This window comes from Coturnix japonica, chromosome 10, assembly GCF_054131305.1.
Source record: "Coturnix japonica strain WE chromosome 10, WE-NBRP24, whole genome shotgun sequence".
In the NCBI taxonomy this organism is placed as follows: Eukaryota; Metazoa; Chordata; class Aves; order Galliformes; family Phasianidae; genus Coturnix; species Coturnix japonica.
Window position 1 is genome coordinate 14,991,229 of NC_140672.1, and position 60,948 is coordinate 15,052,176.

General features: G+C 42.8%; 3 protein-coding genes across 13 annotated transcripts; 1 reads left to right on the forward strand and 2 right to left on the reverse strand.

Moving 5' to 3' along the window:
* Positions 1 to 1,590: 1,590 nt before the first annotated feature.
* On the forward strand, positions 1,591 to 10,621 carry LOC146759436 (uncharacterized). 8 transcript variants are annotated; one of them, XM_085510672.1, is made up of 8 exons: positions 4,115 to 5,266; positions 5,922 to 6,186; positions 7,116 to 7,278; positions 7,907 to 8,012; positions 8,199 to 8,295; positions 8,801 to 8,873; positions 9,549 to 9,766; positions 10,337 to 10,621. In XM_085510672.1, exon 1 carries the CDS (start codon positions 4,203 to 4,205, stop codon positions 5,154 to 5,156), a length of 954 nt encoding a protein of 317 aa, XP_085366798.1. In that variant the 5' UTR covers positions 4,115 to 4,202; the 3' UTR covers positions 5,157 to 5,266; positions 5,922 to 6,186; positions 7,116 to 7,278; positions 7,907 to 8,012; positions 8,199 to 8,295; positions 8,801 to 8,873; positions 9,549 to 9,766; positions 10,337 to 10,621. The 8 variants fall into 8 exon arrangements, 7 of the variants coding, with proteins under 7 accessions (XP_085366798.1, XP_085366796.1, XP_085366792.1 ...); XM_085510670.1 differs by having other exon boundaries at positions 7,116 to 7,236; XR_014932424.1 differs by lacking the exons at positions 4,115 to 5,266; positions 5,922 to 6,186 and adding an exon at positions 1,591 to 1,635 and having other exon boundaries at positions 7,116 to 7,236.
* Positions 10,622 to 15,655: 5,034 nt separating this feature from the next.
* Positions 15,656 to 30,386, reverse strand: LOC146759437 (uncharacterized). 4 transcript variants are annotated; one of them, XM_085510653.1, is made up of 13 exons: positions 30,329 to 30,386; positions 28,620 to 28,815; positions 24,922 to 26,122; positions 24,343 to 24,481; positions 23,492 to 23,614; positions 23,032 to 23,092; positions 22,667 to 22,792; positions 22,264 to 22,403; positions 20,650 to 21,070; positions 18,781 to 18,900; positions 16,902 to 17,028; positions 16,219 to 16,361; positions 15,656 to 15,816 (listed from the first exon to the last, which is right to left on the reverse strand). In XM_085510653.1, exons 1-5 carry the CDS (start codon positions 30,380 to 30,382, stop codon positions 23,558 to 23,560), a joined length of 1,647 nt encoding a protein of 548 aa, XP_085366779.1. In that variant the 5' UTR covers positions 30,383 to 30,386; the 3' UTR covers positions 15,656 to 15,816; positions 16,219 to 16,361; positions 16,902 to 17,028; positions 18,781 to 18,900; positions 20,650 to 21,070; positions 22,264 to 22,403; positions 22,667 to 22,792; positions 23,032 to 23,092; positions 23,492 to 23,557. The 4 variants fall into 4 exon arrangements, with proteins under 4 accessions (XP_085366779.1, XP_085366776.1, XP_085366778.1 ...); XM_085510650.1 differs by having other exon boundaries at positions 24,922 to 26,125; XM_085510652.1 differs by lacking the exon at positions 22,667 to 22,792 and having other exon boundaries at positions 24,922 to 26,125.
* A 1,917-nt stretch (positions 30,387 to 32,303) lies between these two features.
* Positions 32,304 to 46,847, reverse strand: LOC146759438 (obscurin-like). The gene is made up of 13 exons (XM_085510390.1): positions 46,728 to 46,847; positions 46,241 to 46,506; positions 43,235 to 43,501; positions 42,799 to 42,911; positions 41,929 to 42,082; positions 39,216 to 39,482; positions 38,323 to 38,592; positions 37,360 to 37,626; positions 35,633 to 35,899; positions 34,850 to 34,987; positions 33,814 to 34,080; positions 32,921 to 33,187; positions 32,304 to 32,311 (listed from the first exon to the last, which is right to left on the reverse strand). Exons 2-13 carry the CDS (start codon positions 46,398 to 46,400, stop codon positions 32,304 to 32,306), a joined length of 2,445 nt encoding a protein of 814 aa, XP_085366516.1. The 5' UTR covers positions 46,401 to 46,506; positions 46,728 to 46,847.
* Positions 46,848 to 60,948: the final 14,101 nt, after the last annotated feature.

The window sequence follows — 60,948 nt, forward strand, 5'->3', positions numbered from 1 at the left end:
TCCAGTTTTCCCATACCAAGCTGGAGCCAGATCTTCTGCCAGTAAGCACTTCTGAGCACCCTCTTCTGGAGGTGAACAGCTCTGGAGGAAGGTGCTTTCAAATGTCCACAAAGTGATGTTGATTGTCACACAGTAGCACCCATCACTTGCCTCCTCCATAAATCAGTTACAGTCTTGTTGGTGAACCTGAAGACAAAAGGTCAGTGCGCTGGGACAAACAGCCACACACCAGTATCACAGAATCACAGAATGACCCGGGTTGGAAGGGACCTCATGGATCATGAAGAACCAACCCCCCTGCCTGGCAGGGCCACCAAACATACACCTTTACTAGATCAGGTTGCCCAGGGCCCTGTCCAACCTGGCCCTGAACACCTCCAAGGACGGGGCACCCACAACCTCCCTGGGCAGCCTGTTCCAGGGCCTAACCACTCTCCTAGTAAACAACCTTTCCCCCTAATATCCAACCTAAATCTTCCCTCTTTCAACTTAAATCAGTTTCCCCTTGTCCTGCTATTACCAGCCCCCTCCTCATCCTATGTGGAACACCAGTGCCAGCAGTGCGGCCGCCATTTTAGAACCCTCACCACGTCACCTTGGTCACCGCTGCCGTGCGCAACGCAGTCGCCTCTGACAGTTGTGGCAGTTAACAGCCATGTCAGCTGCAAAGAGGACGAGGGTGGAAGTTTCCCCTGTTTCATGCGGGAGGATGGAGCTGGGGGCCCTAGGACTGAGAAGGAGGAGGGGGCCCGCCATGACCACCAGGCAGAGGAGGGGTAAGAGAGCCCAGTTCCATCGCGCCTGCACCAGCCTGCTGACGAGCAACCATGTGGAGCCCATGGAGGTGGATCCTCCTCCAGAGGAGCCCATGGAGGTGGATCCACCTCCAGAGGAGCCCATGGAGGTGGATCCGCCCGCGGCATAGCTGGCCTGGCACCACACCACCGTGCCAGGCCCCGCGTTGGCACCATTGCAGCTCCACCGTGGCTGGTCCAGGCGCTGAGCTCCTTACCCGCTGCTCGGCCCCTGCCCCCGGCATTAGCTGGGTGGCATTTTTTGTAACATCTGCTCCTCCTTCGGGCTTCTTCTGCAGCCACGTCCTGTGGGCCCCCAGTCCCATCTTTACCCACTTTTCTTGTTGTTTTTCTAGTTAAGTTTAGTTTTAGAGTTAGGTGTAGGTTGTTGTTCATGTTTTCGAGTTAGGAATAGGTTTTTGTTCATGTTTTACTGTTAGGAGTAGGCTTAGGAGTAGGTTTAGTGTTAGGAGTTGTTGTTTTCCTGTTCGGAGTAGGTTCCTGTTCTTGCTGTAGTGTTAGGAGTAGATTGTTGTTCCCATAGTAGAGTTAGGCATAAGTTACTGTTGGTACTGTAGGGTTGGGTGTGGGTTCCTACCAGCAGCTGGCAGCAAACAGCGCTCACTCGGTAAGCACATGTCTGCTTTCTCCCCCGGAGCTGTGAATGCGACTGCCATGAGAGCAGAGGTCTGATGCCATCTGTGAGGGATGGGATTTGCATCCGGTGGCTTTTCCATTGCAGAATGTTCAGCAGCAGAGTGTGAGTGGCCGTGAAATGAAGCTGGGTCTCAGGAGAGCAGTCTGGAGCTGCGTCATGAACTTCCTGCATGGCCAGCGCAAGGTAGGTGTGCCTTACTGTAAGCGTGCGCTGAAGCAGTGTTGGTTAAGCACAGCTCATTCCTCTGTCTGCAACAGATGGGCTTTCTGCGCGCTTTATTGCTGTGGCCGGCGTTGAACAGCACAGCAGCAGCGAGGCCTCGAACATGTCCACAACCAGGTACGTGAATGTGAGTAAATTTAGCTGTGTGAATGATGTTATTGTTCTTATTAGTAAGGCAGTATTCACATGTGTGTGATGGAGCTCAGGGATAGGTTTATTCTTGCCTGGTAAATTTTCCCTTCTTTGACACCCACCCGTCCTCTCTTGCTTCTCTTCCCCTCACCTGTAAGTGCAGCAATACTGAAGGCTGAGGGCTCTTCTCTGAGGCGGGCGCTAAAGGGCAACTGAAATGCAAGTTTGATGTCCCTCTTTGTTCTTGGGTCGGTAGCCCAAGGTGACCAAGCTTCAGCGCACTTCTCTAAGTCAGCCTGGAAATGTTTCTAGCAGGAAGTAACTCCATCACAGTGCCTGAGAGTAATGATGCCTCTTTTTCCCCCCTCACAGCAGGCAGCCTCCGTGAGAGCAGTAGAGCAGCAGGCTGTCTGTGCTATGGCTGCTGAACTGCATTTCTGGCCACCTGAGATCCCTGAGCCCATGCTAATGAAGAACATGCTGCGCCACGGACTCTTCTACGGAGCCGTTTTGCAGCTTCTCTGTGCTGGCCATCATGCTGCCAGTTTCCAAGTCCCCAAAGGCAGTAAGTGGTGCTCTCATGGGATAGGAGAAAGGCACGGGCAACCAGCTGGGAGGGAACCATCTGTAGCTGTTGCCAGCAGCCTGGAGGTGCCAGCTCGTCTTATCCTGCGGCTGCTGCTGCGCCCTATGAGCTGCCAGGCAGAGGGTCCACCTGCCCGGGCAGGGACCACCTTGCAGGAAAGGGCTTTAGGCTCTGGTTTGTGTGGGATTTGGGGAACGAGACAGGGGTGGAGATTCTTGTGTGCCCGACTGTCAGGAAGGCGGTTCCCAGTTCTGGCAGCCCAGTGTGCCCAGGAGGGTGACTTGAGCTCCCAAAGTGAGCCGCCAACCAGTTGTTAGCTGAGAAGGTTTCCTGAGCGTTTCTGAATTGATTCTTGTAGGACTCGGAGAGTTTGTGGTCTGAGACTTGGGAAAGAATGAAGAAAGCCGAGGCAAGGCAAGTGCTGCTCAGCTGAGGAAGAAAGCTGAGAAGGAAAGCAGAAAGCAAGGATGATGGCCTGAGCAAGAAGCTACAAAGGACAGCAGAACCACCTGCAGCTCTTCCTCGGAGGTGGCACCAAAGGCAGCTTACTGAACAGTCCAGTTTACCGGCAGAGCCGTGCTTTCCCTGTCATGGACGGTGGAGATGATGGAAGTGAACTGGACAGGAAGGGCTTGTGCTGCGTTAGAAGCAAAGAGGGCTTCACATAGGCAGGACTTGGTGTATGGCAAGAGCTGGAGATGCTGTGTTCCTTCAGGGTGTGTCTCTTGAGGTCCAGGCCTGGTGTAGGGTTAGGCTGAAATAGGGCTGGCTGGGACTGGAGAGGGAGGAGGTGACGTAGCCTTGGGGTCTGGCTTCTCCTTGGGTCTGACTGGAGGCTGAGTGACTGATTGCTAAGCGGAAATCCTGGGCACTGGGGTTTCATTTTGGGGTGTGGGTGGGGTAATAAATAGAAGCCGAGTCCTTTTGTACGCAATAAACTTGAAGCGAACTTTCTAAACCTGGTGCTGCCTCTTTCAGTAGCTGGTCAGAACGTCCCTCGCTCGGGCTGGCAATCGCAGGGTGATGAAGCGGTCGGCTTCACGTCTCTCCCTTGACACGGTGAACGTTTTCCTACGTTTCCTTGTCTGTCTTCCCAACCTGTGGCCTTTCAGCCAACCCGTAAGTGCTGGTGACAGGCTGTGAGCATCTCCTTACTCTCTGAGGTCCGACAGAAAGAAACCAGAGGAGGGGAAGCAGCCCGCAAGCAAGAAGAGTGTCCCATGCTCAGCCCCTTGAGTTGGCCTCTCTTCCCTGAGGGCTCCTTCAGCTTCTGATGCACCGTGTGTTGCTGTTTGCCCTGGGAAGCCCAGCTGCACGCTGGCAGCCGTGGCCTGTGCATCAGCCTCCCCTTGAGGCCCAAGGAGTTGTTTGTTTTTATGTATTCAGTATTGGTGTGGCATTTTGTTGTTTTGTTCTGCTTTGAGATCAGGGGTAATTTAACACCGCTGGAAGTAATTGGGGTTCAGGAGTAGCACATGTAGAATGTTGATCATGCAGCAAGTTGTGATTCCTACTGTGTTAAAGAACTGGCACACACATATACGCCTGCAGCCGGAGCTTGATTGACTCTCGTCAATACGGCCTTCCAAAGCCTGGCCCTGGGGAGTTGTCCAAAAATTTTCCAACCTTTTGTATTACCTAAGTTTATTTTAAACAGACAAGGAGGAGTAATCTCTTAAAGGCTTTTTATAAGGCATTGGACTAGGTTTTGATTATCACATCTCAGGAAGCTTCTGCATTCCACCTAGTGCTAATGTGATAAATCAAGAGCAGATTACACAAGAGATTCAGGCCTTGCTGCCAGTCTTTTATGAATCCGAACTTTGTTTCATGTTGCCAGATATTCTGGTTTCCTTTTCAGGAGATTCCTTTGCTGTATAATAAGAAGGCCAACTGCATCCTGGCCTGCATCAGAAACAGTGTTGCCAGCAGGAGCAGAGAGGTGATTGTCCCCCTGTTGTCAGCACTGATGAGGCCGCAGCTCGAGTGCTGTGTTCAGTTTTGGGCCCCTCACTGCAAGGAAGACATGGAGGCCCTGGAACGTGTTCAGAGGAGGGCAACAAAGCTGGTGAGGGGTCTGGAGCACAGGCCGTATGAGGAGCGGCTGAGGGAGCTGGGAATGTTCAGCCTGGAGAAGAGGAGGCTCAGGGGAGACCTCATTGCTCTCTCTAACTTCCTGAAGGGAGGCTGTAGTGAGCTGGGGCTCGGCCTCTTCTCTCGTGTCATTAATGATAGGACCAGAGGGAATGGCTTCAAGCTGCGACAGGGGAGATTCAGGCTGGACACTACGAGGTATTACTGGTCAGAACGGGTGGCCAGGCACTGGAATGGACACAGGGAGGTGGTGAAGGGAAGGGGACGAGGGCGAGGAAGGAAGGAAGGGAATGGGAATGTAAAGGAGGGAAAGCGAGAGGAAAGACACGGAACGAGACGTGAATTTTGGGTCCTTTTCCGGCAGCCGCCCCCCCCCACCAGGCCCCAGCCCGGCCTGAGCCACGTGACAGTGCCAGTGACAGGAAGTGCTTCCTGCAGGCGGCGGAGAGCACTTCCGGGCCATGGCGGCATGGCGGCCATGAGCGGGGCCGGGAGGAGCGGGCTCTGTGCTGCGAACGGGGTCGGGCCTCGGTGCGGGGGCACGGAGGGGCTGTCGGGGGAGGAGCTCGCGGCGCTGCCGGCACCCAGAGGCGGCTCCCGGGCGGCTCCACGGTCTCGCTGTGCTGCGGAGTCACCCGGCCGGCCCCAAAAGCCTGGAGGCAGAGCCTGAGCCGGCCCCGGCCTGGATCGTGTGGTGCGGCTCCGGCCGTGCTGGGCTGTGCGGCAGGAAGATGACTTGCGGAATCAAACTCTATAATGCAGAGATGGGTTATAAAGCAGGTATGTTTATTCCAGCGTTGGGGGATAGCTCCTCCAAACCTGCACAGCGTAAGGAGAAAAGTGTGTTATAGATATAGGTTAAGCTAATACATAATCAATAGTCTCCTCCTCAGTTTGATTACATATTCATTACATTCCCTCTGACCCCATTCCCTGCGACCCTTGCCGTTGTTTTGGGGTGAAATTCTTCTTCTGTTTTCTTCTTGGTGTTATCTGCTGTTATCGATCTCCCATGTCAGCATCATCTTGGCGGGGGTATCTAATCCTTCTTCTTGTCAGAGGTCTCCGGACAATTTCTTCTTATCTTTAGTGCCCTCTTCTCTGGTTTTATTTTGACTAAGTGTCTGTAATTCCCCCTATCCCTGCACTTTTAAATGTAAACTATCTGCAGTTACCCTTTGTCTTGGTTTCTGTGAAGTTTCCCTTTCCCTTTCTATAGCAAAGTGTTACCTTGCCTCCATTTAAGTCTTTGGGTCCCCAGGAGGCTCTCCCTGGGGGTGTCCCGATTCAAAGGCAGGATTCAATCCCGCCGCAGCCCGTCCATGGCAGGCAAACACTTTTCTCATCTGCTCTTGGGACTCAGCAGTGCCAGGGGTTTCACAGTGCGGGTGTTGCAGTGGCTGGCAGCCTCCATGTGTTTTTCTATTGCATACAGGATCCCATGGTGGAGCCGCGTTAGAAGCAGACGTTGGTGTCTTGTGGCAGGAGCAAGGGCAGTGGAAGCGCTGCCCAGGGCAGGGCGGTGGTGACTGCCATGAGAGCGGAGGTCTGATGCCATCTGCGAGGGATGGGATTTGCATCCGGTGGCTTTTCCATTGCAGAATGTCCAGCAGCAGAGTGTGAGTGGCCGTGAAATGAAGCTGGGCCTCAGGAGAGCAGTCTGGAGCTGCGTCACGAGCTTCGTGCGTGGCCAGCGCAAGGTAGGTGTGCCTTACTGTAAGCGTGCGCTGAAGCAGTGTTGGTTAAGCACGGCTCACTCCTCTGTCTGCAACAGATGGGCTTTCTGCGCGCTTTATTGCTGTGGCCGTAGAATTCTCTCTTTCTTAACATCTGATCTATGAAGGCTTTTGTGTGGGAAGGGTTTGAGGAATGAGGGAGTAGAAATTGCTTTAGTCACGAGTCATCTGGAAAGGTTTCACAGAAACGGCGACATTTGCAGAAGGAACGTATTGGCATTGGCAGTTGTGCCAAATACTCACTGGGATAGAGAGGAGGGAGTACCTGCAGAAGATCGTTCTCTTCTGGTTTTGAGGAAGCCGGGGAGGGCTCAGATTGCAGCTTAAGAAATGTTCTTTTGTCACACTCTGTGTCCTGTGTTGCGTTCCCCAGAGTTTCATCTCTGCTTTCGATTCCAGTTCTCCTGACAGGTTAGGCTTGAATTCAGCATAATATCTGCTTCTCCCTGAGTTGAGGTTCTTTGGGTCTCCTGCCTGTTTTTTTCCCTTTTCTTAATGGAGAGTGGAGTTTCTACCACAGTCAAAGTTTCGTGATTAACAGAAACAAATATGGAACATATTAGATGAATACAGCTCTGCATTTTTTTCTTCCTCTGAACAGCAAGGGACTCCTGTGCTCTCATTAATATCAACAGTGAGTAGATGCTGCCTCCTGTTGGAGCCTAAAATGCTTTCCATAGTTGAGTGGTTGGAAACATAGGGTTTTAACTTAAAATTGTTTGTGCAGGGTGAAGGTTGGGAACACAATTAGAATACAGTTACACACTGCTCTATCCCCAGAACTTTCCAGCATTTTTCTTAACACAGCTTACGGTTCATTTCAAAACAAACTAACAAAGATGAACTTGGGTTAGCGTAGCCCGTTTTAAATGATCCTTCTGTGTCTTTTCCAGGCTGGTAGCAGAATGGAGACTTTCCTGAGGCGCTGAGGAACAGACACAAGCTTCTTTTGAAGGCTTCAATGAAATTCTGCCCCAGCAGTATCTGCGGTCCTTTGATGCTAAGGAGCTGGAGGTAAAAGATTCTTTGACTATTGCCAGATCCAGGCTGCTACACGTAATACTTGAATTTCAGTCAGAGTCTGAAGAGCAGAGTTCATTAAGGTTGGTGGTTTTGCTTTCAGGATGTGTGAGAGAAGCCTTATGTATCAGTTAGTATTTGGTTACTGTGTTGTTCTTCACTTTCTTCTTTGCAACCAACTTAGACACATTTCTAACGTTAAGATTCTGCCAGCATAAATTTTTTGGCTGACAGTGTTTTTGTAATCCTTGACAATGTGATTTGCATGTGTCTAAAGAGTGAGTGACTGGAAAGCAAGGGAGATAAGAACCAAATATCAGCGGATGGTCAAATTACAGAGTGGAGCAGGTTATAGCTGCTTTTGGTCTCTCCAAATTATACTCTGCAGCAGAACATCGTATTTCTAGCACAGAATGGTACGGTTCGGCAATGAGAAAGTATGGTTTATATGTCTAAATGCATTCGTTTTCATGACTGGTGTATCTTCTTTGTTGCCACGGATGTTATTATTTGCTGTGGAAGTTTAAGAGTTTAATATTAAAACCAAGCGTTCTGTGATTGTGGGTGCTTTGAAGTACAGTAGTATTTCAGTACAATAGTCTTGCTGTAGAAGCAAAGTAGTAGCTTGTAGTTTCCATGTTTATGAAATTTTTCTTCCCTAAAGGTGCTCCTGTGTGGAATTCAAGAAATTGATCTGAATGACTGGCAGAGGCAATACCATCTTCCGGCATGATAGCAGAACCTGCAGACAGATATTGTGGTTCTGGCAGGTTTGTAGACTTCTTTTTTCCACACAAGAACACAGCAACAGCTTAATGAGCAATAGTCAGAATTACTCAACAGATAAGTAGCATGTAAATGTAAATGATAACTGCTAATCCAGCTGCCCCATGGGGGATGGGGAAGTGAACATTTCAATATTAAACTTGACATCAATGTTAATTATTATTTTTCAGTTTGGGAAATAAATAGATAATGAGAAGAGAATGAGATTTCTACAGTTTGTTACTGGAACGTGCAGATTACCAGTAGGAGGATTTGCTGACCTCATGGGTAACGAGCCCTCTTTAATGCATTTTATGCTCATGTTATTTCCTTTTTTCTTAATAAGGACCAAGCTGTGTGTTTAAGGGTATTTTTTAATGAATTTATATGGAATCTGAGTCTTGCATATTGGTAGAGCTGTGATAGAAAAAGGGATGGATGGAATGTGAACACGCCTTGCATCAGTGACTTGATCCATGGTTTGGACGTGGTCCTGGCAGGGCAGCCTGCTCTGGGTATCCTTGGTTGATCAGAGTGGCAGGACTACGTAAACTCCAGAGATTCCTTCCAGTACCAAACCAACGATGTGATTCAGTGGTTGAGTTTCTTTGAAAACCGCTTCTTATTTATGCATTTCACTACGTGGATTTCTTCAGAGGGATGTAGTGAGAGACAAATGTCTTTGTGCTCTGCAAGTAGTTATAGTCTTGTTTTCACGCGCTGTTGTCATGTATTACCTACTGGTATACACGGGCAGTTAGACCTAAGAATTCATTGTTTGATTTTTGTACAGGGAGCAACAGACCCCAAAAATTTTGCATTGAGAAAGTTGGAAAGGAAAACTGGTTACCTGGAAGTCACACCAGGTAAGTACGAAGGATCAAACTCTGCTGTGGTTCTGTTCTTATGGATGGAAATCTACTTTGAGATTTTAGGAAGTGGGTGTGATATGGAAGTGTCTGAGACTGTGTGAAAGCAAAGCACTGGGCTATGGCAGTAAGCTCTGCTGAGTAATAGTTGAACTTCTGAAAAGCAGTTTTGTTGTGGAGCTGATTCCATTGTAAACACCATGGATCTGCACACCACTAAAAACATAAAGCTACTTTTAGTACTTAAGGTTGTCCTTTTTTTAAAGAGTTTGGGATTGATCTTTCATTATCACCACGCTCGATCTTGGCAATGAAAATAAATAGCCACGCTCATGCTCCCTCTTGGCTGGAGAAAATGTAGCTTCTGCTCAGTTTCTCAGTTACGCTGGTGCTTTGTGAAGATGCTCAGATTATAGGTTTCAGATACAGAAGAGAGATTAGGTGAGACTTGTTACTAAATACATTGCCAGTTATGAAAAGTTATCGCTGCTCAGGTGCTTGTTGTGCTTTAACTCTCACTTTCATAGACAAGTGCATGTCAAGATACAGGTGTTTTAGAGGGTACAAATGCAGTTTTCCTTCTGAACAGGACAGTTCATATGCCTGTGTTCCTAATGGATATTTGGTGGTTTAAACTGTTGTTCAATACTTAAGGTTTCTCTTTGTTTTCAGTTTCAATCGCTTGGACCTTCCAGCCTATAAGAATTATGAGCAGCTGAAGGAAAAGCTGTTATTTGCAACTGAAGAAACAGAAGGTTTTGGGCAGGAATAGCTGGGATTTGCACCTTGAAGAATGTGAACTCAGCGTGATGTTCTTCTTCGCTTCTTCTGCTTGTTGCACACTTCATAGTAAAGTAGACTTGACTTGGATTATTTAACAATAGTTGCGTGTAAGTAAATAGATGTTATCCTGAGGTTTTATCCATGTAAACTCTGGATTTCTACCGAGCACTTTCAGAAACCTTCTCGCTGGCGGTGAAAGCTATCCTTGCTTCACAGTTTTACTAGGAGGAAGATCTGCCTATTCCAACGCACTGGATGGGTATTTTACCGTATACAGCTCAGAAGGAGAAGAAAAAAGCCTTATGAATATTCTGTTTATGTTAATTCTGACAGTGAAATCTAGTTATCTAACATATTTACAGGAGAGGTGAAATTAAACAGGATAATGCAAGATTAAGCTAAGACAACTAGTTTGTGTTCTGCATAATGATTTATGATTCACGTAGGGAACCTAGACATGCCGTGGATGTATAAATATCACCCAAAAGGCTTTCAGCCCTGTATTTTTAAAACACAAAGCAGTTCTAATTGAAATAGCCTTAGCCCTAGTTCTATAGGGTACAGCTGTTGAATATTTTTATGGTTGAAATGTTTAGTTCAGGAAAAAGGCAGATGCTTGTATATATTTTTGCAGTCTCGGATTCCACTTACTCCATGTTTTCTTTCTTTAATTTAAGTGGCGTGTTTGTGTCTTTCCTGCTGTATTGGATGGGGAAAGTGGGCTGGATATCCCAAGCACCAGAACTTACTTTAATGTACCGCAAACAAAGAGTCAGCTGGGAAAAGCAGTCTGTGAAATGCTGCATTTGGCCAAACAGGAAAGTAAACCTGCCAGTGTGTTCAATTGGCGACGTTCTTGAAGTCTGAAATAATGTTTACTTACACGTTTTGCTTTGTAAGCCAACAAGTCTGTTAGTTTTTCTACAGCATGTTCTATAGAAATAAAACGTTGTTCCTATGAACCATTGGTGCACTTTGCTGTTCTTTATGGGGATGTGGAGGAAACATCCCGTGGATGCTATGGATAACCCCACAGCATCTGCTACCCCAAGTAATATTGGACTTCCAGCTGAGATGAATGACTTTACTGCTCCCAGCACTGCTTGAGCAACCTGGTCTGTGTGAATTCATACTGCATAACAAATACATACTCGTATGTAGCTGCCAACTAATCCCAATTCTCAAACATGAAAGTAACTTCTGTTTCGTTGTTTGCCTTATGAAAATGACATGAAAAATTGAATGAGCTGCTGAGCTGCTGATGGACGAATTAACAAAGCCTTATTGCTCCAGGTAGCTCAGGTGTTCCTATATGAAGCTGCACAGTAAATGCGTCATGTCTTCATCTGATCAAGCAGCGGGAGCTGATATTTTAATGTGTTTCTATTCCAGAAAAAGAAAAAAAAAAAAAAGCCTGTTAAAATTGTCTTGTTTGCATCATTCTGACATGCTGTGCTCTGTCTGTGAATTCAGCTCTTGGTTCTGTTGGTATCTCCAGCCCCTGATTCTTGTGGTGTCTTCATTTTCTTCCAGCATCACTGTTTGTGTATTGCTCTATTGAACAAGGACATGAACAGGGATCAGCAGCACTGGATGGTAAAATACTGTATGAAGTTAATTGTGGAAATTTCCTTGTATTGTAATTTCCAATACTCAGGAAACTGTAACAATATCTCTGTAAGTCAAATACTTTTATAAAATGACTCAAAGAGATGCTCGTCCTGTCGTTATTGGTTTGGTGTTACGAAGCACAAGTGTAGAAATGAAGGATTGAACTGCTGCTGGGGGTTGCAGGTAGGCTGGGTTTCTGTCGTGTGCTATTTCTGCCTGCTGGGGATGTGAGCGGGTGTTGGGCCCGAGCCCCGCTCGTGTTGGTCACAGCACAGGGGCTGCGGGAAACACTGGGAGAGCAGAGCAGGGAGAGCCGGGCTGTGTGCAGGCCGGGGCATGACATGGAACCTCGGCAGCTGCGCAGCTGCTGAGCTTTTCCCCCAAGTCTTCAGAGTCTCAGGTGATAAGGCTGTGCAGCAAAGCCAGCTGGGCACTGCTGATACTGTGGGCTTAGGGGATGAAGCCCTGCAGCACCTGCATGGCACTCCCTGTAGTCTGCCATCTTTATGTGCACAGCTGCTGTAGGTGTTGTTGGTGCAGTGGAGCGGCAGTGCGGTGCTGCAGGGCAGCTACACACCCCAGGGGCTCTCCATAGGCTACAGTGATGTGGCCCAAGTCCCACACTCACTTTCTTTCCCATTCCCAAGAATGACATACCAGTAGCAAAATATGTTTTCCCCTTTTCCCAGTGTCCAAAGACAAAGATGAGGTGTCTTAGCAAGTGCACCAGCAATGTGTGGAGCAGAACCGCCGTGGGAGCCACTGTCACACCTGAGTTGATCCGTTTTAGGCTTCCCATGGAAATGTAGCATTTTGACTCTTCGTTAGTAAATCTTTGAGGTTGCATTTGACCTGCTGTTGCAATGTCTGCTGCTTGCTCTTCATGCAGCTAGTCCATGTATTTGTTTATGTAGTCAGTGCTAGGGTTTGATCTAGACAGCTCCGTCATCTTTCCAAGAGCTGCACCATGGTCGGCTGTGGAGAGAGGGTGAGTGGGAGGGGACACCTGTGTCCCACAGTGGCTCCTCCAGTCAGTGAAGGTCCTGAAATTGGTCTCTTCAGCTAATAGGGAGCTTTCCTCAGCTACCGTGTGTCTGGAGAGAGGAAGAGCACTCCCAGGACCTTCAGCTGTGAGACTCTTCAGACGGACCTTGTGGAGACATCTGCAGGTGTAGTCTGGGATGGAATGGCTCCTGTTTGGCTCTTGTTACCCACGTGCAGCATGTGGTTATTGAGCTTATAAGGGAGCAACATAGGAAAGAATCCTGTTCTCATTTACTACCTAATGCTAAGTCATTCCTCCTCACGGGGAAGTGACTAAGCATTGGTCCTGGGTGCTAGGAGAGGAATGTCAGATCTGAAACCAGTGTGAATGATGGACAGCCTTGTTAAACACAGGGCTGCTCTGCAGTGCAGAGGTGCTTGTGAGTTCAGAAGATACCTGCTGAAGGAGGACTGCTTTGCTGTTGGATATCATCAAGCTGCAATCTGCCCGGGCAAGAGCAAAACAGGCAGAGGTGTGTGCTCCAGACTGTGCCAGCCTTTGATTCTGTTCCTGAGGTGAGCTGCGCTTTGCTCGCTGCAAATTCCAACTATATTTGTAGGAATTATTTCTATGAATAACACAATGGTGGTGTTTGAGTCGCAGACAGATGCAGCAGAGCCTTTGCTCTGATCTTCTCAGGAACTCAAGCAGCTTTTTGCCATCCCCACCTGGAGCCATTGAAGCGTGCAGCCAAGAGCTGGACTCAGTGGTCCTCGCAGGGACCCTCCAGCTCAGGAATTCTATCATTTTACAATCACTGAGCTTGGCAGACTTGCAAAGAGTGTGGATGTGACAGCAAGCAATTAGCATGGCCAGCATCAGGAACCCATGGTTATGAGCTTAGGGCTGGTTTAGGTTTGCCAAGCGGGGGGACTAATGCTGGGATCCTTCTCTCCGGCCTGGAGGCTCTCACACAGCAGCATGGTTCTGTGTTTTTGCAGGTGGGTTGGACCCAGGCTGTGCAGGAATCAACTGGGCTCTGCTTCAGCTGCAGTCTGAGGGTCTTTGGCTGCAGCCAGCTGCTGTTCACACAGGGTACAGAAAGCTCCAGAGCCACACAAGGGCCTTCGGGCTCCAAGTGAAACCCCACAAGCTGAGGGGAAGGAAGTGAACATCACCAGAGGTGGGGACTGCACAGCACTGATGTGTGGTGACAGACTGGGGTGGGCGGTGAAGTTGGGAAGACCAAGAATGAAAGATGGGAAAAGCAGCTGAATTTAAAGGAAGAGATGTGAAACCAACAGGATCATCACCCTGTAATTGCCAGCCCAAACAAGGGACGTTTTGACCAGTGACTGCTCTGATCCACTTAACAAAAGCCACAAAACCACTCCATAAACTTAGAAGAACTGCTCAAAGCCACAAGCTACAGGTTCTGGAGGAGAGCAGGACCTTTGCCCTGCAGTCAGCAGCAGTTTCAGACACACCAAAGCCGACACTGGTTTGCTTCTGTATCTCTTGTGGGACGGCCCCAGCCAAATCATCCCTTCTGGTCTGAGGATGAGGAGGGTCAGATCCTTTCAGAGAACCAAACCTGGCAGCCAACCTCATCACCAAACAAGCAGCCAGGATCCAAACTCCAGCACTCTCCATTCATCATCCCACTTCCTCGCTGCAGTCAGTCCGATGCTTCATGAGATTCAGAAGCAAACAAAATCAATACAGTCATCTTGATCCCTGCAGGAACACGCTGTGAGCAACAGAACACCTTCCTGGAAGAACTACCTTCATGAACAGAGGCAGCGACCACCTCCTCCCCTCCTACAGCCTCATTGCTTTCTCCTTAAGTATCACCACACGGAGCCTTGACCCTCCCTGGCACCCAGGCACCAAAGGGCTCTTTTCATGTTTTTTACACCAGGCTGGGAAAGAATCTTGGCTTCAAAACTTCCAGAGCAGCAAGAAGGAAGTATTGGTTCTTTTCACAGACAGCCTTGGCTCTTCCGCTGCTGCCAGTGGGGAACATCAGCAGAGAGCATCTCTAAAGCAGAGAGAAGCACATGTATGAGAATGAAAGAAAATTACATAGATTATTCTATGTAGTATTTGAATGAAGAGGTGAGAAAGAAGATGGCAGTGTCAAGCATGAGCTGATGAGAAGGATTAATTCTCATTCAGTAATATAAAAATGCAGCAGACACTGATGATGCTGTTGGATCAGGGAGCAATGGAAGAGCTGCATAATTTGATAGTCAGGCTTGATTTGCCATTTGAAAGTTAGGTGGAAGATACTACTTTACTCCAGAAAGGATGTAATACAGAAGAATATAAGGCTACAACTCTTCTAAAGTCTGGAAACTAGAGAAGCAACTTGGAATGAGAATTTGATCTTACAATTCAGGATCTATGGAACTGAACCGTGCATGTTCCTCTTTTTATGTTTTAATAAAAAGAGGAAATATTTAATAAAAATAAAAGTTTTGTTAATTATCTATAAAATATATTTTTTATGCAGTCCAAGACAGTTGCGCTTCACTCAGCATGGCCCAGGCAAGCCAAAAGGTTGGAAACCTACGAAAGATGCATGATGGGAATGAAACAGACCAAAAATGAACATTCAAAACAATCCAGCAGTCCAAGTAAAAGAGAAAAATAAACCAACAGTATTTGTATGGTTGGCAGTAATTCAACAAAATAGAGAAAGCTGCCTGAGCAAGAAATCAGAGCAAATAAACTCATTGGGATTACCTTATTTCTTGCATATCAAATACAGGTCATTGCGAAAGTAATTTCATCTCTTTACAAAACACAAACAGAAGGGTTGGGGGATGGTTAGAATATACTCTGAAATGTTTACTCCAGACTGGAACACTTCAAACAGTAGATTAACATTCATGGATATTAGAATTCCCCCTAAATGTATTTGGCTTATTTTTTTAAGTTTATTAATTTAAAGCTGAATTCACACAAGTGAGGGAAAGCATCTTTCTTCCACACAGAGGAATTGGCACCATCTTTTCTCCAAAGAAAATTCTTTAAAAAGATCCAAAAATTAAGTATACACAAATGTATATTCAATACATTTGATTTAATACACAAATGTGTATTCATGCTCTTCTCTCTGCCAGAGTTCTGCTAAGTACACCAGTCACGTGAAAAAAGCAAGCCAGGCCATCCTGAACAAGTACAGTTATTACTGCACAATGGGTAAATAGCAATCAGTCCCAGAGATACTGTTCCTATACAGGGGAGGCAAGACAAAAATAAATAAACCCTTAACCACAATCAAATCCAAACCCAGTTTAAGAAAGCTTGTATTTATTTCAGCCTCAATGGAGTCAGTTTGAAACTGTCAGAGAGACACTGTACACCTATATACAAATTTAAGAACACAACGGAGTAACAGTTACTGTTTATTAACAACCAGTTTTAATAATACGATAAAAGTATGTCCTGAGAAAGGGGAACAAACATGCTTCTTCAAGGTTTTTTAGCTGTTCTGGATCTCAGCCGTTGCTTGATGATCAGATGATCACTTTCCTTCTTTTGTTCCTCAGATTCCTGAAGAAAACATTTCAAAAGTTACTCATCTTTTCACACAAGACTGACAAGCTCCTCTTGACCCACGCAAACATATTTCTTCCCCTAAATGGATTTCAGAATGGCATTTGCTTATTATATTTTATTCAGAAAACTATGGGATACCGAGATCATTTTAATGCAGCTTAATCACAAGGAACAAATATGGAGAATGTACAAAATCCTGTACTGTAAGCCAGCCAAACAAAGAGACCTTTGAGGACAAACTAAAACAGAACAGCAGGAAGACCAACAAGAATGACTTGGTAGAATAAAGAAATACCTCAGTACTTTCAACCTCCTCCTGCAAATAGATGAAACCTCCAGTCTGTTTGGACTCCTTAGTAGTTTATTTTAAGCCAAGACTACAGTATAATCGCTTACCGAAGAAGCAGGTATATCTAGAGGGCCAGAAACGAGAGTGGAATACAGCTTCCTTTTGCATCGTTTTGGCTTGGTCTCTCCTTCTTCGAGACTTTCAGGCTCGTTTGATTTAGGAGAACTTACTGCTGACATCAGCTTCTTGGCTAGAAGAAATTTGTTTTGATACATAAACCAATCAACTTACAGGTTTTGTGAGTCTTTAAATCAATGAATGCAAAAAAAGCTTCGTACCAAACTTGGTTTATAAACGACACGTTAAATTTAAGTGAAAATACTCAGAAATTGTATTTGTTCATCGAGGCTCTTTATTGCTTCTATAGCTGAAACAGTTTATAGGTTCAGGTACGGCAGATTAAAGCACGCATTAAAATGGAGTATGAAAGACAATCATGGCTCAGAAGTCGCTGGAAGTCAGAAACTTCAGCAGGAGTTAAACAACAGGCCTAACTTTCGTGCTGACAGAAGCACAAGACAGAACCAACTTTCTCTGTATACTTGTAGGTTTTCACAAATGTAATAATGAATCTCTGAAGAGACGAATAAATGCATTTACTTCATAAATCAAAGGACAACTTAACATGGCAGACAAGTTCTCTAAGAACACATACATTAATAGCCTACAGCAGAAACAAGCCATTCTACAATGTCTAGAAAACATGGAATAAAACTTATTCTACACCAACCTTTAGAGTGTATAATAGAAGGAGAGCTTTGAATAAAATCTCCAACTTTTTGCAGTGTTTCATCCTTCTTTTTAGTCAGTCTTGAAGCATGTACTCGCTTTCTCAGGAAGTAGTCTTTTCCGGATTTCTGTTCAACAGAGATGTGAACATGTGAAACAAGAGCATTGTTTAAACTTCATTTTAGTTCAACGTTATTTTAAGTTGACATTTTGAGCTTTACTACTGACACCTCTGTTCATTCTGCTGATGATACCACAACGGCAAGTAATGCAGACAATTTGATACCCTTTAGGGAGTTGTCAAAATCTCAGCTATTTCAAGGCATACGTTTCTTAAAGTTTCTTAATAAGGCAGTAGTTTCTTTAAAAGTAGCTCCCAAGCTGTGGAGTTGTTTCTTACATAAGCTGTTCTAATTACATAAAATAAACAAACATACAAAACAGAAGACAACAGATGGGAAAAATCTACTACTCATACTCTGACCATGCCAAGGATACTGCTATCACATGTGAACATCTGTTTTTAATAACTGCCATGCATATTAATGATATGAACCTTAGTTTAATACAAGGGCTTCACTTACAAAAGCACACGATAATACACTAAAGCTTCTCTTCCCAACTATTCAGTGTGCAATATCCTTCCCTCCAAATCATTACACAGTACAGCCATTACACGCTCTGGGGACAGACTGACTTGCCCTTTGGTTAGCTTATGGAATTTAATAGGAAGAGCTCATAAGCATGTAAGATTCCCATTCAGGTATACACATAAGGATAAGACACTGCTTCTTTCGTGTGACCACACAATTACAGGAAGTCCCAAGCTAGCTTCAAAACTAGAACAAAAACCAACCATTTTCTCGTCACTTGCAGAGGGTGAATTAAAAGCCATGACAGATTTTGTATTTTTCGTGTTCTCACTTTTCACAAAATCCTGGGAAAATAAGACAAGTTTCAGCCATGATTCTTTTGGAAAGAACAATTGATGTCACAAAAGTGAACACTTTAAACACCTTTGCTAATAGTAGGGAAGTATTTGCTAGTGGTAACTATTCCACTGTAAATCAGATAATAAATAAGCATTCAATTATAAAAACAGGACATTAAGATATCAGTATTAGACATCTCATGATGTCTAAAAAGCTGATTTATGTCTACAGGTTTCAAAGAAAATACACAATGGAGTTAAGAGAAATTCCCTTCTCTTAAACCATTATCACTGAGCTTGGCTACTAGTTTTGTTCATTAAAGCAGTTCATTAATTAAATTCTTCAACTACTTTACTGAGGTAGAAATAGCATTTTTTAGTGCTAGTTTTTAATGCTTTTTTTAATTGTAGAAAGACAAAAAGTAGTCAGAGCCACTTTATCAGGCTCTGCTAAGAATCTGAATGGAGTATCACCACCCACTCTATTTCCAAGAATTAAGTTGGTTAATAAATACTTTGTTTTTAAAATATATGTAACTGCTATTTTATGAAAGTTAGCAATTAAAAACTTATATAGGAATGATTAACATCATCTGCTAACAAAACAATATCCAGAAATCCTGCAGAGGAAGAAAATAAGTTCAATTTGCTGTGCCCGTTTCAGTGGCTCCATGAATTTTTTCCAAGTAACTTATCTAATCATGAGCCACTTCATAAGCATTAACATGAGGAGAGTTTTCAACAGCACCTGACAAAAATGCATCACACAATTGTTTCAACAGCTTTTATTCCTATCAAAGGCTATAAAAACAGGTGATCTGATCACCTTGAAAGGGATAAATAAATTAAAACTTGGGAATTGTTTAGAGAACATGAGATCTTTTCCTACTCATTCCTTATCAAAAGCAATACAATCACAACATTTTCAGATCTGAAGTTTCATACTAACCTCAGATTCATTTAATGAAGTGAGGCTCCTAGTACATGGAGGTGACAAATAATTGTCTTCAGCTTTGCATCTTAATGGAATACTTTCTCCAGTTTTAGTTTTGCTTTGTTGTTTCCTAGGCTGTAAATATTTAAAAGGAGTAAAGATTAGGCTATGCATTAGACCTCCAAAATATCTCGAGTTTTCTAAAGTTACAGTGTAAAACCTCAAGCTCAGACGCCACATGAACACGTAAGCTGAAACACAGCACAAGTGTGGGAAGGTAGTAACATCTATTCATTGTGTGATCTTCAGATACACCCTACTGGGTCTCACTAACAGTCTCAGGCAGTATTCTGCCTCCAAAAGAGAGAAAGCGAGACATTATTTAGGGACAAAATCTGTAACGCTGGTCGTTTTGTCATCCATTCCCCCCATACTCTGCACGCTCACAGCTGCTATGTTAGAACACCAAAGGCTAAACCTCTGCTTAATCTTCAGCATCCACATACGAATACATGGAAAACTGCATGGAAAAGTTCCATAATGTACACAGAGAGATGGTGTTCTAGTAAATAAAATACTTTTGAGAAGATGAGAGCTCATGTTTGAGTGGAAGACAAAAAGAACCAACAAGTACTCATCACTGAATATGCAGTTAAAGGACTATATGCTAAGAAAAATGATTCTAGCTCCAGTATCTCCTAGGAAAACAGAAGAACAAAAAGGGGTTAACAAGATGTTAACTACTGACTTTCTATAAATATAATCATACCTTTTCATTTACAGAGTCATTCCTTCTACTTTATCTTTCTTCAAGTAAAGGTATTTCTGGCAAAGTCTGAGGGCTACTGTGGTTAATGCGTTGTTTTAATTCCTTTATAAAGTCATCTTTGTCAGCCAGTTCTTTTCTTAACTCTTCTATCACAGTTGCATTATCCTAATAAACAGTAAAAACTGCTGAGTTGTGGGATTGGCAAAAGGAATTAACACACACAAGCAGTATTGCAATTACTTAGTAGCATCAGTTTTAGAATTGCAGGCTAGAACACTTAACTATTCAAGAACAGTAACATTTCACGGATTTGTACGGTCACTGTTACAAGTGCAGTAGTCACAGAATTGCCTGGGAAGTTGTAATACAATATATTTTGATTCTTCTATTTTACTTATGTGCTTCAGCCTTCATCTCCCTTAAGATATAATAACCCGAGCATTTATTTGTTCCCAAATCCTCGGTACTGTGAGAAAGTCGGCAGTTGTAGGGGAAGTTTTGCTATGAGAACATCTTTCTTCTCAGAGAAAGTGAATCCAAACATTCTCAAAAGAGCACAACTCATTTAGTCTTCTGTTTAGCTTCTGAAATTCTATGCTACGGCTTAGATTGGCTATCCTGATTAAAAGCTGGATGTTGAAATAAGAAATGCAACTTCCAGAGATCATCCCCCCTCTGCTTTTTGATGCTTCCCTTAATCTCTCTCCACGTCCCCTTCTGTCTTTTCATGCCATTGTAGATACTACCTCAGAGAAAGCAAAGAAAGTAAGAAACCTGAGACAGAACTACTGTCTGAGTATTGAGCCTAGCTTGGGATCCGGAAATGCTGTGAATTATCAGAAAAAGCTACAGATGTCCAGTCTGATTGTAGGATCATAAGCATCAAACTGATATCTGCTTATCTGAACTACTGAAAAAATTGAAATTTTAGTAATTAACAGAAATTCTGTTTCTGAAGAACAAAAATAAAAGCTGGTGCTTTTTTTGGTTAGTTGCACATGATATCAATACAACAGTGTTCAAGAACAGAACCACACCCAGAATACAAAGAGCAGGTACAGGAGTCTTACAGAATTTATGGGTAGCTAATCAGGAAGGAGGAAAGGAGAGCTGACCTTGCTTGAATCCTTTAAGGCAGATTGTCTCAGTTCTGCTATTTCTGTCTCTTTTTGTATGACATTAGAAGCCAAAGTTTTGAGCTGTTTTTCCAAAGCTTCAACTAACTGATCTCTCTCCTCACGCCACTTTTGAAGATTACGGTCCTTTTCCTCCAGCTGGGCAACAAGTCTTTCCTAAAAGAAGAACAGATGAACAGTGAACATCACCTACTACACACTGAACTGTTCTAACACTTCGGTAGTTAGCACCGTTTTACAGTCTTAGTAAATGTATGATCTATGATATATGTTGTCGGTCCTCAGCAAATTGTTTCATTTCTTTGTTGCGAAGATTCTCAGCTTCTTTTATCTGATTTAGGAGCTCTTCTTTCTCCTCCAGCCACTTTTTTCTATCAGTTTGATACTTAGTCTCACTTTCCTATTTCAAAGAAACCAAAAATGAAATAGTGAGTCATTAAGGAATAAAAGTCTTAAAAGCCAGGTCATCATTAAATAGACTTGTTTCTGCAAGATAACAGAAACATTAGCAGTTTTTACTACAGAATATTCCCAAAGGCAGGTATTGGATAATCATTAGTTCTTTTCCATTAAAAAATAATCATTTCCAGTATTTCTTATTCAGACTGCAGAGCCTCCATAAAACATCTCTTTTTCTTTATAAATGTTCACACAAGCTTTACAGAACTTACACCAAAAGTCAGTATAAGAAAAACTCTTTTAACTTAAAAACTTCTAACACTTTACGCTGCCTTGCAGCAGTTGTAGAAAAACTTGCAGCTCCTTCAGGGTTGAAAGACAAAGAAAAGCAACATAGTTTACACTGTAGGAGTAGTCTCCTTTCCTATCAAACCTACTGGCAGACATTCTCATATATAGGACAGAGCACCTGAGAAACTGCTTGGAAAAAATAAAAGTCTTTTAACCAAGGAAAATTAGTAGACCCGCAGCCCAACAAAAAAGGCTTCCTGGTGATAAAGTTAGATGATGATTTCGATAGCTTATATTAGTTGCCCAAACAACTAACAGAAAACAGTTTTGACAAATACTCCGTAAGTTACACTTTGCTTTGAGTTAGTATTCCTTTCTTGCAAACAACAATTGTATAAGTATACTCTGCTTATAGCACATTGACGTGGTATAGAATGAAGCAATGAATGCTCAACTTTCCCCTCTTCTTGAAAAAGGGAATTGGCTCTGTGCATTAAAAAAAATATCATGAATAAGCTTACTCAAGGTGAAGGAGGAAAGAAGTTCAGAACCATTCCACTAACAGAGTGGATGTAACCTATTGTATACTCACTTAGAAAACTCCCACTGCCAGCCCATTACTTTTATTTAAAAAAACAAACAAACAACAACAAAAAATAACATCAGATGGGATAAGACAACTAACTGTTCAGAGGCCAGCAAAAGAAGCACTGCTCATGGCAGCATAATGTAGGGAAGGCTACACTTCCTATACTATGGGGGCATCAGTGATGCCATTCTTAACGTACCACAAAAAAGCTGCACCTGGTCCCTATTGCATGTTGCACTGCAGCTTTTACAGGAAGTTTCTGTAATCAATATAACAGTTTACTTTATCAAGTTACAACTTTGAAGTTAAGTTACCTCCAGCTCTTTTTGCAGCTTTATTAATTCTGTACTGTTTTCATTCAAATTTGCCTCATCACTTTTGTTGTTCTTTTGCTGCCAGTCACTATTGCTCTGGTATTCCAGTTCACTGTATTTGTGTTTCCATGCAATCAGTTCTACTCAATACACAAAATGAGGTTAGATAGCATATCATTTCAAATATATATTTGAAATACCACACCAATGACTTTTTACTAAAGCAGCTTCGGTTTTATCTGCTACAGACATAAAGAAATAACAGAAGCCTTTAACTACAAGAGAGTTGTTGTTTACTATGGAACGTTAATGCCTAAGTAACAGTCACATGAAAATGGAAGTGGCTATCACAGTACGTCTAAACCCCTTTTGCATCCCTGCTCCCTTTCCCTGGAAAGATTACCTGAAGCTAATTTTTGGTTCTCTTCTAACTGAGCTTGAAGCATTTCATCTTGTTCAAACTGCGTTACCTCTTGTTCTTCTAATGCCATCCGCATAACTTCAATTGTTCTATCCCTTGCACACAGATCTGAAGGTTTGAAAATTTACAGATGAACTCCCTACTAGCTCCCGTTATTCTCAAATCAAGATTCTCCCATGACCAAAAGCACTTTTAAAAGAAATAGAGCATCTCCATTGAAATATTTACATACAAATATATGCAGATATGTTTTAAAATCGAAACACAGAAGACTCAAAGTCATTAGCAATGTGACAACATTTACACGGATATTCCACACACACACACACACACAAATAATGGCTGACCGTCACATAGTTGGTCATAGTCTTTGGAGATATCTTCCATCCTCTCAGTTTCCACCAGCTCCTATATTTCATGTTGAAAGAAAAGCATACAGAGTAAAAACAAGCAGAATCTTTCAGACAGCCTAGAATTAATAAGTTTTTCATAAAGCATAAATAAGGACTCAAGCTGATAAAAAGAATTTATGGTAAGACATTTCAATTAACATATCATGATGTCACTCAACAAGATCAGGTTATATGCATGTATTATATATGTATTTACTATGCAGATTATTGTATTTAAAGCAATCTGCCAGTGCTCTGTAGTGACTAATTATTTGAATATCTTTCATGGTTTACCACTAATTTCAGTTGGCCACTTTCATTTTGCTCCAATTTTTTAATTTTTTTTTGACCTTTTTCCTGTTGCTTGGAAAACCTGCATCATTCATTTAATAAAAATTAAGAGCAAGAAAAATACCTGTTTAAGTTGTTGGATAGTATGGTCTTTATAATCCAGCTCATCCTAAAACTGGTTATTAATCCTTTAAAGTTCTTCCATCTTGTTCCTGAGGGATTCCTCCACAGAACGCATCGTGGACACCTGTAATGTAAGCACAGCTCACGGTTCATTAAAAGACTTCTGTAATCCAACCTGGCCAAATACTTCTTTGTTAAATAAAGAGGAATTCACAAACAAGTGCTGAGTAGGAAAACGACAGCAAGTGCAAGGTTACCAAGGAAGACATGAATTCATTTTTAAGCTTCAATTTTCCAACCCAAGCACACCCAATAAACTTTCAGACTAAGATCCTGCAAAATGGGTTTTAAAATATCTACTTGTTTAATAATTTAATTTTAACTATTAACATCACTGAAGCTGAAATTGAAGAAAAAAAATATACATGCTTATATTAAAGAGCCTCTGGAAATTAGTCTATTTCTCTTCAAGTAAATAGCATTCTTCTTCCCACTTATCAGCGTTTTTCACAAGACTTAGGTTTTAGGCTTTGGAGTTACCAAGGATACCAATGGCAAGTCACCAGTAACGTAGAGATAATAACAAGTCCCCTCCAGAGGCAGATTAGCTATTCTCTTCACTAACCTTATTCCAGACTACCAACCAACTTTACTTTCCTCTGTTCATTATCTATGCGAAACCATGTTTTAACTTCTGGTTCCCTCTAGAGCTTCAATGGCAACTTTACCTAAGATTTGCTGCTAGCCACACTAGTGTGAAATTTCCAGCTTCATAGTTAAAGTTTGAGAAGTTTTAACAGCAGAAAGCCAAGCATAATCTTACAGAAAAAAATAGCTCAGTTGACTACAAACCTCGCTTTGTAGTTGCTGAATTTGTTTCTCGGCATCAGAATGTTTGTCTTTTAGATCTGCATACTCTTCTTCTTTCCTCTGCAAATCTTTTTTCAAATTCAGTACAAGGGCAGAACTCTCAGAAAGAATATTATCTAGCCTTATGTTAAAAATAAAGAGACAAAGAACATTACTGTTACACATCTCATGGAAACAGCAATTACAGCTTAATCCATGCCCTGCCTGTTGGTTTCTATTTGTAAATAGACTCTTAAATCTATCTAGACCAGTGACAAGATTTAAACAATTACTTTTGAATTTCAGCTTGCTTCTCATAATCAGATGCTGAAGCAATAAATTATTCAGATGCTATTCTGAGGGATGTACAACAAAACCACCAGCAATCCCCATATTATTCTTTATTTCCTTGCACACTCCTGTTTTCCCTTGGAACTCAAGTAGCATACCAAAGCATCCTAAAGTAGTAGTTTGGCCATTGATAAGCATGCAGATGCATTAAGTCGAAGGGATGTTCCCATTAACTATTTTTAACTCTAGTTCATTCTCAAAGGGCTCTAAGTTAACTCAGTGGTTACTTACGATTCTATACGTTGCACTTTCTCCATCTCACTCTTTTCCTTTTCCCGAAGAGAGTGTTTCATCTGCTCCAAGCTGTTTTTAAGCTGCATAACTTCTTGAATCAGATTTGCTTCTTTGCTACTTAACTCTTCAAACTTTTTGTCTGCATTTGCAGACTTCTCCTGCAGAGTTGCTGTAACTGTCTCTAGATTAACAATAATAGATTCTTTTTCTTTAAGTAATTCATTGAGTTTTGACACATTGTCTTCCATTGTCTTGGAAGCCTCCAGGAGATATTCAAGCTCTCTTATTTTTACCTCACAGTTGGCAACTTCCTCCTGAAGTTTTGCAATCACTCTCTGATCTTCTGCAGTCTTTTCTTCAAACTCCTGAGTTTTCTTTTCTATTTGCTCATGTAACTGATTCACAAGATCATCTTCCTGACTAGTGTGAGTTGTAATCTCACATAGCTTCATTACAAGTTGACGATTATGATTTTCAGCATTATTCAGTCCCACCTTTAGGTTTTCATTGTCTTGAAGCAGTGCTTTGATGTGCTGACTTTTTTGTGAGGAAACATCAACAATACTTCTGCATACTTCCCAAATCTTTTCAAGACTATAGTTAAAGGAGAGGTCCTGCACAAGATCTGAGATGGAAGAAGTCTTTGACTGAATGCATGCAGAACTAATTTGAGATGTCCCTGGCTCATCTTTTTCACAGTCTGAGGAATCCTTTACACTGACAAAGTCAGTACCGATGGCATGAAACTCTAAGTGACATTTGTATAATTCATCTAATTTGGTCCGCATTTCTTTTACTTGTGACACTTTATCAATTATATATTCTTTGGCAACTTCTATGTTGTTAGTTAGTTGGGCATTTTTGTTTTCAAGTGTCATATTTATAGATTTCTGTTCATCCAGTTCAGAAGCAATTCCCCGATAGTCAGCTTGACCCTGCAGAATTTGTTCACGGAGGGCATCAGCTGTTTCTTCAGAAAAAGAAAGCTCAATACGCAGGCTTGTTACCTGCTTACTGAAATCTTCTTTTTTATTTTTTTCTCTTCTGCATTGTTCTTCAAGCACAGCTAAATGACGTTCCAAGATTTCAGTTCTTTCCCTCAGTGCTAGTACTTCCTTTCGGTACGCGGAGCACTTTTGTTTCATGTGTTCAATTGTCCTTTGCTCTACAGTGTTCTTTTTCTTTCTCTCATTTACAACTACTGTAAAACAAACAAACAAACAAACCAAAAAAAAAGGGAAAAGGAATGTAGCTCAGATTGATTAAAATCATTATTACATAGCAGTTCACAACACCAAGTAGCAACTTCTAAGTGAAAAACTGTCGTAATATGCAAGCCATACCCTCACATCACATAGTATTTGATACTAGTGAAGGAATTAAAGTCCTCTGAACACGTAATCAGGTGCCTCAGATTTCTATACAGAATTAACAGCAAAAGGTTTTCAGTCTGGAAGAACACTTTTACCATGGCACTACTCAAACCTTACACAACACACCAGTAGAAAATCTTATTAGATCTAAGAAACATGGGAACGAGATAGATAATTCACAGCTATATTCTTTCTATCTTCCCTGCTTCAGCAATCCCTATAAGGCAGCCAGGAATCACTCCATCTACATCTAAATGGTAGATAAACAGTTCTCTAAGAAATTTCATTCCAACTCACAGTCCTCTTACTTTCAAAAGAAAGATAAAACCCTGGACAAGTTGATCACTTAAGTGTTGATATCTGTCTCTCTTATTCAGTTGATCTCTAAACAAAATATGAGGATTCCTACTTCTGTCCACACTTACTCTTTTGCATATAAAGTTCACTCATAAAGTTGTACAAATTTGCAGATTCAAGTTTCCATAAATATTCCATTAGCTTGGGGCTGTTTTTTTCTTTAACTGGTGAGCAATTAGCTAAAATCACATGCATTTTCTTTCTATCAAAAGCGACTTCTGCTGTATTTCATCATTGCTTTAGAATCCAGTTATGTCCATTCCATAATATGCATACTTTAAGTATTAAAAAAAATAAATATAAGTCAAGACTTACTAGGGATTGGGTCACCACAACAATATATTCCATGGTGATTCTTGTACAGTCCTTTTATTACTACAACTACAGAAATGCAGAATTTTATAGCGCCCACGTGCAGCCTGCATTACATACAGATTCACATGTACTGCATGGAAACAGCCTCTTAACTCATCTAAGGAGTTTTATATACAGCCCTCAACTGATTTAAAAGTCATACTGAAGAAACAGCAGTGGCATATTCCACCCCAAACCAGGTTTTGGGTTTTGACTGCTGCTCCCAGCAACACTAGTGAGGGGAATATGATTTATAAGTAATCTAAACACTTTATGCTGAAAACAACAAGCAAGCACTAAAGCAAGATAAATAAGACTAGGGAGAAGATGTGTAATGTTCAGTCTAGAAGCTCCTTACAGAGGAAGTAGGGAAAAAGCATTATTACAGAGCATAGGAAACAAGACCTAAAAGCTCAGAGAATGGTGTAAATACCCTGAACTTGAAGCTGAGATAACCTAGCATCTCCTAAAACACTTTTGCTCGTGCTACTTATATAACTAATTCTACAAAAGAACCAGCACAACATACCTGTGCTCATTGTTCTACTGTGTATATTTAACATAGCTAAAGAATATATATTAAGCGGTTTTTGAAATTGGACGGTATTAATACTCACAAATAGAAGAAAATTTTAACATGATTGAATACTCAGTACTTCTTAACAGAAAACTTCATGCTGACATTGTGACTATCAGCTACCCATTTTAATTCCTATGTGGAGCATTGCTGTCATTAATTTTTAAATGAGAGCTTTGGTCATATGATTATAACAAACCCACTACTATTTGGAGTATGGAGGAGTCCACATCCCTCCCTCAGTCTCTGGTAAGATGCTTATATGTGATGCCATTCAGTGGTCACATTAGGATTCAATATTTATGCCAAATAAAGGCAGCAGGGACAAATCATCCAAGAACAGCATCTCATCCAAAGAAGGCCTTGACTTTCTCCCTTGCACATATTTTGCAAGAGGAATACAAGAAAGGAAGGGACTACAGCTAAGTTTTAGATTTTCCCTTCTACATTATAGAAGGGAATACTTCTATATTGTATAATATACTATACACATTATAGTATATGCCTTCCGTAATTCTAGGAACACTGATGCTCAGCTGTGCCCAGAAGTGAAGTTAAATGCATCAGAGCTTATCCAAACCATTTTGCTCAAATATTGCCCATGAGCGAGCAATTAGCAGGTCGTCAACAATTTTGATAGTTGCTTCAGGAAAAACAAAACAAACAAACAAAAAAAAGCACTTGAGCAGCTGATGCTACTCAGAAGATCAGCAACAGCAGTTGAAACAATCCTAAAGAAACTGCTTTAAAACTATTACCAAATCTGCAAGTGCATCAACAGATGAGGAAAAAGCAGCAAAAAGGAAAAAAATAGTGCAAAAAACTTTTATTCTTAAGCATTCAAAAATGAACAGCATAGGACCTTCTGAAAAAGGGATATTTACATAACAGTTACTTCTATTTACAGTTTAACACAGTGGCTTTTCTCCTTATACCATAAGGTACGCGCTTCACAGCCTTTTGCTTCCTATCCGGAATAGGAAGCAATTTATTGTTTTGGAAGACACCCTGTTCAACGATGGAAGAAACTGTACCTTTCTTTGGAGGTGGCTCTTCCACAGTAGGCTTATCTTCATCACTACTGCGCTTTCTTCCCACTTCCAACTCAGTTTTCTCTTGTTTCAGTGCTTTAACTGAAAGCACTGAAAATTGGCTGCTTTCAGTTCCTTTATTAGTGTTCTCTTCTGCCGGTTCTGCTTTAATGGTAGTTAAGTGGTAGGTAGTCTTTTCCTGTATTGATATAAGATCAGTTACACTGAAGCTTAACAAAAGGAGCACTTAAGTCTCAGTCATCTTCTGTAGGCAAATATTTACACAAAACCATACAGCTAAAATATTTACCTGGTGACTCTATAGACATCAGTTGCAAATCTCAATAGCATACAGAACAAGTACACCTTCAGATAATGACAAGTGCAATACTCGGTAGAGTATACAAGGGAAAGCAAGAGCCTAGCAGGTTACAAAGTAAAAGACTTGCACACAATCAAGAGTTTACCGGTTTATCAAAGAATTTCCTGTTTCCAAGAAGTCAACAAAATTACAAACATGGTCAAAGAGCAAATGGTCAGCTCTCATACAAGTTCATCACATCACACTTCTGCTAAGCTGCTAAAATCACTTTCATCGTGACAGATATAATCCAACCTTAAAGCTTAGTCAGCTCTGTCACGCATAGTTTAGATTGTGTCCTTGACCACAAGTGAAGCTTCCTTACTTACAAGATGACGATTGTTAAGCCATGCTGGCACTGCCAAGGACTGATTATTCATCTTTAGTAGCTTATGAAAAGAAAAGCCTCAGAAGTGTTCAGGCCACACAATCTCACAGATAGAGTTGGAGCCTTGTTCTTGGAAGAAGTAATAGGTGAGGACATGACTACTCATCACAGTCAGCTTTAATACCATGGAAATACTAAGTTGCAGTGATGCAGACAGTCAAAGACTAAGAAGGGTCAAGTTGCTAAGCTTACAAGGTTAGAGATCTGAGTGACAGAATTAACTATAAATGTTTTCAGAGCTACTTCAGGCTACCAAACATCAAAAAATGAACAAAAACCACCAGAAGTGGTATGCACACATACTTAATCAAGCTAGTCTTCACATATTCAGTAGCTCGCAGTACATTAGTCAGGATAAAGTTTTATGGACTGCATAGAACGTGGAGATATCCTGACCATTCATACTTGTACTTCCAACTCTACTCAACATACTTTTACTGTTGCTCTTCCTCTGATGTAGGAGTGTGAGGCAGGAGTTAGTGGAACACGCTGATATTTTTGTTGTGTTAACAACAACTACCTTCAGATAAATTTGAATTGTTTACAATTTCAAGCGAGTACCAGCTACATACAGAAAATCAGTTTTCCAAAAATGTGTTGATTACAAGCATAGAATTAGTGTTTTTCTTTTTTTTGTATAAGGATACGGAGATGTGTAAAACTCACATAATCTTTTACTTTTTCTTCTAAATGAGATTTTAAGTATGTAGCTCTGTAATAATGTCATCTTTCTGCACCTTGATTGAGATTGGAAATAAAAAATAAAAAAAATTCAGTCATCAGTTTCTAATGTAGTGTTAAGTAGCTGAATTACACAATGCATTAAAGGCAAATTCAGTTAAGCTAAGCTCAGTAAGAAATCTATTAATTGAGCCTACTGGAATTGCATTTTAAGCTACCACAAGTTGGTATTAATTAATTAATTAATTAAAACAATTTTACACAACATCTTGATAAAGTTACCTCAGTTGCTTCTTTAAGTTGCTCAACAGACTCATCCAATTTAATCATCTGCATTTCAAAGTCTGTAACACACAGAAAAGGTTGTATTACATAAGTAGCCAATAGATAGTTTATTAAGTAATCAATTTTTCCAGATATTCTAACGTTTAGGTAGCTTTTGAACAGATTAATTAATTTGCATGTGGTCTTCACTTATTGGGAGTGATTCAAAAGTTTTCTATATTTCTTGGAACGAAAACATTGCATCAACAAGACATAAAGAAGAGTAGAGATTACAATATAAAAGTAAAAATCAAGATATAGACATTTAACCCCATACTTACGAAAGCGTAAAGCTGCTAGTTGCAGTTTAAAGGAGAGGGGGGAAAAAAGAAAAGAAATAACCAAATACCGTGGAATTGCTGAACCTGAATATACACAAGGAACAAACTATCACTTATCTACAGGCTATGGTTCCAAAGGTAGAACATCTCCTCTAATTCCTACTCAAACTGGTTATTTCTCTTTTAGATTAATGAACTATTTCTGTCTTCTACCTTTCACATCGCATAACTCACCTTTGTTCTTCTGCATCAGCTCTTCTTCAGTTTTAAGTAGTTTGGTGTTTTTCTCTGTTAGCTCTTCTTTGGTCTCCATCAGTTCAAAGTTAGTTTTCTCCAGCTGCTTTTCAAACCAGCCAATATCTTCCTTCGGGTCCCCCAGGGATACAATGGAACTATGTGCTGCCTCAGCTTGCTCTTTAATATCCATGACATCATAATGCACAGAATCAAGAATGCCCTCAGGATCAACACAGGTGTCAGGCACTATGCTATGTTCTCCACCCTGAAACGTAATTTATAATCAGTTAAAACTGGTGAATAGCTGACTACATAATAGCTGTTATTTCTACACATAGTCTGGATAGCCACTATGAAGACAGCCATACAAGAAGTTTTTAATTTCAGCTTCAAAACCCACCTCACAAATTCACATACAACATGACAGTGATTCGTATGGGGGGAAGATAAGTGGCATTCTAGTAGTAACAGCTAATATATTTTATAGTATTTGATGACCACGCTCCCCTTTTTTTTCTTTTTTTTTTTTTTTTTTAAATATTACCCCAGATTGATCTCCTTCAAATTTAACGTACAAGTTCGGACTCCCCTTTACTTTGTATACAGCGTAAATTTTCATTTTGTGTTGCAGAAACAAGGAAAACGCCCAAATTCCCAAAGCTTTCTGAAACTGTTCTTAAGGCTCAGCAACTATTCCTGCTAGATGAAGAATAGATGTATCTTGCTCATCATACAGCAACACAGCATGCACTTCTTTGTAAACAGCCTTGTGTTTCTATAAGATGTGCCCATAACATTTAAATAGTAAAAAGGAAAATATTTAAGAAAAAAAAAAGGAAAATATTTAAGAAAAAAAAAAGAAAAATACCAGGGTGTCATGGTTTAATAATTTTGTAATTTTGCTATCAGTATTCCACATCATAACATCATATAAAGCATGAATAATTTTACTGCTCCCGAACACTTGCAGTATATTGATGATGTTGTCGTGTGGGGCCATATAGCAGCAGAGATTTTCAAGAAAAGAAAACAGATAATCCAAATTCTTTTGCAAGCTGGTTTTGCCATTAAGCGCAGCAAGGTGAAGGGGTCTGCCCAGGAAATCCAGTTCTTAGGTGTAAAATGGCAAGATGGGCATCGACACATCCCAGCAGATCTGATTGAAAAAATCACTGCTATGTCTCCTCCCACCAACAAGACAGAGACCCAATCTTTTCTGGGAGTAGTGGCTTTTGGAGAATGCATGTCCCAAACTACAGCCACATAGTGAGCCCCCTCTATCAGGTAACATGGAAGAAGAATAATTTCTCATGGGGTCCTGAGCAGCAGCAGGCTTTTGAGCAGAGAAAACAAGAGATAGCCCGTGCCGTGGCCTTGGGGCCAGTACAGACAGGACAGGACGTAAAGAACATCCTCTACACTGCTGCTGGAGAGAAAGGTCCCACTTGGAGTTTGTGGCAAAGAGCTTTAGGAGAAACCCAAGGCCAACCCCCGGGACTTTGGAGTCGAGCATATAAAGGGTCTGAGGAGTGCTACACTCCAACTGAGAAGGAGATCTTAGCCATGTACGAGGGGGTTCGGGCTGCTTCTGAAGTAGTTGGGACAGAGGTTCAGCTCCTTCTAGCACCTCGCTTGCCTGTGGCCCCCCTGTCACGGACACAGGTAGATTTTTGTTTAAACTGTGACAACTACCCAGAATGCAGGATAAGGGAATTTTTGCATAGAACTCTGGAGGACTATTTGTAACTCAGAAAGGTCAGAGATAGAAAGTTCACACTGATTTCTGGGTCACCAGCCTCACCGTACATCAGCATTTTTGGTTTTTAAATGATACATAAAGTTCTCAGTGGCACTGCTCTAGTTGGTAGTTCTTTCCCTTTCCGTGCAGCTTGCTCTGTGCATGGCTTGTGAACCGCTATTCAGGCCAGACAGCTGCAGCCCCAAAGACCTGCCATAAATGTACAAATTCTACCAGGATAATGTCTTGGTAGTGGAGAAACAGGATGCGCAGTCATATGGCTCTCACACATACCTTGTACAACCAGCTTGGCTCTGGACTGGGCATCACCAATGTCACAGGTGTACACGTCACTGTCACTTTTCTCCAGATTTTTTATGCACAGCTGCAGGTCTCGTCCTTTCTGTGCCCTCTTGTATTTCCTGCCAGGCCTGAGCTCAGCAATGCCTTTCCTCCATATGACGAAGGATGCGGCTTTCTCGCTCTGACATGTAAAAAGTGCACTTCCACTTTCTTCAGTTTTCACATCTGAAAGTTCCTTGATAAAGTAATTAGGTTTTTCTGGAAGGAAAAAAAAAAGGATGAGGGTGTAGGACAAAGGGATTTGTTACCCCAACAAGTCCCAAGCATACAGAGGTGTCCTGAATCTCCTTTGCCCTCATTTCAGAATATCACATAGAGATGCAAAGAGTCTAAGAAGAGCAGAGTCCACCCATTTACATAGGTTTGATAATTCCAGTAGATATCTGGAAAGTTCAATACCATTATACATGCGCTGGTAGGATCTCATCTGATAAACTGCATATAGTTTTGATTACACATATTCAATAGAGACTAATTCAGATTGCCATCTTTTCTTGGCTCACTAACACCCAAGATCATAGAATCATAGAATGATCACAGAATCATAGAGTGGCCTGAGTAGAAAAGGACCTCAAAGATCATCTAGTTTCAAACCCCCTCCAAGGGGTCACCAACCACCAGACCAGGCTGCCCAGATCCACATCACACTGGAGAATCATTCAGTTTCCAGATTATTTTAAGGAAAAGATTTTAATCCGTCATATTTTCTGAAAACTAAGAATTGATCCTGCTCATGGAAACAGAAGAGAAAAACATCACCCACATGCTGCAGATATTTACCTCGACTTCTCTACATGCCATCCCCAGTGTGCTTTTCAACTCACCTTGCACAGTGACCCTGGCTTTTGTTATGGAGTCCTCTGTCTCACAGGGGTACTCCCCACTGTCCTTGGCAGTAGAGTCATGGATGATCAGAATGGCCCCAGTTCCCTCCTGCTGCAAGTCGTACTTCTGGCTTTTTCTGATTGCTTTGCCATCCTTGTACCACCTGATGTTCAAATCCGGTTTTGACAGCTCACAGCTCAGGCTGATGTCCTGCCCTGCTGCTGCTGTCTTATCCTCCAGCTGTTTTGAAACCTCAGTAGGTTTTCCTGGAAGAAAACATTGCTTTTTGAGTAACATACACTTAGGGTAGGATGCCTCTCTCAAAATACATGCATCTACATGCTGGAGATAAGTTAGAGAGGCACTTGCAACAGACGCCATCCTACAGCCAGCAGTAATCTGCAAAGTACAGACAATAGAATTCCAGGCAGCATTTATTCTCTCTTAAATCTACCCAATTGAGGATGATGAACCATGTCTGAAAACTGCCTCTTTCTTCTCTCCACTCATCACACTGGGAGCCTCGGATGATGCTCTCAGATGCACATGTTCTAGATAGGAATTTGTTGTACAGCTAGATGATGTGAAGGCCATCCCTTCAGCTTATACTTAGAGGATATTTGCTCCCACAGTTCCCTCAACAGAGCATTCCTGATTTACTGGTAATGGAACAAGCTGTAGTGAGATGCCCATTGCCAACACTACCCCAGTGCTTTGGGTAGTTCTCACATTTGTGTCAAATGGTTCCTCCTTTTACTTATTTTTAAGAGAAATTCTCAGTGCTTCGAGGTTCAAGTAGAAGGTTGCTATTCACTTTAACCATATTATGAGTTAGCTCTCACGACAATCTTATCAGAAGACAGTTGAAGGAATCAGACCCCAGAATCTCTCCCATCTCATTACCTTTCACAGACAGAGAGGCTTTGGAGGTTAGACCACGGGCAGTAAAAACAACTTCCTCAGTGTCAGTAGGAGTCACACTTTTGATAATGAGAGTATATTTCAGACTCACGTTAGAAGCTTTAAATCACCCACCACTTTCCACTCTGCTTCCAGTCAGTGTCCAGTTGAACTCATCAATGCTTTCATGGGACGGAATGCATTCAAAAGTACAATCTTCTCCCTCCTGGATTTCAGTGTTTTTCAGCCGTTTGGTAATGCCACTATTCAGCTCTGGAAGGTGAGATAGGTTAGTATGAGGTTTATATGGAGAAAAGGCATTTGTGACTGACATGAGTAGCAGTACTGGTGTTTTAACTCAGGATTTGCAGAACATGGCTGCATTCCTTACTGAAGTATTCTCTAAGACATTCTCCACTCAGAATTACCAGAAAGCTATAAAAAAAAAAAAGAGACGTGAATCTCTTGTCTTTGCTCTGGAAGAACTACAATTAGAGCAGCTCAGTCCATGGAGCAGAATGAAGATTCAATGAGCTACAGAGGGAAAAACCTAACAGAGAGGACAACTCTAGGATGCTGCGTGAGAAAAAGGGTTTTGCCTATGACAAGAAATTAAATGTTTCTATTAGCTAATTTGTTACCAACCTACCCCTACTGGTGTTCAAACCATTTCTCCATTTTAGGGATGTTTAGAAAGGAAATATTTCCAGGACATTCTTGATGTGTCTGGTGATTTTCATGGCAAAATGAGATACATTTACATCAAAAGCAATGGGAATTTTCCAGACATCACTGTGCTAAATTGCAGTAATACACTTCTATTGTAGAAACTATTAAGGCTCGTGGGGGAATAGGTGTAAGACATAGTGACCACACTGAATGTGCTTTCAGCACTCCTTTACTTTCCACAGTACTTACCCTGAATGCCGACCTTTGATTTGGCAACATCAGTGCCAATATCACAGGTATAGAAACCTGCATCTGACTTCTCGAAGTCATGGATAAGGGGACATAGGGTCTTCCCAGACTGTGCCAGCTCATACTTGTTGCCAGAAGTGAGCAGAACACCGTCCTTCTTCCACACTGGTTTGACCTTCTCTTTAGAGACTTCACATTCCAATTTAATCACACCCCGCTCCTCACCAAAAACATCATCCAAGGACTTCACGAAGACAGCAGGCTTCTCTGCAATTAAACAGGCAAAACAGAACAATGTGATACAGAAGTTGAGACATTTCCAGTTGCTTTCAGATTTTTAAAGAGGGATAAATAAATCTTTACCAGCACTGACGACACCAATATAGAACCTAAAGTGGTTTCATGTCTGTTGACTGAATGCACTTTATGGAATTCTGAACTAATCAGTAGGAGAATACAGGGAACAGGAGGGACAGCCTGCATTGCCGGTAGGTGGGACTGATATCATATGAAGTAATTGGGATGCAGCTTATCTAAAGCTGGAGAGCTGGCATTGCCCTCACATGGAGCAGAGCTCATACAGCAGGCCACAGGATTAAGAGGATAAGCTGCTAAACACTTTTGATTTTCCTGTTTTATTGACTCCTTTTATCTATCTTCTATTTCACACATCAGATGTTTATACTGGGGAAAAAACTTCCACCAAATGCAAAAGAAAGGAGAAAGAGGAAATCCTTCAAACTCTGAGCGCATAGAGTAAAAGAGCTTAATTGATGGGGAGAGCAGATTAGAATCACAGTACCCTTAGAATTGGAAGAGACCCTTAAAGGCCATCTAGCCCAGCTCCCCTGCAATAAACAGGGACATTCACAGCTAGATCAGGTTGCTCACAGCCTGGTCATTAGTCATCCCAGAGGCAAAACACACACTGAATGATCTCTCCCTGCAGTCATAAATCCTTGGAGACAACAGCATTGACACTGCATGTTACTGAAGCAGTAAAAGAAACTGCTCTTGTAACTCTCCTTGTGCTAAATAAAATGATGATAAAAAGCAATGGAATGCTTTGGCAGGACACCAAAACCATCCTCCTTCCTTGATATCTGCTGCAATGGAACCTTCCACTGGAAGAAAGCCTCTGATGACTTGTCACCCCATAGAGGTGAGCTTTAGAAGCAGGACTGCTGCACAACACAATGAACTGGAGCTCCTTAGCATCTCTTACATCCAGGAGGGGTGTGATCAGACCCACCTATCACCTTCAGGTGCACTTTCTGACACCTTGTCTGACTTCACTGTCACTGTGCCAGCATCCTCAGGCTTAATCTGCTTCATTGTCAGTGTGCAGCAATTGCCAACGTTCTTGATGTCATTGTAATTGTTGGTGTAAAGGAGGTTGCCATTCAGGAACCATTCCACGTCCTCGTCATTATGGGACAGCTCGCAGGAGAAGACAGCAGAGCTCTCTTCTTCAATTTCCACATCCTGCAGGTGCTTCGTTACTTCTACATTGCGGGCTGTGGGGAAACAAGGTGAACTGTTACCACTGTTACTATAAATCATACTGGGATGTGGTAGAATGGTTGGACTAGATGATCTTTGTGTAATCTTCTCAGTGAAGATTATACATTTATAAAGTTAGCAGGAGAGAACGGCAGAAATCAACCAAGAGAAGAGAAATCTGAGGTGAAATAGGACATGGAAGAGGCCACCCTCCCTGCTCATACCTTCAGCTGTCAGCGTGGCCTCAGTCTCTGCAATTCCCGCCTTGCACTTGTACACACCAGCATCATCGGGCTTCAGCATCAGAATCTTGAGCTCTGCTGAATGCTTATCCCTCTTGATCTTGTACTTCTCAGAGGGCACGATGGGTGTGTGGCCCTTGAACCATTTCACAATTTTTGGAGAAGGCCTGAAGTCACAGGACAGGATGACAGAATGATGTTCCAAAGCTGTCTTGTCCTCCAACTTCCTGGTGATTTGTATATGGTAATCTGCAAAACAGGGGTGGAAGAGAAGAAAGGATGAGGACAATTGGAAGAAGAGGAAAGTCTCTTGTGTGTATTCCATCCCAATTAATTTCATCTTCACAATGGTTGTTTGAACCACTCTAAAGATAAAACAAACGATTGCCTATAGGGAATGCCATTGACTACATTTCTATAAAGTAATACTGTATATTATCTACCAAATGCAAGGTCCAGCTCTTGTTCTGTGCTTATTAAACTGCTCCCAGTTAAGGCTTTTATTCAAATAAGAGTGAGTTGAAAATATAACAAGTACTTTAGGATGTGAATGGAGACTCTTACGCTGCAACGGGAAAACAGCTGATAAAAAGCCTGGAAGTTTCTTTCAGATGAAATCAATGACAAACTGCATCAAATTTAGGTGCTACCAAACTTAAACTTGTCTACTTCAGAAATACAATTAATTTCACCTGATTTGACTTCTTTGGAATAGCCAAGGACAAAACCACAGCTCTTTAGATCTGAATAGTAAGCACATCACAACTATTCAAACACATATTTTACTGAGATGCAGCTGTCTCATTTAGTGTCCAACGACTTTGAACTGGAAATGGAGCAGACCCTCCAGACACACACACAATATTTCAACGACCCCAGTGAAGGAAGACTGTATGTTAATTAATTCTTCATCTTCATGATGTAAACCAAGCCTGGATATGTTACCTCTGACGAGCAGATTGGCTGTGGATTTGGATTTGACAATTGAGAACTGAATGGTGCCTGTCATATCAGTGGTGGTTTTCAGTATGGTCAGCCGGTGGATGGTGCCTTCTTGCTGCATAATAAAGGTTATGCCAGCCTGTAAGACTTCCCCACGTAGATACCACTTGGGAAGTTTCACAGAAGGAATGGATATCTCGCATTCAAATTTGGCTTCTTCAGGCTCAGTCACGTCCTCATCACACAGCTCCTTTACTAGATTAATGGATTGCTCTTTAAGAAGGATGGAACAAGAGAAAGCAGAGATTTAGAAGGAATGTAAAAAACCCTTACATTATCACCCTACTTACTCACGTCAGCATTACTGCACATGAACACTACACCTATCACCTCAAAATGCCTTAAAACATCAGTAAAAAAATAGTAGAAACAAAGGAATGTTGTTATGAAGTCAGACAATAAGACTGACAACCTGAAGAGAGCCCAGATCTTCTGATTCCCAGTCCAACATCCAAATCAAACCATGACCTTCCCATCCCGATATCAAACTCCTCGCATTACGAAGTGGAATAGAGGTTCAATGAAACACGGACATTGATAATTACTTTGGTTAAATACAGCAACTTAGCTCTGAACAACAAGTTTTCTCCTAGTAAAGGTCCCTGTAGCTCAAATGTAATGGCTCTACTTAGGATAAATTCATTTTCCAGGATGTTCTTGCCCTTATAATTGTAACAAGAAAAATATCGGTGGACTTTGGGAAAACAAAAAACCCTCTGAATTTAAATATTCATTTAATTTGCATTTTGTTTTCAAAGTAAGCGAGAATGGCTTTTGTGTAAATCTATCTGCATTCCACTGCCTTTATTTTATTTTATTATTATTACTATTTTTACCTTCAACAAAGAAATGAGCACTGCTTTTATCATCAAAAACATCACAAGTGTATGTATCCTCATCTTCATAATTCGCATCGTTGATGATGAGTTTCTGATACACGCCATAGCTCAAAATTTCATATTTGTCACTGGGATGAATTTCAAGATCCTTTTTGTACCACTTCACTTTAGCATTGGCACGAGACACCTGGCACTCCAGGAATCCCCGATGCTTTTCAAGTGCAATCTTATCTTGCAGAGGCTTCACAGTTCTCTCAGGCAGCTCTAAAAAGAGGAAAACAAACAAACAAATATATGTGTGTATGTATGTATGTATGTATGTATATACACACATTATATATATACATACGTATATATACACATTATATATATACATATGTATATATATACATATGTATATTATCTATATATATATTGATCAATATATTTTATATATATATATATGTTATATATATATATAATGATCAGCACAGTTTCTGTGAGAGAGGCTAACTCAGTAGTGATAGTTCTTCTATGAATGATTACTTAGATGGTGACGCTTTGTTAAGCACTTGATCTAACGCACAGCAAATAAAGAGCTAATTAAAAGAAGACCTGTTATCCCTATTTTACCACTTGGATGGCTAAATTTCAGAGGTAAGGAGTAATTTTCTCAGCACTGTACAGCAGTGAAGTGGCAAAGCTGGGGACTGAACTCTTGAGTAGTGTGCTAACTCAAATGTCTCCCTTTTCTTCATCACACTTAACATCATATATATACCCTAACATTGTATATATTAAAAAAAACCAACCCTGTGCTCTTTTCCTGTGCCTAATACAACTCCTCCAATCTCTGTGCTCTGCCAGGAGGGACATGTCTAAATAGGGTGGCAGATACACGCAGGAGATAAATATTTCCACTTCCCTCAGCCAACACTGCTCTGAATTTTTATGGGACACGTCGTTGGATGAAAAGGCATTTGACAAAGAAGGAAAAGAAGAAGTTTAGTCTGCTGTGTCATTCTCTTGGTAGCCAGAATAACTAACCCTCGCCAGTGTTAGTTCAAAAATAGGCAGATTTTATCTCCTGACATGAGCAGTAATTCAAAGAAGCTCGTATATGATCCAGTATCCTGCATATTCACTGCAGGCAGGCAAAGACATTATGAGATAAGGGAGATCTACACATCACTCGTTATGAACACCTCATAAAGATAAAACCACACACAAGGGGAGAGTTTATGAAGAGGACTACTCTTGGACTGCTTTCCAAGAGGCATCAATTAGTAACTCTCTTTGCTCATTTTTCACACTACTCTACAGTGTCCTCCTGAGCCCCCTTACTCCTGTTGCCAACTGCTGATGCAGGGAATCCTGAGGAACCAAGGATTCGTAGTTGTTCCATCAGTAGTCCTTGGTCAGCTCTCCCTCCCTGCCCCTTCTGTTTTGATCCCACTAACCAAATTTTAGTTAGTCTGAAAAGAGGATGGAAACCTCCGCAGCAATTAGTTTCTAAATATCTTGCAATGGGCAGCTTGTAGGAGCCCCATCTCAATGCCCACAGCACAGGAGGCAGGACTGCTTAGCCCATGCACTAGTGCATTTACCAGCACAGATGTAAGCCCAGATCTATGCACACCAAATCCAGGCTCTCAGTTTGCACAAGGAGGCATCCATGGAGCTGAAGTATTAGGCAGATATTGTGGTGGGGCAGCAGTTATTGAGACGCCAGACAGAAAGGACACAGATAACTTGGCAACTCAGCTTTACCATTATGACTGCTGATGGAACATCTAATTTCACTGCTCAAAAGAGAACTTACATATAACTGGAAAGGATGAAATTCACAGGGGAAACCACACACAGACACACACAAAAGCAATACAAAGGAGATGAAGGATTGTTCACATACTGGTGATTCACTCTGAGACGCAAGCAAATGAAAGAGTATCCCCAACCATTTGCCTCCCCAAATGCTAAATACATAAACACTCCTTGCAGTGATAGCTCTGCCAGACGTGAGTCATACACTGTAAAACCTTACAGGGTCTATCAGTTTAACTTCAGAAATTCATTACACCACCAAAAACAGACCATCGTGTCCAGGCTGGTCCATTTCAGCTCTTCAAACCTGTCGGTAAAACTGCCCAAGAGCTGAAATGCTTACCAGCAAAAGCTAAAAACTGTAAATCAAATGTAATAAGCTGGCTTTGTCTACTGTATAGAAATGATGCCTGAAAAAAGAAAAGAAAAAAAAAAAAAAAAAAGAACCTAAACCAGAACAAATGGAATGGCTGCATAAAACAGCCAGTACTGAAACTGCAATGCAACCTGGTTGCAGACTGAGAGAGAAAATGAGAGTTCACCACAGTCATGGGACAGGACACATGTTCATGTTCATGCTAACACTGAACCCAAGTGGCCACATGAGGACAGCATCTAGTAGGAAATCAGAAAAAAGCATCCTTTCAGAAGTCCCTTTGGCAGGTGGCATTTACCAGGGCACAGCAGACCCGTGTGTTCAGTAACAAGTCTGATGCTTCAGAGCCCAATGATGAGCTACAAACTGGGGTTTAACCAGTGCAACACAAGGAGGGAAAATCTGTCTTGAGCATAAAGAAGAAAGAGAAAGGTATCCAAAAGGACTAACGAAGAAATGCTCAAACTGCCCAGGAAGCATTTCTTCCTGTGGTGCAAAACACAGTTTATTTGCTCATTCAGGTAAACATACCACGAACCTTTAGGGTAGCTGATGTCTTGTCTTCAGCTGCTTGGCACGTGCATGTTCCCTGATCTTCATATTCACACTTGTGAAAAATGAGACTTCTCTTATTTCCCTGGGAAGTAATGCCCACTTTTTTACTTTGATGGAGCTCCTTCCCATCCTACAAGGGAAAATATCAAGTCAGATCTCCATGAGTCCTTCCATCTCTGCACTGAGCAAAGGGAGCCTTCAGATCTATGCTTAATTCACCCACTCCCCTAGAATTAATGGAACTGTGCTTACTGGAACATATGTTGAAGCTTAAGCACAGTGCAGTGTTTTCAACATGTAGGAATGGCTATAGAACATGCATAAATTCTGGCTGACCTATGACAGCTTAAAGCACTGCGGAGGACTGTTAACAAGCTCGTTTGGACATCACCTTGAATAAATGATGTTATCCCCAAGTAAGGGAAGGAACAGCTGAGCACCGGGGAGGTACAGAAAGTGCCAGAGCAAATTCTCACACTGTCACATGCAAAGAAAACTGAAATTTCACCCTAAAACCCAGTTCACAACAAGGCTACAAAATCCTGGCTGAGAATTTCTGTGTTAGAGTTGAAGCTCAAGACTGTGCTCCAACCAACAATATTTTGTGCAGCAAGACCTCAGGAGTTCACATGAAACCCAAAACAAACTTCCATTTCAACTTGATAAATGAACTCAGGACATAATATCAAAGAGGGCTGATCTGGGCAAGTAAAAGAGCATAAAGAAAAGAGAGCAGTGCAAAAGCTATCAAGCAAAAGCTCAGACTTGCATCCCTTGGAAGTGAAATTAAAGGCTCTCATTCATTTCCAGAGAAGTCAGAAAGGAAAATACCATTACATGCCATACCTTGAACCACTTGACGTCTACCTTGGGCCTGGACAGCTCACACTCAAATGTGACCTTGTCCTTCTGAGTGATGCTAATGTCTGCCAATGGTTTGCTGATTTTCACAGGCAGTTCTGAGAAGGAGAAAGAAGGATGTGGATTTAGTTGGGAATTAGGTCTCTAGGAGCATCTGGCATAAGGAATAATGAAAGGCAGTGCCTACTCTCCATGCTTACTAGAACATGTCATTAACAACAAAAAAACCTATTGTTTTGAGCACATTATCATTACTTGTGCTAGGGACAATCATGTTACAACAATCCTCTTGATATCTGAGGGATACTCTGGTGGCAATGGCCCAGTGCATAACATTCTTTGCAGCTGGAAGGAAAGCTGGTTCTGCTGTTCAAGTCATCTGGGACAGGAGCAGATAATCACACCTTGCACCAACCAATACCTGTCACAGTGAGCCTCCCCGATGAATTAATGCCTTCTGCTTTAAAGGAAATGAGTCCTGCATCTTCAAGGGTCACAGAAGAAAGTGTCAAGGAATGTTTCTTCCCCTGGACACCCATCGTGATATTTGGTGCAGGCTTCAGCCGCACGCCGTCCTTCTGCCAAGTCCCTTCCACATCCTCATGGGACACCTCCACCGAAAAGGTGACAGTTCCCTTCTCAGGGAATTCCAGGGGCTGCAGACCTTTCACCAGCTTCATCTGCCGCACTGAAAGACAATGGGGAGAGGTTGGAGATTTCACACCAGCATCTGAGAAATAGAATCATCAAAGGAATCAGAGAAAGGTTTAGGTTGGAAGGGACCTTTGAGATCATCCAGTTCCAAACCCCCTGCTGTAGGCAGGGATGCTTCCCTCTACACCAGATTGCACAAAGCCCCATCCAGCCTGGCCTTGAATGCTTGAATAGCATCAGGACTTCCAAAACAAGTTACTTCCCTCTTCCTCTCCCAGGTACACTATCTGCCAATTAAGCAACAGCCTTTGCAAAGAAGAAATCTTGTTCATAACCAGGTCCATGGGTGCTCTTAAATCGATCCTTCCAGATGGAAAAAAGATTTCAGGTGGTCTCCTAGATTTTACCCCTTTTTGTGTTGCACACAAGACTGAAAAAAAAATTACTTTTGCAAAGTTCTTCTTGTCATAAGGAAACAAACATTTGGGGAATGGCAGAATGAGGTAAAATTTACCTTCACGTCATTTGAAATTTCACTCTCATGTTCTTGGTGTGGTTTCTCCTATAATTATTTGGACTAATTAAGCTTTTCCCTGATGAAAGCCTAGAAGTATATCACAAGAAGGACCAACTTACCCATGACCTTTTATTTGTCTTACTCAAGCATCTCCTCCTGACCAGAACTGACAATAAAATATTCAGCCAGACTACAGGTTTGAGCATCTGAGTTGTTTCTAGGATCTCCTGCAAACTTAAGCTTGGAACACACACTTGTCTTTTGAATAAGTGTCTTTTATAGTGCAATAAAACAACAGGTTTTCACATGGCTATTCCTCATTTACCTTGCTCTGAAATCATTCTCAAACCATGAGGGATCAGTCCAGGAAGAAGGAGAGGAGAGGGGAAGTGAAAGGAGAAGTCCACGGTTCTCTAATATCAGGCTTCTTAGCCTAAAGCTCAACAGCAAATAGCAGTCCACTTCCCCACATTGCTAGACTCCGAGCATTTAAAGAACACCAGCTCACCTCATTATGAGCTCTAACATAGCCAAAGGAATTCATATATTCAAATATTCTCTTGAGTGATGAGAAATATGGAGCATAACTTCAGACTTCTGCTGTTAAACTCTCACTTCTATCATAAACCAGGGCAAGAGTTCAATGCTGTTTTAGATGGAGGACACATATTTTAAATAACTCATCTCATTAAGGCTTGGATTCCCTACTACAATTAGCTAAATTCCAGTTTGGATCATGCTTCACCTTGGATCACTTAGGGCTTCAGCCACTTAATGGAACTAACTCAGTTAAAGGTCAGGGGTAAAATAAAAACTCTCTTGGACTAGCAGAGAGATTTGCAATGGAGTAACTGAAGTAAGGATGGGAGACTGAAGGTGTTGGGGAAGACATCCAGGCTTTAGCTACAGGGCATGCATGCAGAATCACAAAACAAAGGCCAGTCAGAGAAATCAGAGCTTCGTGAGAATTAAGGTGAGGTTGTTTCTACATGCCCACCCTATCTGCCAGTGTAAAACCTGCCAGTGAAAAAAAGGAAAGCTACAGATGGGTGGGGAGAATTGTTGGTGAAATTATTTGTGATATTTTTGCTAATAATATGCTCAAAATCCTGGAGCAAGACTTCAAGTTAAGCAACTCAGTCTGTGTAAGTAGACTTACAGAAGGGAACCATAAAGCTTATGGAAGGGAACTGTCAAGCTAATCCACAGCTAAAACAGAGTAGAGACGAATTGCAGGAGCTTGTTTACTTTGCAGAAGTGTGAGCTTTAACCACTGCTGAGCTCCCAGTACAAAAGTCTGAACCAATGCAACAAACCAACCCGTCCATGTTGTACGACAGAATGTACTGACACCACCAGAACACAAAATTCTATGGCTGAAAATACCCGCAAAAATCATCCAGCCCTTCTCCATTGCTCCAGGACATGCTCAGCTATTTGTGCCCCAGATATTTCACTAACCTTTCCTGAAACCCACAGTGAAGGCTTCAAAGCCCCTCCAAATGACTTATCCACTCATCCAACCATTAAAAAGCTTTTTTGTTGTAGAACTTGCATCTTTGTTATTGCAATTGAAGTCCATTATTTCTGCACAGAGAACAGATTGTTTGCTTCCACTTTCTAAGAGCCTTTTATGTACTCAAAGCCTGCTATCAAGCCTTTCAGTACCTGTTGATGACCTACACAGCAGCAATTGGTGGCAGGGGCTTTGTAGACAAAAATCAGATAGACCTTCAATTCTGTCCTTGTCCATTCCGTAGCAAACATGACAAAAGGATGCAGGAAATAGGACAGAAGTACAGGGCTACAGCTGAGACACCGTTAGCTTACTTGAAAGGAAAGCATCCATAGATAGATGCACTGTTGTGTTTTTATTTTTATTTTTTCATTTAACTCTGACTGCTTATAAAGAGATGCTTTGAAAGACATGCTTTGTAGAGAAGAACAGATGGATAAGCAGGGAATAGGTTGCTAATAGCCTTACAGATGAAGAAAAACAGACTGCACCAGAGTGAGAAATTCCAGAGGAGAATCAGCTAAGAGCTTATGTCAATGACATGGCTGAGGGCTGCTGGGAAGACTGCCCTCTCTTTCACCTTATTTCAAGCATTACAATGGTGTCCAAGCCCAGGGCTGTGTCTCCCTGCCCCCATGGCATGTAGGGCTGGCAGTAGCCACTGTGATAATAGAGAAGACCTGAATCCAAGTTAAAATCACATCCAGTGTCTTTACAGACCTTGCAATCATTCCACTTACTTTCCACATTGATCTTGGCTTGCCTCTTGTCGTCAGGACTCTTGCAGCAGTAAAAGCCCCTGTCTGCAAAGGAGATGTCCTTAACTATCAAGATATGCTTTGTTCCCTCAGCTTTGATCTCTGTTTTTTCACTGGCCTTCAATACAATGCTGTTCCTCATCCACTTGACTTCTGCAGGCTTGCTCAGCTCTACCTCCAGGGTCACTGTGTCTCTCTCTCTTCAACAGTTTTAGGCTCCAGTTTCTTCTTGAATGAGACTGAGGCCTCTGATCAATGTGAAGAAATAACAGTAAGAACACAGAGAATCCACAAAACAGTTTTTTTTATAAAGAATTTAAATGGTGGTTCCAGTGCCAGTGCATTCAGGGGAACCCTACTTAAGGAAGCAAAATTCCATATCGTCACCATAACCAGAGGAAAGGCAATATGAAACCCACAAACCACAGCACCAGTGACAGCCTATCAATGGGGCATTACAGCCCCTTACCTCGGACTCTGAGATTGGCTGTGCTTTCTACGCCCTCAGCACTGGCAGAGATTTCAGCTGCATCTTCCAGTGTCAGATCGGTGATGGTGAGGCTGTGGTTGGTGTCCTTCTGTGAGATCACGAGTTTCTTACTGGCTTCAATCTTGACACCATTCCTGAACCAGGTGACCACAGCATCACTGGGAGAAACAGTGCACTTGAACACAGCCTCTTTGCCTTCTTCAGAAGCCACGTGGTTGAGGCTCGTAACAAATTTCACCACCCTGGGAGCTGATGGAGAAGAAGAAACCACTTAGGAGCACATAAAAGATGTGTCCCTAAGTGTATGAGCTCGTTTATGTTTGAGCACCTTCAAAGAGCCAACAGAGTCAATGATTTTATTGGAAGCATCAGATTTTATGACTCGCAGGAAGTGATCACCATAACTCACACTCACATCCCCTGTCTGTAGAGGAGATCCTCCTTGCATCTACAAAGATGCAAGAAGAAAAGAGGCAAAGAAGGGGTAAAAAAAATCCCATCTTACATTTGGGATGCTTAATTCCAGCCTTGAAGGCTGATTTGCCCACTTAACTGCTGTGCTCTTCAGAAGCAGTTGTTCCACAGCTATTTTGAGAGAAAGAAATTTTGTACTTGGCTCTTAACACAGAGAACAGCATAAACACACAAATGAACTCAGCTTTGCAGTGTTGTAATGGCTGATGAGGGAAGCCAAGGATCCTTCCACACTGTCAGCCTTCATTTCCAGAGACATACCTTTGGGGGTGATGGTAATGCTGCTCTTGTCATCTCTGGACTCACAGAAGTACTCTCCCTCGTCCTCAGCCTGGATCCCTCTTATTGCCAGAGTTCTTCTGACCCCTTCCTCATCAATCTGGAAACGTTTGCTGGGTTTGATCTCAACTGCATTCCTGCACCACACCACCTTCCCTTTGGCATGGCTCACTTCCTCTTCCTCTAAGCCACATAAACAGCTGCTTAGTGCTCCCAAAGCGAATGCTCACCAGTTGTTTCCAACTTGAAGGTCATCTTCTGGCCAGCAGCCTTGCAGATGTATTCTCCAGCATCTTTCTTCTCCAGCTGCTCCACAACCAGATGCCGTGTTTTGCCCACAGATTCCATTCTGAACTTTCTGGAGGAGGCAAGCAGTCTTCCATCCTTGGATCATTTTACTTCGGTTGGATCCTGTGCTACTTCACAGCTGAGGGAGGCACTTGCTGCCAGGGCAGCACTCACCTCTTTCTGCACCTTCTCCTGGTTTATAAACACAGGTTTTGGCTCTGAGGGAAGAAAAGAAAAAGTATTGACTGAGGGACTGACATGTGAGCATCTTGCAGGTCTTTATATACCGGTTGGAACAGGTTTAGGTTACCACTTGTGCCCAAACTAATAGCCTTCACTAGAGAATATCAGCTCTTCTGTTGAAACAAAGTGTCAAATCTAGGCAAGAAAGAACCTAGGAACTGAAGGAACCAAGAGGGTCCTTGAACACCAGTCCCATGGTTGCAAGTCACTATGCAAACATATTGAACCCAAAAGAACATCTGTCCTGCAGGCAACCAAAACCTGAGTTCCTTTTGCTTAAGACCCACTGTGAAACATCAAAACACATAAACATGTGATAGTCAAACCACTGGCTGCCTTTTCATGACCCAGAACAGTACTCCTGGCTTCCTGAACAGACTCCTCATGGCCTCTACCATTGCCACAACTGTGACTGTCAAAGGCACAAAGGAAATATGCTCACCAACGCAGTCCTTTGTTCTTTGTGTGTGATTTGCAGATATCTATTTTACTTTGAGCTCTGGCAATAGTCAGCTCTACCAGGTCTCTTACTGTGAGTAGCAGACTCACCTATCCAGATGCAGCCTCCAACATAAAGGCATAGTAAAAAGGCAGTGTACTACTAGGAGAAGTTCCTGCTTCTCCTGCCATGAAAGGCTGCACGTACAACATGCACTCCAGCCTCACTGAACATACTTATCTTAGTCAAATGTTTCGGTGAACAGGAATTACAGTTTGGGATCTCAGGCACAGGAGAGATTTGAATAATATCTTGAATATTGCTTCCATTGTACATATATCAGTAATTATTATTCTACAGACAGACTGAAACAGGTCGTTGTGCCATACTAAAACCAAATACTTTCTACAAACCCAGGCAATCAAGTATAGGGAAAAATCCTCAGCACAGACTACTGCAACTGGATCACTGTATAATAGAAACTAGATTTTACTTGACTGTTCTCTGCTGTATTTCAGACAACACCTGTCTCACCTGTGACATGAATCTTGAAGGTGAGTTTCTGGCCAGCAGCCTCGCAGCTGTACTCCCCTGCATCTTTCTTCTCCACCTGGCTCAGCACCAGCCGACGCTGTTTGCCCTCTGACTCCACCTTGAACATCTTGCTCCAGGTGATCAGTTTCCCCTCCTTGTACCACTTCACCTCCATCTTCTCCTGGGCCACCTCGCAGCTCAGCGTGGCATTTTCTGTTGGTGCAGCCTTCACCTCCTTCTGCACCTTCTGCTTGTTGATAAAGGCATCCTCTGCTTCTGGAACTGGAAAACATTGGGTAAAATAGACATTAGATATGAACAGCTTGTGACTGGAAGATATTTAAAGCTGCTTCTGTGTCGTATTGGGCCATTTCCCGGAGCAACACTGCTTTACAGTGTTTATCACACATTCTAATGCATCCTCAGCACAGTCCATATGGTCATCCCATCCCTCTGGGTAGTCTTTACTATCAGCTGGGACTCCTAATTTTCAGATTTCTTCAAATGAAGACAATGACAGATCTATATATATAGATATATATATACCACACCTACACCCCCAAATCTGCTACAACTCCATATTCTCCCCATATTTGCCCCCGACAGCCCCCAGTAGCCCCATATCACCCTAAGGCCCCCACAACCCTCTATCTCTCCATACACCACCCCTTAAAGCCCCATACCTGCCCATATCCTCCAATAGCTCCCCACAACCCCTACGCACCCTCAGAGCCCCCTAGAGCCCCTAGTCCTCCTATGGCCCACCACAGCCCCATATGCCCCCTAGATTCCCCCTCAACTCCCTTTACAGCCCCTGCACAGCTCTATAGAACAGTCTGATAGAACTACCTCTAGTAGAAGCAATCTCCACACAGAGATCCTTTCCCAGTGGCACTCAGCCCTTCAGTGGGGTCTAAGAGAGCTGCAGCCAGACTCAAACACAACTGCTCACACAGCTCAGCTGCCTTCACCTGTGCTCCTGACGCTGACACATTGCAGCCCCACATCCCCCTCTGCCCCCCCCACAACGGCCACTCCCGCGCACTGCGGCTCAGCCAATCGGAGCCGGCGGAGCTGCCGCTGCCCAATGGGAGGCCGGGGGAGGCCGGCGCTGGGACGGGGAGAGGAGAGAAGAGACAGAGGCAGCACTGAGGTGGGATGGGCTGATGGGGAGTGCGGGGAGGACAGGGGGGTGTGGGGCTGTGGGGGGGCAGAGGGGGATGTGGGGCTGCAATGTGTCAGCGTCAGGAGCACAGGTGAAGGCAGCTGAGCTGTGTGAGCAGTTGTGTTTGAGTCTGGCTGCAGCTCTCTTAGACCCCACTGAAGGGCTGAGTGCCGCTGGGAAAGGATCTCTGTGTGGAGATTGCTTCTACTAGAGGTAGTTCTGTAAGACTGTTATATAGAGCTGTGCAGAGGCTGTAAAGGGAGTTTATGGGGACTCTAGGGAATGTTTTGTAATGCCTGCTGGGGCTGCAGGCAGCATTGCCTTCCTCCTTAGGGGGCAGGTTTAATCACAAACCTCCCTATTTCCTCTCACAAATGTCCTACAAACCATGTCTGGGCAGTGCTGTCTCGGCCTGGATCTCAGCTCCTGAGACTGTCAGATGTGAAGCAGCAGCAGCTGGGACAGGGCTGGCTCTGTGTGCCCTCTGTGGGTCTGTGGGCACAGAGTGGGGCAGAGGGATGACTGTGAGAGGGAGGAATTGCCCAGCCACTAGAAAGAGGAAATCAGCTGAAAAGGGGAGATTTGAGAAGCACTGAGGCTGTGGCTGCTTTGACAGTAAGAAGAAACCAAGCTGTCACTGTGCAGATGGGAACTCCAGTAGGAGAGCTGTGGTGGCTTTACAGATGGCAGACAGCAGCTGGAGTGTAGAGCCAAGGGTAGGGGGGGGATCTTCCTCTTAGCAATGCCATGCAAAGAATGATGCAGACTCCTGCAGGGTCGGCTTTGCTGTGTGACCCTGGGTGGAAGCAGCTGGAAGGTCTCAGCCCTTCTGCGTTATCCCAGGAGCTGGGGCAGTGCTCGGTCTCATCCCACCCCTGCTAATAGCAAATGCAGAATCCCTTATCTGAGTGCCCTTTTCTCTCATGTAGAGTCACCGACCCTGGGAAGTTCAAGAAAAGTTTGGATGTTGTGTTGAGGGCTATGATTTAACTGGGAAGTATTGGTGATGGTTGGACTGGATGATCTTATAGGTCTTTTCCAACCTTGATAATTCTATGGAGTTGTAGCAGATTGTGGGTGTGTAGGTGTGGTATATATATGTACATCTATGGGAATATCCGTATGAAAAAGATAGATCCATGTGTGTTCTGGGCTGCACTGAAAAAGGGGTGGCCAGCAGGAGAGGGAGGTGATTGTCCCCTCCTGCTCAGCTCTTGTGAGGCCCTATTAGCAGCACTGTGTCCAGGCCTGGGAAGGATGTGGAGCTGTTGGGGTGGGTCCAGAGGAGGGCCACTGTGATGGTTAGAGGGCTGGAGCAGCTCTCCTATGAGGAAAGGTGGAGGGATCTGGGCTTGTTTAGCCTGGAGAAGAGAAGGCTGCGGGGAGACCTCATTGTGGCCTTTCAGTACTTGAAGGGAGCATATAAACAGGAGGGGGAATGGCTGTGTATGAGGGTGGATAGTGATAGGAGAAGGGGGAATGGTTTTAAACTGAGACAGGGGAGGTTTAGGTTGGATCTTAGGAAGGTGTTTTTCGCCATGCTCACACCATTTTCAGTGAGCTGGATGAGTCTGTTGTTGGCATTTTAATACCATTTACCAGTCAGGCAATATGTATGGAGTATTTGGCTCTCTCTACAGTCATGAATGTTTGAGTATCTTCAACATGTGGCTCATTGCTTCCATTTCAGGCTGCCCAGAGAAGCTGTGGATGCCTGTCCTTGGTGTTGAAGGCGAGGCTGGATGGGTGATGGGCAGCCTGAGCTGGTTAGTGGGCAGCAAGCCCATGGCAGGGTGTTTAGAACTGGATGATCTTGAAGGTTTCTTCAAACACAAGCCCTCCCGTGATCCTATGATTCTGTGATTTCATTCAGGTTTATGAAGATGAGATGAGTTCTCCTGAATGCGCTGCTCTCCATAGGATTATACTTGGAGTTTTAAATTATAATTGGGTGACTTAAACCAGACACCAAACTTTCTGATGGCCAAAATGAAATGAAATCAATCCTTTACTGTGTCAGTAGTCTGTAACCAGAGCCCATCAGGTAATTCCCAGCCTCCTGCCTGTATCAGTGGCTGCACACAGTGAAAAAGTCTGATGGGATTTTAACCTCTAAAACGTTCCAAAGCAACCAGAGGGTGAATATATTCACTGTGCAAATACCTGCAGGAATAAGCTTCATGTATGTCCTCAGGTACCACAGTAGTTAATGGTGGGACTCAGTAGGTCATGCTGAAAGTTGAGTCTGCTGATCTTGAAGGTCTTTTCCAGCCTACATGACCTTATGCTAATATTTCTGTATTTATTTCTGTTCAGCTCTCAGAAAACCTCCCACCCAGCCCCCAGTTGACCCCGTGGTGAAAAATAAAACAGAAACCTCAGTGACGCTGGCATGGTCCCCTCCAAAGATGCAACGCCCCATTCCAATCAATGGCTACATTGTGGAACCCAATAAACTAACTGGCTTCACCTGGGTGAGGTGCCACGAGTCTCATGTCCCTGTCCCAGAGTTCACGGTGAGCAATCTGTCTGAAGAGGCTGATGATCAGTTCCGAGTGTCTGCAGTCAATGCGCATGGACAGAGCCCGTCTCTGGAATTCCCAGGGAGCGTGCACCTTGGTAAGCACAAAAACCCCAATGGAAATTGGGTCAGTGTGTGCTGAGCAGCTGTGTTGGTTCCCTAAAGATGTTTCCTTTGACTTTAAGGATAGTAGTGCATTAACACACCAAAGGCTTTCCCTTATTCCTAGTTCTCCTATCTCCTATCAACTTCCAGCTACCACTAAAGTGATACAAGTTCTGTTTCTGTGACAGAGACATGAAAATCCTTATCTCTTGATATCTCACATGTGCAAGAGGCATAAATTTCTGTAACAGATCTGAAGCATAGAAGTGCTTCTTCCAGCACTCATGCAAAGGGAGAAGTAGAAATGTACCTATGATTTAATCTTCCATCTTTAGATGAGATACCAGACTTGCATCTAAAGAGCATTAAGACATCCATGTTGTTGTTCCTCAGAACCAGTCCTGGCTGTGAAATCCCCCCTAACAACTGGTGAAGCTGTACCTGGAGGGGATGCCATGTTTACTATTGACCTTACAACAACGTGTTGCGGCACTTGGTACCTCAATGGTAAAGTCTTACAGGAAAGCGAGACCTGCATCATCAAGAGAACCCAAACTACTCACAGCCTAATCATGAAGAACGTCACCAAGAACGATGATGGAGCAGAAGTGAAATTTGTTACCAAAAATGTTGATGTCAGCACCAAGATGAGAGTGAGAGGTATTTGCTTTGATCCTTCTCCTTTCCTCTTCCAGTCAAGGCATAGTTGCTGTGATCTGATGATTAGAACTGGGGCTGCAGGCATTCACTGACTGTATCAAATACCTGAAATTGCATCCCATGGACTGACGTGAGTCCTGGTAATGACCTAAACATGATAGCACTGAGTGTAGGGTAAGCCAGTCTACCCAGCTGCTTGGTATCTGAACCAGATTGCTTCATGCCAGCTGATGAATGTCTGCAGTTCACAGCTACTGGCCAGTGCATTCAGTCAGCAGGTTTACCACTGCATCACCATAGAGCAGTACTTTCAGCTCCAGGTTCAGACAGCCTTTCTGATTGCACTGGAATAGTTTAGAAGTAGGGGAGCAATCATTCCAATAATATCTCTATCAATCAGCTTTGCATGACCAAATAGAACAGATAAACATTCATTATGGAAGGACCTGTTTGTCATTGGGTGGAAACCTCTGCAGAAGCATGTTTAGAGCATTCTTAATCAGTAGAAGGAGATGTTTGGTTGATTTTTAATTAGTAAATCCGGCAAGAAGACCAAATGAAATATCTTGAATTGCTCAGCACTGACACAATGCTGAGTGCAGGAACAGAAGGTGATACTTTTTCAGAGATGTTGCAGCAAACATTGACCACGTTAGCCTGATATCAATTGAACTAACGAGGCCTTTGCTCCTGACAGGTGCTGCAGTGAGATTTACCAATAAGAGCAAAGATGTAGAAAAGATCTCCGCTCGGCTGCATGAGGAAGCCAAATTGCAGGCTGAGCTTTCAGACACAGGCGCTACTGTGGAGTGGATGAAGGATGGGAAGGAGCTCAAGGCCAGTGAAAATTATGAACTGCAAATTGTGGGGAAGAAACACACCCTGAAAATTCACAGCGTCTCAATGGATGATGCTGGAAGATGTCAGTGCATCTGTGAGGGGGATAAAATGCTCTATCAGCTTTCAGTGAAAGGTATGTGACAGTCTGGGCTGTCCTCTTCCTGCCCAGGGCCAGCAGACTGCATTCACCTGACTCCCCGACAGTCCAGCTGTTGTCAGACAGCATGTGGGGTGTTTTCAGTGGCTGTTTTGACTTGAACTGGCCAATCTGCTTTGTAGAGCCATTTGATTTCTGTGTTCTGTCCTGTGATTCGTCCCTAAGATATAGAGGAAATCAAGGGAAAGATAGGAAAAAGAGCATCCCAGCCTTCCTGCTCTTCTCTCAGGGTGGCCACGAGAGATGATGTAAACAGCTCTTTTTGTAGCAGTGATCCCAAGTGTAGAAGAGACCTGTGAAGAGTCACAGGGATGTTTACTTAGCTGTCATTCCACGGTGGGCTTTTTCTGACACAGATGTAGAGAGAAACTGAACTTTCCCACGCAGGTCTCTGTTTTGCTGCAGGGTGTAGGTCTGATCTCTGAGATCCACACGCTGGGCCTTGATTGCAATAAATGAGAGCCCTTTGTTTGCTCCAGTGGAAGACTTTCCATTTCTGCAGTACCCTCTGCGGATGACACAAATGCAAATGCACCTTCTTCCCAGCAACAATTGCCTTTTTTTTTTTTTTTTTCCACTGAATATGAATGAGGCTCTTCATCATATTCTGCTGGCTTGTCACCCTTGTTGATCCATGGAGAAACAACAAAGCCCTAGAGTAGTGTATGCACTTTGGCATTGGAGAGCTTACTTAATTGCTTCTTCTCAAAGAACAAACTCCAGAGAGGCATGGAGACATCTCCAAAGAGAATTGAATAATGGGACTGAATTTATGGAGAGCAGAACTTCCTGCCAAGGCTTGTCAGCTAGTCTTAATTTTGCTTTTCTTCTCTCAGTCATGTTAGCATAATATTTCATACTGGCAGGTCTGCCCACAGAATTAACTCGCACAGGCTGCCCAGGGAGGTGGTGGGATCCCTGGAGGTGTTGAGGAACTGTGGAGATGTGGCCCTGATGGATGTTATCAGGGGCATGGTGGGGTGGGTTGGGGTTGGAATCAAAGGAGGACCCCCATGTATTTCAGCAGGAAGCACTACTGGTAATAAGAGCTTTGGAGCAAATCCTGGTAGGGCCACGCTCAGCTGGTCCAGTCCGGAGGCTGTTTCTCCTTACTGCAGTATCTGCAGTGAAAACCAGCAGCTGCTTTTGTGTGGCTGGGCTCACATCCAGCAGTGGTGAGGGAACTACAATGATAAGAGACAGTTGCTGAAAAAATGAATGAAATTTGACTGTATGATAGGATGGAGTTAAATGCATTGACAGGATCTCAGGCATCCCAGTGTCCATCAGCTGGCTCTAGAGCTCCTAAAAGACAGGCGTTCTGTAGAACGTTGTTGAATTTGTATTATACATGTGTGTTCTTGGAACTGCAGAACAAATGCATGCATAATCCAGACTTTGATTTTAGCAGCTATGACTGCGCTGTCTCAACAGACCCAACTCAGTTGTGTGCGCTGTTTTGAAATGATATGTTAACAAGAAGTTGGAAAACAAACTCCATTACCCTGAGTAAAATAGGACCGTGGCCATAGGCTTAAACTTTTGGCTAAGAAAGTGGTGAGATTTTGAATCTTTGAAGTCAATTGTTCCACTGTGTGTTAATAGGGGCCAGTTTCATCATCTAACTTTTGCGCTCCAATTAATTTCCATAAAGGAATTCTGATTTTCTTTTCAGTCCTAAGTGATATCTCCATCTTTTAGGCTCATTTTGTTTGCCAGGGGGTTACAATGCAGTAATAGAACCCCCTCCATGATTTCCTTCTAGTTTGCTTGTTCCAATTCTTTCCTCAGTTTTCCTATTTTAAACATTTTCTTGAAGCCTTCGGCTTCTTCTTTTGGCTCCGTCCCCTGTACAGTGTATGTCCTTCAACTTGTGGATATAAGGTAATCTGGTACGTGGTTTATAAAAGCTGCCAATTTGCCAGCTTCTGAATTAGAATCCAGCAATTAGAACTGGGATTAAACGTGTACGTTTGGTTTTATGATAAATGAATGCCTCATGGTCAGCAATGTCCCTGCAGTTCTTTACCATCATACATATTTTGTGTGTCCATATTTTGTTTCAGCACTGGCAGACTTCATAAACAAAGAGACAACTGGAGGAGTTATCAGGGCCGTTGCTGGAAAACAAGCTGAATTTGTTTCTGAGACCTCTGAAGCCAGTGTCATGGTGAAGATGTACAAAAATGGCAAAGAAATGACAACCAGTAAGAAATTCACAATGGAAGATAAAGGGAAAGTGCTTAAGCTTGTGGCTTCAGCTGTAACGAAAGAAGACAAGGGAACATGCTTCTGCAAAATTGGAGATGACACTCTGATTTTTGATTGGAAAGTCTCAGGTAAGTTTGTGAGGCAAACATGGGATCGCAATCCATGCAAAGCACTTCAGACTTAATTCATTTTATTTGTCCAGCCCTGTGGGTTTCCAGTATTTAGGACAAAGATTGCATAGCTCTATTGAAGCAATTCTGACCTTCCTGTTGTCCCTATGCAAATCCACAGTATGAGCAAATAATGTAACTGTGTTGTGATGAATTCAAGACAGCCTTAGCTCCAGCTGGGGCTGGAGACATGACTTGAGCCCTGACATCTGGGCTTCATTCTTCTAGTTCATGAATTGCCTCAGCACTTACATCATCTTTAAACCTCTGACTGAAATGGTCCTAAGTTCTTAGCATGGGAATCCTGTCTCCTCTTTTGACAAATTAAACTCCACATTTGGAGAGTTGAGTGTCTCCTGCTGTACCCGAAGGATGTTGTGATCTCTGAGGTGTCTCCCTGAGGTGCTGTAAGCACAGCTATTAGCTCATAGTGCAAGTAAAGCACTGTCAGGTCAAGCCTGGAGAAGTAATGCTTGTCACTGACATGTTCCTGTTCAGGGTGGAGCTGGAGGGTAAAATAACACAAGAAACTGTCATTGAAATTCAATATCTGTGAAATTCAGCTGGCTGCATTCACAGAACCTGGCGTTAAGATCTGTTTTCTGGTTTCTATCTTGATCCTGTTATCCATAACCCAGTCCTCATTTATGAACTGAAGCTCTACTGAAACCTTTCACTGTGTATGTTCATGCTGCAGTGCAGTGCTTGTGACCTTTAACAGCACGTTCATGTTCCTCTAATCACAGGATCCTTAAGGTTGATTGAGAGCCTCTAGTCCGACTGCTCACCCATCACCACCATGATGCTCACCATCAGCTAGCTAAAAACTCAGCAGAGATGATAGATCAAGCACAACACTGGATTTGGGATGGCTAGAGATTCCTAAGATATTGAAGGATTGCTTGCAGGTGGTGTTGGCTCAGGTATTCACCCTGCATTCCACCTCCCGTTCTGTTTGGTTGAGAATCATGCATTCTGCAATTTCACTTTGTAATTCAAAGACCCTGGCTTTATCTGTTGAAAAACTGATCTAAAACAAGCAGAGAAGACTCCGTTGGAACTGGTTGATGCAGAACAAAGGCATCCCCAAAGGACAAGTTGCACTGTTTGATGAACATTATTGGATGAGAGCTAAGCTAAGATTTAAAAAGTTCTGGGGCTGTCTCTGAGCATCAAATACAGAGGAAGCCTGCATGATTCCCTGAGAATGGATACCTCCTACTTTGGTGTAGGGTTAAGGGAACACTAGCAGTAACTCCTATCACAAAATGTCACGTGGCTCAGACAAAAATGCCATCAAGAGGGCTTAATTAGGAGCACCAAATGCTCACAAGTTGGTCTTAGGGCAGGGAAGTAATCTACCTATGTGATACTGATTGATGCTATTAGTTCTAAACAGCTTGACTCTAGAAGGACCATTCTTCTTTGGTCACCTAGTTTTAAAAGAATAGATGTCTCCTGTCTATTACAATTTTTAACTCATTATTTGTTCACTGATGCCATAAATGTGCCTGGCATAGCAATTGGCCTTGGTATATTCAGTGACTGAAAGCAACAGTTGTTGCTCTAAGAAATGCAATACTAAGCTAGGTCTGCCTGTAGCTGACAGCCATCAGCTTGCTCCTCAGGCAGGTTCTGTCTGGATGGAATGAAGGGCATGAAATACTGATGTGCTCATCAAACGCTTCTTGTTAGCTTAAAGACAAGGTGTTGAATAGGTTTGTTCATGTATTGCAAACACGTTACTTAGCTGCCTTCATTTTAGCTTCAGAAGAACACGTGCAGAATACAGAATTGATTAAAATAAATAAGAACTGTCTGCATAGAACTTACTCTTTCCTTACACAGGAGAATCAAGCAGACATTTGTATGTGAGTACCTCCAGAGGTGAAACTCGATCACCCAAATGTAATGAGCAGAGACATTACAATCAGTTCTAACTGTATCTTAATGCTGTACTGAAGAAGCCTGAGTCAGGATGTAAACCACTTTCTCTTTTTTTCTTCAGATGAAGCCATTGATTTTGTCAACAAGCCCAAAACGACTCCAGAAATATTAGTCAGTCCTTCTGAAGACCTGGAGCTGGTGTGTGAGGTGTCAGCTGCAAGCGGAGCTGTCGTATGGAAGAAAGATCAAACAGAGGTGAAACAGGACCAGAGGACAACCATCATCTCCCAGGGGATGCACCGCAAGCTCATGGTCAAAAATGTGACCCTGAGAGACCGAGGGAGCTACAGCTGTGAAACAAAAGATGACAAAGCAACATTCCAAGTGAAAGTCAGAGGTGAGAAAATGCTTGGAATCCCAGAGAGAAAGGAACGCTTCATTTTGTGTGTCTTGCATTTGTAGGATCAACTTGCCGCCCCTCTGGTGCAAAACATTTTGGTCAACTAGTGTCATAGCAACACTTTTCTACATGTGCTTTTCCATCCAGGAATGAATTCCTGCAACAAACCATAGGCAAGGAGGGTAACTTGTGCAGCTCTTGTAGTCAGCTGGTGTCTGCAGGGTTACAGTGCAAGAGCACACCAGGCATGCAAGGAGTGAGAAAAGGGGAGGTGGTTGAAGAGATCTGGTTACAAAATTTGAATGACACAATGAGGTGGAAAATGCCAATAATCAGACTCATAAATGGCCTGGGTTGCAAAGGCCCACGGTGCTCATCCAGTTCCAGCCCCCTTCTTCCTATGTGCAGGGTTGCCAACCAGCAGCCCAGGCTGCCCAGAACCACATCCAGCCTGGCCTTGAATGCCTGCAGGGATGGAGCATCCACAGTCTCCTTGGGCAACCTGTTCTAGAGGGCTGTTCCCTTCTGATTTACTGGAAATGTAGAGAGACACGAGAAGAAAAAAAGAGAAGGGAGGAGGTTCAGCAGTGCATGCAGGTGTTCTAAATCTCATGTCCAAATCTGCTGTCAGACTGTAAAATCTTTAGCTTTGTGATATGATGTGAAATGATATGAAATTATATGATATGATATGAAATGATATGAAATGATATGCCTATCATTTCCCAAGGCAAAATAGAGGGAAAAGTGTTTTCCTGTCATAATGATGCATCACGATGCTCCCTGTGAAGGGCAAGTACAGTGAAAATGGGGAACTGGAGTAAGCTCTGCAGCAGACTACAGCAAAACGGTGTGGCTGTTGTGATGTCCCTGCAGAGAAAGAAGACGTGTTTACAAACAAGGACAAGGTACAAGAGGAGGTGAAGGCTGTACTGACTCAAAATGCCACACTGAGCTGCGAGGTGGCCCAGAAGAAGACGGAGGTGAAGTGGTACAAGGAGGGGAAACTGATCACCTCGAGCAAGAAGTTCAAGGTGGAGTCAGAGGGCAAACAGCGTCGGCTGGTGCTGAGCCAGGTGGAGAAGAAAGATGCAGGGGAGTACAGCTGCGAGGCTGCTGGCCAGAAACTCACCTTCAAGATTCATGTCACAGGTAAGACAGGTGTTGTCTTAAATACAGCAGAGAACAGTAAAGTAAAATCTAGTTTCTATTATACAGTGATCCAGATGCAGTAGTCTGTGCTGAGGATTTTTCCCTATACTTGATTGCCTGGGTTTGTAGAAAGTATTTGGTTTTAGTCTCGCACAAAGTGCTGTTTCAGTCTGTCTGTAGAATAATAATTACTGATATATGTACAATGGAAGCAATATTCAAGATATTATTCAAATCTCTCCTGTGCCTGAGGTCCCAAACTGTAATTCCTGTTCACCGAAACATTTGACTAAGATAAGCATGTGCAGTGAGGCTGGAGTGCATGTTCTACGTGCAGCCTTTCATGGCAGGAGAAGCAGGAACTTCTCCTAGTAGTACACTGCCTTTTTACTATGCCTTTATGTTGGAGGCTGCATCTGGATAGGTGAGTCTGCTACTCCCAGTAAGAGACCTGGTAGAGCTGACTATTCCCAGAGCTCAAAGTAAAATAGATATCTGGAAATCACACACAAAGAACAAAGGACTGCGTTGGTGAGCATATTTCCTTTGTGCCTTTGACAGTCACAGTTGCGGCAATGGTAGAGGCCATGAGGAGTCTGTTCAGGAAGCCAGGAGTACTGTTCTGGGTCATGAAAAGGCAGCCAGTGGTTTGACTATCACATGTTTATATGTTTT

Bases quoted from the DNA above. Each gene is read 5' to 3' on its own strand.
- LOC146759436 (XM_085510672.1), top strand. From the start codon at position 4,203: ATGAATCCGAACTTTGTTTCATGTTGCCAGATATTCTGGTTTCCTTTT.
- LOC146759437 (XM_085510652.1), bottom strand. From the start codon at position 30,382: ATGCAGATGATTAAATTGGATGAGTCTGTTGAGCAACTTAAAGAAGCA. The intron at 26,126-28,619 runs GTACAGTTTCTT...TTTGTTTTACAG, and splicing joins AGAGCCACCTCCAAAGAAAG to TAGTTGTAAATGAGAGAAAG. The intron at 24,482-24,921 runs GTAAGTAACCAC...TTTTAACATAAG, and splicing joins AAAGTGCAACGTATAGAATC to GCTAGATAATATTCTTTCTG.
- LOC146759438 (XM_085510390.1), bottom strand. From the start codon at position 46,400: ATGAGGAACAGCATTGTATTGAAGGCCAGTGAAAAAACAGAGATCAAA. The intron at 43,502-46,240 runs GTAAGTGGAATG...ATTGTCTTTCAG, and splicing joins AGCCAAGATCAATGTGGAAA to TGCGGCAGATGAAGCTGGTG. The intron at 42,912-43,234 runs GTATTGGTTGGT...TCTCCTTCTCAG, and splicing joins GGGGAGGCTCACTGTGACAG to AACTGCCTGTGAAAATCAGC.